The sequence below is a fragment of the Rhineura floridana genome, chromosome 9 (assembly GCF_030035675.1).
Source record: "Rhineura floridana isolate rRhiFlo1 chromosome 9, rRhiFlo1.hap2, whole genome shotgun sequence".
NCBI lineage: Eukaryota > Metazoa > Chordata > Lepidosauria > Squamata > Rhineuridae > Rhineura > Rhineura floridana.
In genome coordinates, this window is record NC_084488.1 from 90,370,916 (window position 1) to 90,431,863 (window position 60,948).

A 60,948-nucleotide genomic window follows, 5' to 3' on the forward strand; every position below is an offset into this window, starting at 1 on the left:
TCAATGCAGACATTTATATCTTCTTTTCAGCTCAAGTGGTTAAGCGCCGGTTGCTTCGCAGTGATGATAAACCAGCGGACTACACGAGGTGGTGCGGGGTGGGTTTTAATTTATATGCAAATCAATGGGTCCGTTTGGAGTGAGGGAAGCTGTCTTCCCCCCCTCCAAGTTTTACATGTTTTTTATGCCACCGTTGGAATCAAGATGAGCAACAGCAACATGGAGACAGGCAAAAAAGGGGGGGATCAAGCAGCCAACAAATCAATTGGGGGGGGCACTGTTGACTATAGGAACTTCCTCACTGACTTACAGGAGTATAAAGACCGTGTGGGAAGAGGTGCGAAATTTGAAACTCTTAGTTCAGGACTGATGGGAAAATCACAGCTTAGCATATCCTCTAAGGGGAATTAATTAGGTGTTCGCCTGTTTTCAGGTTCACCAATAGGGAAGCTGGATTCTGGACACTGGATATTTCTCCTGTATTTTCTCATTATTGTACCCCCCCCCCCTTCACACAACACACGCACAAGTCTCATCTGTAAGACATTTCAGTACCTGTCTTGGTGGAACTTGCCGTTGATATCTAAAATGGAGTAGTTACCAAACAGGAAGATTCCCCTTTAAGAGCCCTAGAATCAGCACTCTCACTAGGCCAGGTGAATGGAAATCATATCACCGTTTCCACCATCAACAACATCATCGTAATCCAGCGAGGCATGCCGAAAACTAAGCTCAGCCTAAAATGGTTATTGTGCAGTCAGTTCTTAAGAATAATGTTTACTCAAAAGTAAGTCCCATTGAGTTCAGTGGTTCTTATTCCTTAGAAAACGTACTTCGGACTGCAAGATGTACAGTGCAGTCCTCAGCATGTTTTCTCAGAAATAACCAAGCTTATCCCCTTGTAAGTATGTTCAGGACTGCATTGCTAGGCGTCCATAGCTTTCGGTGGACTTTAGGCATTCTTATCAGGAATGAGCAACTTTTCTGCCTACAAATTTTCACAGTCCATTGCCAAATTAAAATTGAATTTTTTTCTCTCGTTTATTTGGAAGTAACTGACTTAAAATAGATCTAATTTCCAAAGGTTAGAGGTTTAGGCTGGAATCCTAACACCATTTACCTGGGAAGAAGTCTCACGGAATACAGTAGGACTTACTTCTGAGTAGACATGGTTAGGACTCGCAGTTACAGCGCAATCTTATGCTTGTTTACTCGGAAGTAAGTCCCACTATATTCTGCAGTCTTATATGTACTTCCTTAGGGAAAAGTGTCATTGTATGTAGTCAAACTTACTTCTGAGTAAACGTTCATAAAATTATGGTTAGTTTGCAGTCTCAATCCTCATTGGAAGTCAGTCCGATTGACATGCATGGGAATTACTTTCGAGGAAACATGGTTAGGGTCAGTGTGTTAGACTCTCAGGACAGGGGTGCGTTTTGATCAAGGAAAGTTTTGCCTTGACTCCAACAGAGTGTGATCTATCCGCTGAGAAAATAATGCCCAGAATCAGATCATCAAATCACAAAAAACATCACACTTGTTTATTTCCCAGGCCAAGTGGTGTATTTAGTATTTAGCTGTGTTTTGATTCACAGCTCAAAAACTTCTGGAGAAATGAAGTACTGTTTTCAGAATAAAGATTGGATTAGTCTACTATCTCTCTGAGTTGTAACCAGCTAATTAAAATCTGTAATTGGATATCTTAATACATGTGCTTTTTTTAAATAAAAAACCCTACTTTTTGTTTTGTACTAAACGAGACAGATAAACAATGAGTTGATGGAGAAATCATGGTGAACACATTGCCTTCATCAAGAGGTGTGCCTAAGGTGGTTGCAACAAAGCCTTCAGCTCTGAAGGGAGGGAGGGGAAACCTCCCATTCAGTTGCATAGCTACAATCCTGCCCCTTCTTCTCTCTCGATTCATGGAAGTTGATCACTGGAGGGTCTCATTCACCGACAACGGAGGGCCCATGCTTTACGGAGCTGAAGAAGGCATTTCTCACTTGAATGAATCGGCTGGGCTTTCAGAATTCTGTAAGGGGAGGGGGGGACACAAAATAATATATATATTTTAAAAAGCCTTTGCCGGGGGAGGGTAGTGTCTTGTTATCCGGTAAGATCATTGCTTCAACAGAATTAAAATAAAGATAACCTTCTGGTAACCCAAGTAGTCAAAACTAGTCGAGCTGTTAGCCAAATATTTTGTTTACGTCTGCCCGTCTGTTTAAAGTTGCTAGTGTTGCTGTCTGGGAGGAAAATTGGAATCTAAACAGGCGAGGGCCTTTACCTAGCCCGGGATTCTATTTCATTTATTGAGAGAGGAAGAAAGTGTGCTGGGGTGGGGGCAGCTAGGAGGGAGAGAGAGAGAGATTGAAATACGTGTATTAACGCAGCGCCATCGTTTCCAGACACCCTAGAACCCCTGTTCCGCTGCAGCATGTCTAATGTATTCCCCTGTGGTTCTGGGCATTAATTAGTTGTTTAATAGGAGTATGACTAAAAATGTAAAAGAAGGATTAGGAGCGTGAAACGTATGTCCAGATCCTTCCACACACTCGAGGAGGGAATGAAAATCACTCTGTATCTTATGTTTCTCCACAAGCCATTTGCATTTCCCACCAGCTGCTCACTTCAGCTGCACCAATTTCGAGGAGCCGTGGAAGGTGCCCAGCTCAAGTCGTGATCCGGGCTGAAGCCGCCTCTCTCGCTCTCTCTTTCTCCCCCCCCCCCGCACGGCATGGAAGGGGGGCAAAGGAGGAAGAGCGGGTCGTCATTGTTGGGCGCGGAGTGGGGAGTAGCAGCAGCAACTGCAGGCTGGCTGGTCGGCCGGCCGGCCGCACAGCCCAGACAGAGAGAAAAAGGTTGGGGGGAGGGAGGTCTGTGGCAGATCCTAATTTAAAGTCTCTGGAACTGGCAAGTGGTGGGGAAACCGGCGAGGCTCTTTGCGTGCATGTGTCTCTGGGCGGGGGCGGAGGACCAAGGCTCCCTCGCATTCTTCAGACGGATTCAAAGCAAAAGCAGCCACAACACCGCGGATCTGTTTACCTTTGTTGTTTTACCCCGTACTGTCCATACATTAATTAGGGACACGGAAGCATGAATTTATTTCAAGAGGTGAATGGGTGTCTGGAAGTTGCTGACAGGCAAACAAAAGGATTTGTTCCCTCCTCCATCTCTCTCTGGCCTACAGAGATTTTAGGGTAACCCTGGGGGATTTTTCTTGCGGGGGTGTGGGAGGGTGTCCTGGCAGACTTGCTTTATTGAGATAGGAAAATGTAATCCGACGTAACCTGCTCCTCTTCGCCGAGGACGGAAAGGCCGACTGACCTTGGACCATTTTGCCCTACATCTCTGTGCGAGGTTTTTGCTGCTAAAAAGGTGTGCCTGTAGGCACCGTCCAATCTTAGGCACATTTGATCACGTGCCCAGAGACTTCTCTCCTAAAAGAGTCGCGCGTGGGACCATGATCGCACCTTTCCCAAGTAGACCGCATTCCCTTGAAGTCGTTCCCACTCTAGGAAGTTTTGTGCTGACGTTTTCGCTTCTCGGCGACATGATAAATAAGTAGGGATGGAAGAATTGCTCTTCCCTAAAGTGATTTTAGGCTCGTTACAACCCTATCCTACCCGTGCATACTCTACAAAAAGTACCACTGATTTCAGTGAGTTTTATTCTCATGTAAGTGTACCTAGGATTGTAGCCTTGTTACAGGGATGTGTTCAGTCTCAGCAAAACTATATTATATATTCGAGACCAAACCTTACTACGTGTACTCAAAAGTCAACCACGTGTGCTTGAGGCTGCCGCCTTAAGCCCCAGAAGCGATCGAACTGGCCTCCATTTCTTTGCATCAGCAATGTTGTTATTGTTTGCATCTCCCGAATAATGTGGCAATGTCAATCACACTCCTAAAATAACTTATTTTCTCTCTTTGTATGTGTGTGTGTGTGTACAGTTTGGTTTTATCATGTAAATTTGGAGAGTCTTACTCATTTCTAAAATGCAAGAAAATCGAATTAAGTTGATAATGATGTAAAACAAACTCCTTTTAACAATGAAAACGTGGTATTTTTCTTTGAGCATATTTTATTGTCATTAATAAATACACGTAGGAATTTGAAAAAACCTCCGAACTTTGATGGCACTTCATATACATTCTGAATTTTTAAAAGCTATCCGCCATCGTCTTTGTTTAAAACACAAGCGCACACATTTCTGGCTAATGCTTTTACCTAGTATTTTTGTCTAACACATGAAAAATATTAACTACTGAGCATCGAAATAAATCGTCATGATAAACTTTTAGGGACATGCACGTGCTTATTCTTCGGGGGTGGGGGAAGAAACGTGGAGCCATCCACTTTCACCCGGAGGTAAACCCCACTGAGCTGAAAAAGGCTTACTCCCAAATCAGTGGGCATAGGATTACACGGTCTCAAGAACGCCTTGATGTTGTGTAGGCCACAGATCCGCATCTACAGAAGCGACTCAAAACGTTGTTGAGCCGCACAGCTTTGAAGCAGTGCCTCTTCATCCCTCTTCTTCTCCTCTTCCTCCCCCACAACCGTAACCTCGTCATTTTAAAAAATGAGTGATCAGTGACCCCACGTGAACCCGAAGGGTGCCTATGCAGCGAAGGAAATTCTACACTTAAAGGCGCTCCAGAAGCTTGTCCGTTGCAATCCATTCGTGAAAAAGTGGCCAGAGACTCTTCAACACCCCCCTCCCAACAACTTTCCCAGCTGCAAACTGTAACGTGGATTTTTTCCCCACCTCCGTCTTTTAGCTCGAGTTGACTTTGGACTTTTCGGAGCATTCTCGGTAGAGTGAGCGGACCTCTTTGCATTGGCTCGCAAGCCTCAGCCGGGCGTTTCCTCCCCACTTTTTTTTTCACCTTTCCCTTTAAGGTCTTGATCTTTACCTTCTCTTTGGCCTCTTCTGTTCCTTTCCCTACCAACTTTCGCTCAGGATGTGTCCACCCACTTTCCCTTTCTCCTCTCTATTGCTGTCGTCCTTGGGCTCTTTTTTTTTAGAAAAAAAATCTTTTGTCACTTTAACACACGTGTTTCGGGGGGGGGAGGGATATCAGCATTTGAGAATGTTTAAATCCTCTCCCCCTGAATCACTCCTTTCCTGCAAAGCGCCTCCCCGCACTCCCCCACCCCGGGGTTCCTAATGTAGCTCTCTCCTTTCGGCTGTCCCTTTGTGATTGGCTGTTGTTGCTTTTTTGCACGTCTGTGTTTCTTTGATCTGCAGCTTCTCTCTAGATTGAGCTGTCCAGGCTTCTTTAGTTGCTTAGGCCTTTCGCCCCCTCCTCTCCAGCTCTAAGTGACTCTACCTGGATTTTCACGGAAACCTCCAAGTGAGTAAGCATGTAGGGCTAGGATTGGGCCCTTGCACGGAATTGAGTGAGACTTACTCTCCAGGCACAGGACGGCGGCTTCAGCCTGTTCCCTTTCCCCACACCTCCATCTGGCTACCTCGTTTCTGTCTAGCCTGTCTCAGCCTTTCTCCATCTCTGTCCATCTGACTTCTCCGTGCCTGGGTCAGATCTTCTCGCAGCAGCAGCAGCAGCAGCTCGGCCGCCCCCTGAGCGCTCTCTCTCCTCCCTCCCCCCTCCTTCTCTTCGGCGTGGAGTTTGGTGGAATCTCTGCTGACGTCACGCGGCTCCCCAGCCAGGCAGAGCGAGGCCAGACGAGTGGAGAAAGAGCCGGAGGACAGTCAAAGAAAGGCAGAGACAGTCCGCCCAAGAAGCCCAGCGGTCCCGCAGCGAATCCACTAGGAGCCAGCCTGCCTGCCTGCCTGCCTGCCGTCCGTCCGTCCGTCCGTCCCCAGCACCCCCTCACCCGCCCCTCCCTGCCCCGCCCCCGCGTGTCCCCTGGACGGCAGGGCGCGCGGCAGGCCAGCGTTCCTTCCTCCTTGGGGATCCTTCCGTGCCGTGGCTGCTGCTGCCGCCGCCGCTCCGTCCCGGACTGGCCTTAGCGGGGGTGGTGGTGCTAGCGCTGCGGTTGGTGGAGGAGGAGGTGGCGGTGGCGTCTGTGGGCAGCTCGAGTTCTCCGCCAACTCACACTTCGAGCCCGGGATTTGCTAAAAGCTTTCGGCGAGGAGGAGGAGGAGGAGATCGAGGTGGGCGGAAAAAAGAGCGAGCGAAAGAAAGCGAGGCGCTTCAAGCAGGAGCCGGTAAGCAGACGGAGGGAGGCCCACCCCTGCCTTTGGCCCGGCGGTGTGAGATAATGCGAGTCTGCCAATTGGTTCCACTTCGGGCTCCTCCCGACGGGTGATTTGTGGCGCTCCGGCGTTCGGGCGAGCTGAACGGGGCCGTCCAGGCTGGCTGCAGACCTTGTTTTTTGCAGTAACAAATGGGGGTAGGATGGGGGGGTTACAGGCGCTTCTTCCAGGGCTGGGCGGGGGGGGCCTGTCTGCGGGCTCTCAGAAACCTGTGTGTCCCCACCCCCAGCCCACGCGCGCCCAGTTTAAACCAGTGACTGATGCCTTCCTAAGACTTCTTGGGAGACTGGCCTTCTCCCAGGCTCAGGTTGAAAGCCAAGAAAGACGGGAAGAGGGCTGAGGGAAGGACCTGCGACAGGCCCCTCTGCATTGGCAGAGCCAATTAGCTACCTTTCCCCCTATTAATTTCTAGCCGTCGGGTGTTGTTGTTGTTGTTAGGGCTGGGCTCCTCTTAGACTTGAAAGAGTTAGCTCATGCCGATCGCCAAGGAAATAGAATAAATTATCCTTGTGCTATAATTGGCGTAACAATAGTAAACATAACAGTCATCTCCATCAGTAGGACTTGTTATGAGTGCTACAGCTAGTCAATACGGCTACCAGTTACTTAGCGCACCACCAGTATACTTGCTGCAGGGTGTTGGTATTATAGTATGTTAGAGTTAGTTTTTGTCTCTGATGTACTACAGGCACGCACACACCTTTCTCCAAAGGTCCCTCGCTAGTTTTACTGGGCTCCCCCCAACCCGCTTTAACGTTAAGATTAAATGATTCTCCAAACGCAGCATTAGGAATTATTTCTCTCTCCCCACCCACCAACCCGCTTTTTTTTTCTTTTTAAAAGGGATCAGTAAAAGAAGTTTAATAAATTTACAAAGGGTATTACACTGATTAGAAGAGAGTGGTACTTTGCTAGGAGGTGTGCTTAGCTTTGCAGAAGTTCTTCGCCCTGCGCTCCTGAATAAACTGTACCCCTCTGGACGGAAAGGTCACATATTGCAGTGTTTTTTTCACCTCCGCTATTTTAGGTTTTCTAGTCATTAAAGCAATGAAAACAAATACAGTCCGTGCTTTAGGCTTATGCTAATTTCCCCGCTCCTTTTGGTCCGGGCCTTGCAGATACAAAATAAGGCCCAGTTTTGCATTTAAAATCAATGAGCTTCATCAAGGCTTACTGATGTGTGTAAAAATCGGCGGCGGGGGTCTTCGGTAAACTACCAGTTCAGTTTCCTTTATAGGAAGTCGCTTCCTATAGGGAGAGAAAAGAAGCCCTCCAAAGAAGCTTTCTAAATCTGCCATCAGGTGTATTTTGTTTTTAACTGTTTCCCCAGCATTTGTGTGTCTTGCTTGTAAAAATATTTGAGAGCAGCTTAAAGATACAAATTTGGTATGCTCCTTATGAAACACATACACACAAGTTTTGATTTGTGTGTCTCGCTGCTTGTAAAATAGCTGAGAGAGGCTTTAATGGTGCGAATTTTGTTACACTCCTTTTAAAAAAAAACAATAAAATAAAATGAGGGGCAGGCAGAAGTGGACTGAGAATCGGGTTTGCAAATGAACAGGAATCTAGTTCCAATCCCGATCATCCTACAAACCCTGCCCCCAATGATTTGGTAACAAGTGCCGTTGAGTTAATCAATGGGATTTGTTCCACGTAAATCAGTTTAGCATATTAATATGACGGAAAGCAAATCGAGTAATTTTTGGTGAAAAAAAATTACAGATTTCGTGTAAACGGACTGATCCCTCCTCCTTCAGAGTTTTGTGATGTATATGTGTATAGATATATAGGTGTATAGTGACGGATAAAATTAGAACAGGAATTCTTAACCTGTGGTTAGTGGGCTTCAGAGGATCCCTGATCCGGGAGAGAAAATATCCAAATACAATCAATTAAAATGCATTTATTTACTTATGGGGCCCATCGATTTTGGGTCCATGACCCAAAAAAGGTTAAAAACCACTGAGTTAGAAGCTGAGTCTTGAAGAATCGATGTACCATGGCCATTTCTTTATAGGGCAAAAAGCACCCCACCCCTCCCACAGCACGCTGCAATCCTAAACTTACTTCCTTACACTCAGTGGGGACTCCCCCATAAACATGGTTATAAACTTGTGCCGCAAAAGAGCCCTAGAAATCCTCTCTCTATGTGTGTGTGTGTGTGTGTGTCAGTGGCAGAGGGATTGTTTAAAAAATTGATAATTATAACTTTTGACATCCCAGATGGTCTTAAGTCTGTCTAACAGGATGTAATCTTGTCCGAATTTTGGAAGAGAGAGGGAGCGACGTGAATGGGGGGGGGAATAAGTGGCACGTCTCAGTTTGTTAGATAAATTAGCCATCAAGGCAGGCGTTGAGTCAGGGCGACCAAATTTGTCATGCGAGGCTTGTCTTGACAGAACCGGTTTAAGGACCATCAGAGAGGAATTAGGGGGGTTCTTAATTGCCTTCCCTAACAATTTCGCCACAGCTCATATACTAGGCCTCGTTATTGGAAAGGCCTTTCATACACTCCGTGGGCCTTCCTCTTTCGGCTCTCTGAGGCTTGGAATATAAATTACCTTGTCTTATTAGAATTCTGAGAGTTGTCTCAAGAAATAAACATCCACTGACCTTTTAGATGTCCCGATCCGGTGCATATTTACCGGGAATGATGTCTGATTTATTTCCGTGGGACCCACTTCGGTATGAAGAAGCTTAGGATCGGGCCATTTCTTGGAAAGAAGTCCCATGGCTTCAGAATAAGTCTGTGAGCCTAAATTCAAGTGCAGCCTGATCCTGAGCGCTGAGTCGGAAGTAAGTTCCGGGGAATGCAGTGAGACTTCTCCCTAAAGTAAGAATCCATGGATGCAACCCTTAAATGGAAAATAGGTTGCATTGCACTCCATGGGTTGCATTTGAAAACAAGCGTGCTTATGATCTGGGTGATGTTATTATAATGGAGGGAAAGGATTATTGATCGTACTCGGCATCTTTTTTTTTAAAAAAAAGTATCGAATGGCGGTTTCTTTCCTAAAATCTTAACCAACTTCCCGGTTATATTTATTTATCAGATCCACAATGATTTCTAAAGGAGGATAAGCACTGGCTAATAGTGGAACACACTGAAAGGGGGGAGAGGGGGAAATTTCCCAAACGATGATGACATGCAAATTTTTCGCCCAAATTATCATAAGTAAACACCTGAAGCCTGGACTAATAAAATCCCATCTGTGTTACTTCATATCGAGTTAGTAGAGAGCTCCGATAATGATTTTTGTAATATTTCCCGAACAGACATCTCAATCAGGCACTAATCCTGTGATTTCCCCCCGCCTTTTTTTTGGAAAAAAAAATTCTCAGAATTAGGAAAGCCCGAAGCTTCAAAATGTGGCACTGGAGACCTTGTCCGACGGAGGTCTCCTGCCGCTGGCCTCCCTAGGCCAAAGGGGATATAGGATCCAGGGGACTGGGGTGGGCGACCCTCTTTCTTCTCCATCTCTACCCCCCACCCCAAATACACACAGAGGTCATCAGCAACATGTTAAAAACCGTTTTTTAAAAAAATCCCTTCGATAGAGAAGGTTCTTTATACCTGCCTGGCTGAAGGAGCGAGGGCGCCTCTCTATTCATTCGTTCTTGTCAATTTCACCCGGTCTACAAACAGCCCAAACCATATCATGGCTTGCACCACCTCCGCCGCTGATCAGGGTTGGCTCAGACTGCTCATTTTAAGACAATTCCCTCAAACTTTCCCGGGCATCAGAAGTCCCGCAGAATGAAAGTCCTTAAACTGTCCCATACCTTAATTCACGAGAGTATCTTATTGCTTTGTCATTTTTTTCTTGTGCTCTCTCTCTCTCTCTCTCTCTTTTTTTTTTAAAGCGCGGGTATTCTTTCACCTACGGGTGGAAACAGGCAGGCAGGCACATACACCTCCCCCCCCCACACACACACACACGCCCCAATGTCCCTGAAAATAAAAGAAGCCTGGCCACTTTGCATCCAGGCTGCTCTCTACGAGGCTATCCGTTCTATAGTAAAGGGCGATGGGCCTCCAAATCCCTTCTCCTTTGTGTAAATTATAGCAACTTCGAAAACCAGAAGTCAGATAAAGGAGGGAAGGCTGCGTAGGCTTTTGTTTTCGATTCCGAGAAGGAATTGATTTTCTTCAATGGATTTAGGCACGCCTAGTTCAGCATAGGATCGGGCTGCACGTCGTTAATTCCCTGGCAGCCTGATCCTAACCCTGTGTTTACTGAGAAGTCCCACGGAGTTTAGTAGGACTTGCTCCCAAGTAAGTGTGCAACCTTATGGGCCGATCCTATATATGTTAACCCATCCCTTAAGTGTGTGCGAAGCATTTTCCCACCAATGTGTAGGAAGCGTTTGGATCTGAGGGCCGGAAGTGCACTTGAGTTTCAGGTCTGCTGCTACCTCCAACAATTAAAAGGCTAGGATTCTACATCACCCGCGTTTGAAATTCCCATTGACAACAACGCGTCGCTCCATGTTTGGTTAGGGAATGTTTCACCTCGGTTAGTTAAATTGAAGAGAAAGTGGGGGAGGTAAGTTGCATTCAGAGACATTTTCATGAAACAGACTGAGCAAAGCTATTCCTCTGGCTGTCTTCCCAGCAAGGTAGGGGGCAGGACATGGCTACAGCCCCCCCTTTTAAAACCTAAAGGAAGTCCAATCCCAAAACCCCACCCCACAATAATAATTCGTTCAAGCGCTTGTGAATTAAGACGGTTATGTCAAGTGAGAAATATCCCTAGAGGCGATGGGCATTAGTCAGATTCCAGACGCCAAATGATGCACATGAATTTATATTAGTTTTGCATCGCTGAGGGTAATTAATAATAATAATAATAAACATTATTATTTCTGCATTGTGTATTTACATCATAATTAAGATTCAAGGAAGGGGGAAAGTTGTATGATCAGGTATCATTATTTATTTTCTTGAAAACCAAAAAGCCGGAGCCGCCACCCGTTACGTTGACTTGCTAAGCTGAAGACGATGTAGTTAAATCGACTTAAGACAAGCATACGATTTTCCTGGACTAAGAATCAGGGCTATAAGTGCATGTAGGGATCTTGTCCCCCTCCTGCCTTTAGAGAAAAGGAACGTGCAGCAGGACCCTAACCATATTTTTGCACCGACCTGAGTCCCGCGGATGGTGTTCAGGATTGCAGACACCTTCCTTCAACCAAACACCTGTGCCCCCCCTACATACACACTTCCCCAACACCACCTCCTATCTTCCCCAGCAGGCAAAGACCGTGGATAACTGTTTTGTTCCGTTTTTTAAGAGGCGCTCGGCGTCCTCCGTTGGTCTGGCTGACCTGTCATGTTCGTGCCTTCTTAATGTCAATGTACGTCTCTTCTTAATGTCAATGTACATCTAATGTTTTACAGATAACGGGTTATGGAGTCCAACTGTCGTAAACTTGTGTCGGCTTGCGTTCAGTTAGGTAAGAGAGATATTTCCGATTGATTTACACGTAACCGGAATGATTTGCATCCCTTATGTCGACTTGTGTGCGTTTGTTTTCTTTTGTTTTTTGAAAAGCCCACTAGTGAACACGGAGGGGCGCGCGGGTGTATAAATATCTACCAAAAGATGCCCTGTGCCCACGGAGCCCTACTCCAATTCCTTGCATTCCACAAGGGGACTTGCAGCCCAAATCATAATTAACCGCATTAAAGAAAGCTAGCAGAATCTCAGCCGATTAGCCTGCTAGCCCAGGGCTGGGTATCCTGTGGCCCTCCAGGGTTTGCCGGATCTTAACTCCACTCAGCCAGCACGGCAAACGATCAGGGATGATGGGAGCTGTAGTAAAGCAACTTCTCAAGGGCCAAAGGTTCCTCTCACATACTAGCCCTTTCCTATTATTATTATTATTATTATTATTACTATTATTATTATTATTATTATTATTATTATTATTATTATGTTGAAGATCTTGCAATGCGTGTTGATTCACCTGTGTTAGAGAGCCAGGATTCTAAGGATGGAAGTCCACAAACGTGATCAGGAGTCGACTGAGTTTCAGTCTTGGACCTCCGGCTTATAGCGAATTGTGGCTCCAGCACTTGAGTTTTCTCACATGCTTAGGCTAGATCCGGGGTTTGGTCTCTGCCGCAGAGTTCTGTATAAAGTCCAAGATCACCATTGGGTTTGTTCGGGAAGGCTACTGGAGGGTGGCTGCTCAGGTTCAAGACAGAGACAGAAAGAGGAGGGGGGAGGGGACGGGGGCTGGACGACCCTTCCCCGCAAAGTGTCAAAAGCGCCCTTGCTTTTCCGACGCACTTGCCCTAACGCACTTCCTCTCTTTCTCTGTTTTTCCCCTCGCGACTCTCTGCCTGCCCCGCCTCCTCCCGAACCACGACCCTCCTTCTCTTTCTCTCTCAGGGGTTCAACCTTCTGCTGTTGAATGTCTTTTCTCCAAAGACTCTGATATTAAAAAAGGAGAATTCAATGATTCTCCAGAGAGCAGGAAAGAAGCTTCTAGCAGCAAACTGTTCGGGAGGCAACACCCCAGCGCCAATGGTGAGTCTGCCTACCCCTTTCTGGCCAGCCTTCCACCAGGATCGAGCCCCCTCCCACGCGATATTCCCATAGGTGTCTGCGAAGGAAGACGATAGGTACGATCTCATCTCGGTGAGAGGATCCTCCTGTCCTAATCAAAACAGATCCCAGTGGCAACCTTATGGGGGGGGCGGTATTATGTGTGGGCCAGTAAAGCGGAGAGCGCGGGAGAGGTGGACTTCCATTGCTTCTGCCTTTTCAAGCTTTCTCTAGCAGCTGTTGAAGTCAATGTGACCGCCCTGGTGAGGTTTGTGCGCTCACTCCCCCTTCTCGCCCTCGGCTTCCCTCTTTCTGTTTTTCTCGCCGAGGCTGCGCGTCGACCTCAATGAAGTGCAACAGCGCCCTCTGCTGCACAGATTTGTGGGAACTGAGTACGGGTGAGACGGGTAAGATCGGGACCGAAAGACTGGTTTGCCAACGTTAATTTGGTTCGGGATTTTCTGTGTGAGGGATGAACAATCGTATTGAGCATGTCTCTTTGTCCCAGGGTGTTATTGGTAAGCAGCAACCCTTCCAAAGCAGGTGGCGATTCCCCGCCCCGCCAAACAACAGCAACCAACCACACTCGCATACAAACTCTCGCTGAATTCAAGGCAGGGGCGTCATCGCCCAAGACATAAAGCATTTGCGGAAGAGGAACCTGGTGCATCAGAGATCTAGGCAGGGCTGGGGACCTCAGCAGAGAGGCAGCCACTCACCTTTCGCCCGCTGCCCCCATTCGATAAGCTTTCAAGTGCTCTCTAGTCCCCGATCCAAAACATATCTTGGAAGCTTGTCGCACTGACTTATATATACACGTACCTGGAAATAAATTCCGTGGACAAGGTTGGGGCATAAAAAGTGCACACCATCGTAAGCAGGGGGGGGAGGGGAATGAACGTATATTAAAGTAATAATAAACTGGGACTGCAAGTGCTTCTACAAAGAGAGCGGCGTTGTTGTTTGGGGTGGGGGGTGGGATGTCATCTTGTTACTGTCTCTAACGTCCCAGTCCCAAGGAAGGACCGTGACGTCTTTAAAGCAGTTTTCGGACAGTTTTGAACCGCTGCTTATTAAAAATGCCATGGATTTGTAATTGACACGTCTTCTAATTGGAATCAGGTCAGCGGAGTGTTTTTAAATGCTTACTCGGTTGCAAGCCCCACTCAGTTCAGTGGGGCACACCCCCTCTTAACCAAACACAGAGGTGCACCTCGACGTGTCTTAAAAATATTTATGTATTTATTTTGACGATTTGCCGCGTTTTACACGGAAGTGTGTCAAAGCGACCTACATCATCAAAATAGAAATAACAAGTATTAAAATCCAAATTTAAACACGGCAATAGAATAACACGTAAGGTGCCCATCTATCTATATATATATGACAAATCCTACCCTCCCCACTTAAAAGGATGAGCACAAAAGAGAGTCCACATACCTATCTAGTTACTCTCCCAATTAAGGACTAAAAGTCTGGGTAAATACAAATATTTGTGCCCGGCACTTAAAAACAGGCAGCAGTGGCACCAGGCATGCTTCCCTGGGAAAAGCATCCCATGTGGGGAGCCATCACTAAAAAAGCCCAATAGAAAATACTTACAGGAGTTGGTTACTAGGCCTCATCTTACAACAACCCTCTGACACAAAGTAAGCTGGACTTGGCTTGGAATACTCTAAGGCATTACACATGATCACCCGGGGTCAGAGAACAAAGCCTTTTGGCATGATGGCAAGATTTCTGCCTCATCTAATCCCAACCTAATGTTGTTGGAATAAGATAAATTAATTAAAAGAGACTATATTAAGAACAGCAAGATGAAATGATATAGGATAGTCTTCATTGCTAGTGCTATGCATAGTAGACCAGTTGCTTAGTGGCAAATTCATGAAAGTCATAGCCACCTACTCCCTTTTTTGGTCCTGGGTTGAGAATGAGATATGTGCTAATACCTTTTCCCACAACATCAGACATCTCTGGGAGCCAATCAGCATGAAAGAGGGAAGTGCTGGTTACTGAAAAGAGTCTTCTCAGTGGCAGGTGAAGACAAGGAAGCATGTTAGAAGACTCTTCTCAGTGACTAACACATTCCCTTTTCATGCTGATTGGTTTGTAGGATGCTGGAGACGTTGGGATCCTGCTCCCCAAAAAGGTAGGGGAACTAAGACCCACTGAGACCCTAGAGGACTACACCCTTGGAGTAGACCGACAGAAGTTAGACACACACGCACACACCTGGATTGTTCCATTTTTTTAGCCAATGTCTCCTTATTTCCAGGACTCTGACTGTATAGCAGTTTTTTAATATGGAAAATTGAAAAGCTTAATATGAAAAGCTAAAGAGAGATGAGGGGGGATTAGATTCCAGAATAACTTTAAAAAAAAGTTTTAAATTTCCCTCACAATGACAGGTCGGTGTATGACGCTGGAAACACATTTGCCACAGTTTAAAATAAATCGGGAGGGTTTGCAACGCAGTCCTTTATATGTCTGCTCAGAAGTAAATCCCATTGACTTCATTGGGGCTTATTCTGAGGTAAGTGGTATAGGAATGCCGCATTTAATTAAGCTCTGAGCAATAGACGAAGATCTGCCGAACCTATCTGCTGAAACTGTGACGTAGTACCACACCCCGTTCTCATGCCAACATTACAAAACCGCCGTATTTACTGCAATGGAGCTATTTTGGAGTAAGAATGCAATGCTTTATTTGGAAGCATATCCTATTGAAATCAAGTTTTTGAAATCACGGGTCTTCCTAACTCTTTTTTGCTTGGGAGCAGATCGGCTTTATTTGGAGGTGAAAGGCCCATCAATGAGTGAAAGGCGATTTCGCCAAGTAACAGGCGGTCTTATTATAGCGGCCATATAACACCCATCTGCCGAGGGAAATGATGGTCTTAACGGTGCAAGTCACTTTTCCGCTGCACTTCTATGCACGCTTACCTGAGAGTAAACCCTATTGAGCTCAATGGGGTTTACTTCTGAGTGGACATGCCAAGGATAATCCTGTTAAACGTCATTCATTGTTTATTTGTTCATTAACTTTATATCCCTCCTTTCCTCCCAGAAGGAGCCCAGGGCTGCATTTTGGCTACAGCCCTGTACACGCTTGCTTTTCAGTAAACCCCGTTGAACTCAACGGGACCTTCTTTTGAATCGACATGTGTAGGGGTTGTGTGGTTGCCCACGTGGAAACAAGCTTCCTGGATGGGTCAGGGTCCCACTGTAAAGGAGTAAGAGTTCGGTTCTGTTTAGTGTAGTGAGGATGAGGCTTCCCAGATGTGATCTCAACGTCTGCATTTGTGCCACCTTCAGAACAGAAGCTTTTATAGCTGATTAATTAACATGGAATCCTCTGAGTCTTGTGTTCACATTTAATACCTGGGGCCAGAACCTTCTTGTTTCCCAAAGAATGGAACAAGATCTCCCTGCACGATTCAACCGAAATGAAGGGTGCTGAGGAACATTTCGTCCGTCTTACATGGTTCCAGGATGCTCGTGGGCAGCCGATTGCACGGAAGGATCTGACTTCTAAGCAAGAGCTTGCACTTGGCAGCATTTCCAAACGGTTCTGCGACCTTTTCACTCTCCTTGCTGAGAAACAAGTGGCTATTTTTCTAACTGTTCATTAAGAGCCTGGGGTTTTGTACCTACATATTACACTTTCTGTCCTGCACAATGATCCACAGGTCTCCTTTTCACCCCTTAAAATCAGAAGGGAAATTGCTATGTACACATAGAAAGACCATTGGTTTTTTTAAAACAACAACAGTTAAGTCCAAGTATTGGGCTCTAAGGCCTAATCCGATACACGCTTACTTGGAAGTAAGTCCCTTTGAACTCAGTGGACGTCCGAGTAGACATCCGGAGGATTGCACTGTGCTTTGATTTGCTGCTATAAGAAAGAGTGCCGAGAGACCGCCTCCGGTCCAGGTATTTCGGCTGAACTAAGGCTCTATGTAAGGCCTTAGGAATACATTGGTCTTCATAACGCTGATTAAACGCTGGTCCTTGGTACAGTGGATTCTAAATGGTGACAACCTTCAAAGGAGAGGAACTGGTAGGCGAAGATGACAGACCCAAACAGGGCAATCAGATTCCTTAGGGTAGAGCTAGGCCAAAGGTAGATCGGCACCGACTGGTCGGCTTGTGGGTGATTAGCAGGAGGTCGCCAAGGATTTCTGACTCCCAGTTGTTGAAAGGACGGCAGTAGCTTTTCTGTGTTTTCCTCTTTAGGCTGGTGAAATGCGGGATGTTTGAGGAGAAAATCAGGAATGGATCTTTTGTGTCTGGGGATTCTTAGCTTAATTTTGATGCTGAAAACTAATTCCGGGGCTGAGGTACACGCAGAGGCCGACGGTTTCTTAATCCTCAATGCCCCTATTGTTCTAAGCCACAATTTTACACTTTGCTTCAGCTGCTGGACCTCGGAGTTCTAGGGGGAAACAAAGCAGGTTCCCTCAAACTTGAACTCCGCCCATCCTTGCTTGTGTGTGTGTGTGTGTGTGTGTGTCAGTCAGCCGAACCTAAGCAAGTTGACGTTCTGCTGAGACCAATGGGGAAATGAAAAAGTAAGAGCGCAAAAATCCCTCCCATTCGTAGTGTAGTGGCAAATTCAGAAGTGCAGAGTCCCTTCATGATAGTCAGGGCCACGCCCCCTCTCCTCCCCCTCCATTTTGCTGCTGGGTTGAGAATGAGAGCCTTATTAATGCCTTCGCCCACCACAACAGATGTTCCTAGGAACCAATGAACATAAAAGAGGAGTATGTTACCTACTGAGAAGAGTCTTCTCAGTGGCTGACTCGCCTCCATTCACGCTTATTGGCTCCAATCAGCAGGAAAGGACAAGGAAGCATGTTAGAAGACTCTTCTCAGTGACTAACACTTCCCTTTCATGCTGATTGGCTCACAGGATGCTGGAGACATAGGGACCCTACTCCTAAAAAAGGAAGAGCTCTAAGACTCCTTGAGCCCCTGGACAACGACACCCCTGCTCCCATTTAAACTAAAGGGATTTTAACAGTACTTACTTTTGGGCCTTGTGGCAGCCCAAATCGTGCCTTTATGTTCTGGAAAACAGAAATCTTAGGGAAAGCCTTCCTGGGTCAAGAGGTGTACCCAAATAGTGGGCACGATCCATCACTTCCATATCTCCAGCTGTCTCAGCGGGAAAGACTGAAGCAAACGTTTGGCCTGGATTGCCTTTGAAACAGATGCGATTGGACGTGTTTCGGTTTGGCTGCCGCCACACCGCCCTACTTAACAGCAGTCACCAAGTTCTAGGGGTCGCGACTAGAAACTCTGGACCAGAAGTAAGTCCCACTGAGTGAAATAGCCCTTACTTCCAAGTAAACGTGCGTTAGGTATTCAGAAGAGTAGCCGTGTCAGTCTGTTGCAGCAAACTCAACCCAGCCTCTTGTGTGCGGCGTCTCAAAGGCATTCATCGATTTCTAGATCTAGAAGCCTGGGATCCAACTGGGAATGAGCCCAATCTGCCAGCATGGTCTCCAAGTGCCATTGAAATGAATGGGGGCTCCACCGGAGCTGTGGCCTTATTTTCGTCAGGAGTGGAATGGGACCTGGGTGTGCTTTGTGTTCTTGGGGGTCTCCATTCATTTCATTCGACGTCCTCCCGGTCGCTTGAGCCCATTGACTTTGAAAAGGAGCTCCGCTGGAATGACTGGAGATTGTATGTGTCGGATTTCCAGCAGTTGTATTACTACTTGCAGTCTATCACTAAGGAGAAATTAATTCGTCAATCTCCAGGATGTCTGTTTTCTTGAAACTTTCTCCTCTGAAAAGGTTGGTTTTGTTAAAGCCAACCCAACCTAGGCACTGCAAGTTAAGGTGCTGAAAATGCATGTCTTTCTTCATATTTTCATCCGCAAGCCCTCCATTGTTGATGGAAAGCAACACGTGTGTGCGTGCGTGTTTTCAAAGCAACGAAAATAGCTGCACAAACTTTCCCTGAAAGGTTTATGGCACTTTCCAGGTATCAGAAATTTACCATGCTAAGACCTCCACTGTCCGTAAGGAAGCCACAGTACAGGGTTTTGGTTTTTTCTTGTTTGAAGAAGTTAAACCCTGTACATATCAACTGAGAAGTAAGTTCTCCTGAGTTCAGTGGAACTTACTCTCAGGTGCATAGGAAGGCAGCCTGCATTAGAATTCCTAGTAATTCAAGCAGAACGGCCTGATTTAATTCAATTATTTGTATATTGAAGGGGGCTGTTGAGTTAGATACACATATACAATCCAGTAAAACTGAAATAGATCCTGATTTCATTTGGTTTAACCCCAGCTTCTGGGCTGCGATGCTGCAAGCCGGTTCTTGCATACCAGATCAACATTTCAATGGGCATTCAGACCCAGCTCTGTAAGGCTGCAGTTCGGTGTGGACTGTAGGGGTGAGGGATGGCAAGCCCTGTTGAATGCAGTGGATCTGTCTCCCGAGTCAAGGTTTGCAGAGGATCGGGCTGCCTGTGTAGATTTATGATCCAATCGGAACAGCCCAGTCTGTCTGCAACTCACTACGATACATTTCCTAAACCTACTTCTTAGGAAGTAAACAGCACTGAAGGAGGGGTGGGGTGCAGGACTGTGCTGCGCAGGCAGAAATCTCACCGAATTTATAACATCCAAGAAAACCACTTAAAGGAGGGAAAATATCAGGGCTAATCTCTGAAAGGCGACCTATAAGTATCAGAAGTAAGTAAATACATATTGTTAAAATGTTAAGCCAAGTACTCATGCAACTAAAGTATAATAACGATAACAATAACAATAATAATAACAATAATAATAATGAACTGCGGCACCATTATTTAGGCAAGAATCTGCCAGATGAATTCATGTTTAAACACTGTGATCGACTAAAAAGCTGCCCCCCAATTAATAGGCATCCGATGTTTTTACTTTTACCATTATTTTTAACACAAGTCTTTTTTTTAAACCCTCCGTCTGTGAGAGGCAGCCTGTTCTTGCCACACGGGTCCCTCATCTAAACAAAGCAAACCGAAACCTCGCTTTTTCACATAAAAGCAAAGTTTGCTTTGTCTCATACGCAGAATGAATGGGTGCATTAGTCAATAGTTGGCCAAAACACGCGATTGGTCGACGAAGGTTTCTTTGATAAGTGATGGCTGTTATTTGTTTATTTTGAAAGTCATAAAACTATGGCGCCGAGCACAATTACTGGTACAAGCCCTTTTAAGGCTGCAGTCCGGACCTATGCGCACATACCTAGGAGTAATTTCCATTGCACAAAGTAGGCAGGCATAGGATCACGCTGCGCGTCCCATGGGTTTCAGTAGGAGAAAAGTAGGAAGCTGCCTTACACTGCATCAGACCATTGGTCCATTTAGTCCGGTGTTATCTAAACTGCCTGGCAGCGGAAGTCCAGGCTTTCAGACAGAGGACATTCCTTGCCTTACCTGGAAATGCCGCCAAGAGCACCGGGGATTTCTGCGTGCAAGGCAGATGCTCTGTCCTGAGCTATGGTTCTTCCCTCTTATATTCGTGGCAGCATAGGCTGAAAATGTCTGCCACTGAAATCAGTGGGGTCTTCGACCTGAACATGTCCGTGCCTACTCGGAAGTAAGCTCCACCGAGTTCAGGGGCTTTTGTTGCCAAGTTGGTGTGCTTTGAACTGGGATCGAGCTGCATAGCGCCTAAATATAAAACGAATGGAGACTTATCCTACCTCCTGAAGGCACAGCGGATGATTCCCGATTTTAAACAGCAAATCGCATTTTTGCCTGTATTGCAAGGAGCGGATTTAACCTGTGAAAATGCGTAACAGTGCGACACGTCATTTGGACGACCGAAAAATAATGAACACACATAGCCAGCGTGTCACACATTTTGCAGTCGTCTGGATGAGCCCTTAGAAACGCCACATTCTATTTCGATGGCGCCCACTGTTAAAAGGACTTGAATCCCAAAACACCATCAAATGAAGGTTGCTGTGAGGCTCCAGGAAGGTTTATAATCCAAGGGTCCAGGGACCCTTCTACGGTCTAATGAACAGGAGAGAACACAAGTCACGGCTTAAGCATTAAACCTTCTTACAAAGGAGTAATTTTCATTCAAGTCAGTGGGACTTACTTCTGAAAAAGCATTTTCAACCAAGAAGTTATCCAGATCCTATTCCACAAGCCTTAAATTGAAGCCTCTGAACCTGTTTTCAAGATAAGGTTCTTCCCTGAAACCACGTGAAGTAATCACACAGAAGCAAGTGCTTTTAAACATGTGCAGGGTCCCTTCTCCTCAATACTGACTGGCCACATCCACTGGCACTAGGACTCTCGGCCTTCAGGTTTCCACACAAGTGATGTGCTCCTGTAGTTTTCCTTTAGAAATTTCAAACTCAAGGAAAATTACTTTCCAACAAGCAAATATAGAGCCCGGGCCACATTGTGGAAGGATTTGGATTGAAAGGGTGCGGATCTAGCCAAAGAGTGAAGTCCCGTAGCCCTTTTCATTTTCAAAGTACCAAAGTGGTTCACATGGTAAATCACAAGTGTTGCGGGAAAGCACGTCATTGTGATATTTATATCCTGCTTTCCAGACAAAGTTGGCTTCCAATTAAAATCACAAGATACCATATAAATGTGTGTGTGAGAGAGAGGGGGGGGAGAGGGGGGAGAGAGAGAGAACAATCGTAGGCATGCCTACTAAAAAAAATCTTGAGTACGAGACACTTTGTGTGTGCGCGCGCGCGGCACGCTTGGGAGAGGCCAAAGAAAGATATTTGCTGCTCAGTGTTCTCACTTGCTGTTTTTCAATCGAGATGTTCTGGCTGCAGTTCTTAACCTACTCCCTTGGGAATCCATCCCATTGAACCCAGTGGAGCTCACTTCCAAGAGAAGAGGCAGACGATCAGTCAGTATCTTGTAGGACATCTTCAAAGAATTAGGGAGGCAAAATCAGGCGTAGCATAACTAGTTTACCTCCACGGTTGGAGGCAGCCGGCTTCTGAACACCAGTCACTGGAAAACATAGGAGGGGAGAGTGCTCTGGCGCTCAGGTCCTGCTTGCGGGCCTCCCATAGGTATCTGGTTGGCCACTTGAGAACAGGATGTTGGACTAGGTGGGCCACTGGCCTGATCCAGCAGGCTCTTCTTAGGTTCTTAAGTTAGGATGCTCAAATCTCAGAGCTTCCAGGTTGGTCTGCTTGATACTGAGTAGCTCAGCGGTTCCCCAAGACCAGGAAACAGAAAAATATAAATAATAATTTGAAATACTATTTATTCTGCATTTTAGCCAAGAAGACCTTTTTAATCAACAGAGAGGGAGCCACTCCTTACCATTTCCAGCATTCTCTGCCTGGTTCTGAATGTATCTTTCCATTTATTTATTTATTTATTTATTTATTTATTCATTCATTCTTTCTTTCTTTCTTTCTTTCTTTCTTTCTTTCAGAGATTACTGGACCACCTTTCACCAGAAATAGTCACAGAGTGGTTTACAAAAACAAGATAATATAAAAACATAATACATAATAAACAGAAGTATTAAAATAACTCTCCTAAGTTACATAATTAGCAGTAACAGAAAAATGACAGCCCTTCAGCCTCCAAAAGCCAGACAAAACAGTTTTTACCTGAGGTGTGAAAGAATAAAAAGTTGAGGAAGGGAGACACACTTAGATGGGGAGGTTATTTCACAGATGTGGAGCCACCACCAAAAAGGTTCTTCTGGTGCACACTATGGAGAATGTTGTGTGCACTATGGATTCTATTACTAACTTTAATCTGTCTAGTGGTTGGCAGGAGGGGATACCTGAATGAACATCCTAAGCCAAATGAGTGTAACAAAAGTGGTGGTGGGCCAACATTAACCGAGAAGTTGCTATTCATAAAGTATATACAACGACCAGTCTGGCCCTACCATTAGGCAGAATGAGTCAGCTGCCTTAGGCATCAGATGCTGGGAGAGGGGGCACATAGTATGTCAGTGAGATGTCAGAGAACAGAGTTGCGTGTGCGACACTGCATGCCCTGGAGCCCCTAAACTAGTGTCAGGTGTAGAATTTTATTTTATATTATTTTTGTTTAACAAAATTTGTAAACTGCTTACTAGAAAAAAAGACCTCTAAGTGGTTTATAATAGACCACTTAGAAGAGGATGCTATCCCCTTTATTTTATTTCTTGTTACACCTTTCCTCCAAGGACCTCTCTAGGTGACCTAGATGGCTTTTCCCCTCCCCATTTTATCTTTCAAACAACCCTGTGAGGTAGGCCAGTCTGGTTGGCTTCTCTGCAAGAAACGGGAGGGGCACAATCTGGTCCTTCACCTTAGGCATTAAAATATATTGAGCTGATTCCATAAAAGGGAATAGATTACTTAATATGATTTATAAAATTGGAGCTTTAAGCGTGTTTAGCAGATGAAGCTCTGTGTTTAAACGGGAGACCCAAGTTTAAATTCCTACTCTAAGGTTAGCTCACTAATTGTGGCATGGACAAAAAGTTAACATCTGTCTTGGTAGAATAAACTGCAAAACTGTGACCCTGGTTTCTGGTCTACAACTCCCATCATCCCTGACTATTGACCATCTTGGCTGAGTTTGATGGGAATTGTAATCCAGCAACATCTTGAGGGCCACAGATTCCCTATCCCGGAGTTAGACCAAGTGATGGAATTAGTTCACCACTCTACCTCTCTGTGGCAGTGCCCAATCAGATGCTTCTCAAAAGCACCAGGGTAGGAAGCCAACTCTTGTTGGGTGTTCTCTGGCACCAGACATATCCTACATCTGTTTCCATAACACCTACTTTTTGTGTGTTTTTTAAGTTGCTAGGGCGAAGGCTCAGACTGTCTGACCTTTCAGGGCTGTTGTTGTGGTGGTGCTAAATGTTGGAAGTGGGGCAAGAGCAACTCCTGTTTTGTTCTTTTGTTTAAGCTCCAGAAGGAAGATAGAGCTAGGGTCCTCCAGATGGATAGGCTTGTTTACCTTTGCCTGTGATGCTTTGACTGACTTTCTTCTGTCGCTAGACTGTTATGTCTTTAGGGAAGCTTACCTGCCTCTCCTCCTTCCGCCCTTTCCATTCCTTTGTATCTACTATCTACTATGTATTTCTACAAATAAAGTAGCTTTTCTTATTTTACTAAGTCTCCAGTCTCAGTGATGCTGATGCAGGGTAAAAGCCTGCTTTCTTAGGTAAACCTACACACATGCTGGCACGCATTTCAACATCTGCTGTTATTCTCTGCTTGCTGTTCTGCTGCTTTAAATGAAATTAAGCACACAAACACACACAGCCAACACTAAATTAGTTAAGCAGAGAGTAACAGCGGTCTGAAATGCGGGTGTGCTAGCTTGTGTGTGCATTTACCTAAGAAAGCAGGCTTTTACCTTCTAGAACATAAACAAAAAAAACAGGAGTTGCTCTTGCCCCACTTCCAACAGTTGTGAAAAGTTAAATGAGAGAAGGAAGCACTTTTGCAGACATGAACAGCGCTTTGGATCATACTGATGATTAAATTATGACGATGTGTTGTGCTGTGTGTAATTGTGTTGCTTAAATTCGTTTAAAAGCAGCACCACAGCAGCAGAGTAACAGCAGATGTTGAAATGCGAGTGTGCCAGCGTGTGCGTGTGTTTACCTAAGAAAGCAGGCTTTTACCCTGCATCAGCGTCACTGAGACTTGAGACTTAGTAAAATAAGAAAAGCTACTTTATTTATAGAAATACATAGTAGATAGAAAAGCAAACCGAGTTCTAACTAACTAGCTAAGTTGGAGGCATAACGCCCAGGTGTAGGGGTTAGCCTCATGCTTGGAAAGAGCAGAGACAAAGGGATGTCTCCTCTCTCCCGGAGAGTCGGAGGACAAAGGAATGGAAAGGGTGGAAGGAGGAGGGGCATGTAAGCTTCCCTAAAGACGTCACAGTCTAGCGACAGAAGGAAGTCAGTCAGAGCATCACAGGTAAAGCCTATCCATTTGGAGTATCCTAGCTCTATCTTCCCTCTGGAGCACAAACAAAAGAACAAAACAGGAGTTGCTCTTGCCCCTCTTCCAACACGATGCTGGTGATGAAGAAGAAATTGTTCTTTTGGATTTCATTTTCTTTCTCTGGAATTTATTTAAGGAAGGGTTGCACAGAGACGAAAAGTGATACACCTGACGTTAAGAACAGTGGAGCCTAAGAGATTAGACTTATTTCACTTTATTTTTGGCTTGAAAGGAAGTGCAGAGCTCCTGAAGGATTTGTAGACTAGCTAGGGAGGGGAAGGCAGGAAAAGAATGGGAAACCATTGTAAACCAGTCCTCTGTGCTAAGTAACACGCAGGCTTACTTACATATCCGCCCCCAACCGGGAGAGCCTCATTCCATCTCCCAGGCCAGCGGTTCCCCCATCTAGTCCAACGTCGCCTTCCAATAACACTCCCAATGGAGATAACAAGTTGCCTGTGGTTCCGGGCACACGCAAAATAAATATCATGGTGATGATAACATGGTTTTATTTATTCACTATATTTATAGTTCACCTTACCATAAAAACCAAAGTAGTAGCGGTAGCAACAGGAGTAGTAGTATTTATTCCATTTATTATCATCATTAATAATAGTATTTATTCCATTTACTGTTTATCTGTCATATTGTAGTTGTTGTAGCAGCAGTACCAGTAGTAGTAATAATATGAGTGACCAAGGAAATTAGTAGTGTGAGAGAGAGAGACTGATGAAAAGAAAGGTGCTGGCATGCATTCCTTTCGCTACAGCTTTTTCCAATTTTGATTGCCATTTTCCTCCCATTGTGTCAGACTTTCTGGTAAGTCTTTCTTGGCCTTCCGTTATCCACTTTTGTCCCCTCTGCATCTGTTTTCCCCAAAGCACATACAACTTTAGATTCCTCTTCAAACTGTTGAAAGGATGCCTGCTACTAGTCATGATCAGACATGTAGTCCAGGGTCTTAGACCCCTTTTTTGGGGAGCAGGGTCCCAGCAGGGTCCCTATGTCTCCAGCATCCTACAAACCAATCAGCATCAGGGGTGAAGTCGTCCAGGGTATCAGGGGAGTCTTAGACTCTTTACTTTTTTGAGAGCAGGGTCCAGTGTGGTCCCTATGTCTCCTGCAAGCCAATCAGCATGAAAGAGGAGTGTGTTAGCCACCGAGAAGAGTCTTATAATATGCTTCCTTGTCCTTTCCTGTGAATTGTAGTTAATCAAAGTGAAAAAGGTGTCACCCATTGAGAAGACTCTTCTCAGTAACTAACTCTCTCCCCTTTCCTGCTTATTTGCTCCTAAGGATGTCTGTAGTTGTAGGAGAAGGCATTAACAAGGATCTTATTCTCAACTCAGAAGCAAAAAAGGGGGAGGAGTGGCTGTGACTAACAAGAAGAGACCCTGCACTTCTGAACTTGCCACTACACTACTGATTCAGCATAAAAGGGAAGTGTGTTAGCCACTGAGAACAATGTTCTTTCATGCTGATTGGAGCCAATTAGAGTGGAAGGAGGTGAGTTGGCCACTGAGAAGACTCTTCTCAGTAGCTAACACTCTCCTCTGTAATGCTTATTGGCTCCTAGAGATGTCTGTTGTTTTGAGAGAAGCCATTAGCAAGGATCTCCTTCTCAATCCCACAGCAAAAAAGAGGGGGCATGGCTGTGATTAACATGAAGGGACCCTGGAGTTCTGAATTTGCCACTACACTACTGCTCTATCACCTCCAGGAAAAATTGCTGGGAAGAGCAGTGGGTGAGGCTCACAGCACCTCTCTGGCCATTGTGAGAGATGCAATGCTGGATTAGATAGGCCTTTGTTCTCATCCAGCAGGCCTCTTCTTACATGTTTTTATGCCTTGATTCCATCAATGTGTTCTTAATTGGTTAATTCATGAACAACTGCAGGGATTCCCGATTTCATGAACAACAACTGGGATTCCCGATCCCTCACCCTCGTTACAGATTTCTGGTGAAGTTCCTAATAAAGTAAAGGGATGCCCCACCGGAATTTTTTCAGGTCTGTTTTTGCCCTGTCACAGAATCAGTCCACAAACCAGTTAAGACAAACTATTAGGCTTCAAGCCGAATCAATGGAACTCATCCAGTTTAATTCCTAGCACTTCAGTTTAACTAGGGTGAAGATCAAGCTGTATTATAGCCAAATGGTTGCCTTAGCTGAGCCTAGGTTCTACTTCAAAATGATCGGCTGAATCTCGGGGCCCAAGTCACGCAGATCTGAATTGACACTAGATTTTTAAATTGTCTTCTGCTCCTTTAAAAGATCTGAGACATTGTTTTTGTGCCTGATGAACCACAGTCATTTAAGAATATCTGTCACTGATCATTTGTTATCACTGAACTAAGGTTCTACATGTCCTAGAAAATCTGTCATAGAAATATCACTGAAATAATGAGATTTGTTTCCAAGGATAATGCGGTCCACAAACTGTAGCTGCTCTTGAAAAAGGGGTCCATATAGATCCATTCATAATAAACCAGTGGTGAGGGAATTATGCAGCCACGAGAGTGGCTGCATACTATGTTGGAAGCATGAGGGCAAACACTAAGCCTAGTGTTTGCTTCTCCAACTTAGCTAGTTAGTTAGATATAGGACTCTTTCCTATCAAGTACGTACTTCCAGAATAAAGTAGTTATTTCTTATTTTAAAGCTTAAAGTCTCTGTCTGACTAATTTGCAGGGAAAGTATAATCTTTAGCAAAGATTCAAACACACATATAGGCTCACTCAGAACTCTCTGTTACCAGCATCGCAACTCTCCGACCCAGCGTGGATTTTTCACATTTTGCAATGTTAAATTGAAAATACCCCCCATGCCATTCTGATGCTTCCCATAAGCTCATTTCAAAATAAAACCTTACAAAATTTATAGTACTGAACTCAGAAACGTTTGCTTAACAATTCTGTCAATTTTCATGGTGATATACAAAACAGTCAGAGAAAATAGAGAGTTCAAAGTCTAAAAAGAGAGAGAAAACCCAGAACCCTTTTGGACTTTTTTCTGTCAGAGTTCTCATAATCTGTTGAAATTCATTAAAAATCAGCCATGTTCACAGAGTACCTGTAATCCTATTACTGACTTTGCCCCATACTCTGACCTTCATCTTCTGCAGTTAAAGGTTCAAAAAATGCCTGGCTGATTTTTAATTAATTTAAGAAATTTTGGCTTGAAGCCAATGATAATGCAGGGCATGCTCAGTTAAAACCAACTGTCAGTGTTCTAAAAGCCAGACTCACAGCTGGTGAGCTTGCCTAAGCAGGGGGCCGCACCCACACCAGACTTTGATTTCAGGTGAGACAGCCATGGCTTCCCTCAAAGAATCCTGGGAAGTGTAGTTTGTGAAGGGTGCTGAGAGGAGACTCCTATTCCCCTGAGAGAATGGTTTAACAGTCAGCCACAGTGATTGAAGGTATGTCAGGGAAACAGGGCATCTCCTAGCAACTCTCAGCACCCTTCACTAACTACACTTCCCAGGATACTTTGAGAGAAGCCATGATTGTCCAAAGTGTTATAGAGGCCTGGCATGGATGTGGCCAGGGACAGCTTTGTTTTAAATTTGGGTGGGAGGCTACATGTGCCTTCTGTAGAATAAAAAGGTGAGGGAAATGCTGAAAAGCAATGATACTGTTCACAATGTTTTCCTTTTGGAAAGGAAAGGGGCTTCCCTTCTGCCCAGTGCCCACCCACCCAATCTCTTCCCCTCCCCGCCTCTCCCCCAGGTCAGTGTTGGACTACAACCTGGGAGACCAGGATTTGAATCCCCACACAGCCATGAAGTTCACCGGGTGACCTTGGGCCAGTCACTGCCTCTCAGCCTCAGAGGAAGGCAATGGTAAAACCACCTCTGAATACCATTTACTATGAAAACCCTATTCAAAGGTTCACCATAAGTCCAGTCAACTTGAAGGCAGTCCATTTCCATTTCCAGACATGACTTCAGAGAAATAAATCCCATTGAACTCAAAAAGTATGCAATTGACCAAACCCACCCTCCCTTCTGTTGGAATGTATGAAGTTCAACTCCAACTTGGTGGGTTGAGGCTGCATGGGGTTAATAAGGGTAGCTAGAGAGCTAGACCTCTTGCTGGTTGAGGCTATACCTATCCCTTTGATCCTCTGCTGTCTCTCCCTTTCCTGCTAGGCTGATAAGCAAAGGAATGTTGATCCCAGTTCCTTCCCACCTTTCTCAGTGTTCTCTTTCTCCAGCATAGCCAGTTAGCTAGATATAGAACTCTTTCCTATCAAGCATGTACTTCCCTAATAAAGTAGTTTCTTCTTATTTTTAAAGCTTAAAGTCTCTGTCTGACTAATTTGCAGGGAAGGTAGAATCTTAGCAAAGATTCAAACACACACACACTAAGCTCACTCAATACTCTCCGTTCCACAGCGCTACACAACTCTGCTACGCATCTCAACAGAGAAATTCTGACAGGTTATGGGCCCAGCCATGCAAATGGAGATTTGAGCAATTAAAGGAGCTATTGTGTTTGAATCAAGGAAGCTATTAGAGACCTTCAGAGTTTTAGTCAGTGAAGAGTTGAGGCTTTTTACTTCAGGATGGCTACCGTGACAGAGTGGCTAGGTCTTGAGAAACTCAAGCCCGGAGGTTGGAAGCTCTGGGAATTTTGCATGCAAAAACACCTGAAGCAACAGAAGCTGTTGGAAGTAATTACAGGATCGGAACCAGGAGAAGGTGCTTCTCAGGAGGAACAAAGAATTTGGACTGAGAAGGATGAAATGGTACAAGACCTCATCACTAAATGTGTGAGTAATGCGCAGATTCCTTTGATTATGTATTCTCAAAATGCCAGAGAGATGTGGAAAACTCTTGAATCCCATCATAATCTGAAAAGCCAGGGACATCTGATTGCAATGTTAAGAAGCCTTATTAATTTGCAAATGAGGGATGATTTTTTTGAGGAACATCTTACAAAATTTATGGTGCTAGTCCAAGGGATAGAGGAAGCAGGCACAGTTTTGGAAGGACCAGTTCAAATAGCTTTATTTCTGGACTCACTTCCAAAATATATGGAGACTTTCATAGTTATAATGCAACAACAAAACAAAACTCTAAACGAGATTATTTCTGAAGTTAGAGAGAAGTTCTTTCAGAAGAACAAAGGAAAAGCTGATGCAAGAGAAGATGGAGTCTCCTCTTTCTTAAGTAAACAAACTGGCCAAGCTTCTAGCCGACAGCCAGTCAAATGCAGATTTCAGGAACAAAGGGAATCCAAAGGTGTGAAAGCCAAGCATTGCTATCTATGCAATTCAGAAAAAAACCTTAAAGACCAATGTGACAAGAAAGGGAAGCCTGAAAGAAATAAAGAATTTAAAGGGACAGAAAAGAAAAGTGCAAAGGGCTTTCAAGTAACTCATGTTGAAAAATCTTATGACAATAAATTCTATATTGGTTCAGGAGCAAGTGCTCATCTAATAAATGAAAAAGCTTTGTTTGAAGATTTAACCCCATATGAAGGCACAGTTAAATTGGCTGACTTGAGAGTCCTGCCCATTAAGGCGCGGGGAGATGCTAAGCTGTTTTGCCAGACTCCAAGCTGCACTGAGGAAATTTATCTCAGGAATGTGCTCTGGACCCCAGGAATCTCAAACAATTTAATTTCTCTTAATGAAGCTACAAACAATGGGTGCTCTGTGTTATTTGAACAAGATTCTTGCATGATTTCTAGAGATGGTGAAATTTTATGCACAGCTACCAAAAGAAAAGGGAAGTATGAACTTGATCAAGATCCACAAGCTAATCTTGTGAAAGAATGCTGTAACAAGTCATGTTTACATTTGTGGCATAAAAGATTAGGGCATAGAGATATTGAAAAGATTAAAACCCTTCAAAATAATAATTTAGTAAGAGGCATGAAAATTGAACCCTGTCAAGAAAAGGGGAGATGCACATGCTGTGTTAAAGCAAAAGGGACCCGACCCAGTTTTCCTAAACAGAGTGAATGGAAGACTAAGCGCCCCCTAGAGTTGATTCACAGTGACATCTGCAAAACGCCAATTCATTCACATGGTGGGGACAAATATATTGTTAGTTTTATTGATGATTATTCAAGATTCACTGTAATCTATATGTTGAAGGAGAAGGGGCAAATGCTTCAGAAACTCAAAGAATATGTGGCAATGGTGACCACTAAATTTCAGAGAAAACCACAGATTCTACATTCTGATAATGGAGGGGAGTACATGTCACATGCTACCCAGCAGTTTCTGCTTGAAAATGGGATTGAGCATCAAACCACTGTACCCCACAACCCAGAGCAGAACGGAGTCTTGGAGAGAAAATTCAGAACCCTTATTGAGATGGTGAGATCCATGCTAGAAGATGCCAATCTCCCACAGAAGAATTGGGGAGAGGCAGTGTATACTGCCACCTATCTACAAAATTGTTTGCCAGGAAAGGTGAATGGCAACAAGACTCCGTTCGAATTATGGTATGGGCGCATATAAAGGTGTTTGGATCAAAAGTGTATGGTCACATTCCACACCAGAAGAGAACCAAATTGGACAACACTACAAAGGAAGGAATCTTCATTGGATATTCTTCAAAACAAAAGGGATACAGAATCCTAAATCCCAAAACAGAAAGGATTGAAATCCAAAGAGCTGTCTAATTTGATGAAGGTCAAGGTGCATTCCAACGAGGAGGGGCACCATTCCAAGACCACAACAGTGAAGAAGATGAAGTAGAAATACCATACTGCACTACAGATTACAGCAACATGCCAGCACTGGAGGACAGTGAGGAAAAAGAGCAAGAAGGGGAACCTGCACAGCCAGAAGGGGCAGCAGAGAGTCCTGTACCAAGACGCTCTAACCGCACCAACAGAGGTGTACCTCCACTGAGACTGTCCTACCTGGCGAGAGCTGATAAACTTCCAGAGTCACAGACCTGGAAAGATATTGAAGCCTTACCCAAAGCTGAAGCTGAGAGGTGGAGGTAGGCAGCCAAGGAAGAGCTGGAAGCTCTACACAGGAACAAAACTTGGACACTTACCAAGCTTCCTCAAGGAAGGAAAGCTGTAGGTTGCAAGTGGGTACTCAAGAAAAAACCAAACACTGAAGGGAACATTAGAGATACAAGGCAAGACTAGTGGCCAAAGGATACTCTCAAAAGTATGGACAAGACTACTATGAAACCTTTGCTCCTGTAGTCAAACATACAACAATCAGAACTCTACTAAGTGTTGCTGCTAACAAGAAAATGCAGGTGGAACACATGGACATAAAAACAGCGTTCTTGCATGGGGAAATAGAAGAGGAAATCTACATGCAACAACCACCAGGCTTTTAAATACAAGGAAAGGAAACCCTAGTATGCAAACTGCAAAAGAGCATCTATGGACTGAAACAAGCTGCAAGAGCTTGGAATGACAAACTGAACCAAATGCTCTTGAAACAAGGCTATAACAGAGGCGAAGCTGACCAATGCCTCTATAGCAGATTCAAGAACAACAAATGGACTTATATTTTGATTTATGTAGATGATCTACTATTGGCTTATGAGAATCCACAAGACAAGCAAGAGTTAGTAAATAATCTAAGCAAAGAAGCTGAAGTGAAATGTCTAGGCGACATCAAGTACTACCCTGGAATACAAATTGAAAGGGAGGACGATGGATCTTTTCTTCTAAACCAAAAACAAAAGATTCAAGACCTACTTGAGAGTCTAGGACTAAAGGATGCACATTCAGCACCTACACCAATGGAAGTAGGATACTTCAAACCAGACCAGAACAATCAACCCTGGGAAGACAACGAAAGGTACAGACAAGCTATAGGGAAACTCCTTTACATCAGCACAATAACCAGACCAGATGTGGCAGTAGAAGTGGGATACCTTTGCAGAAAAACCAGCTTGCCAAACAAGAAAGATTGGGAAGCAGTCAAGAGAGCGGCAAGATATCTGAAAGGCACTGCAAACTTAAAACTAAAGCTATCAGCTACTCGAGATCCTAAACTTCTAGGATATGCTGATGCTGACTGGGCTGGAGACACTAAAGATCGCAAGTCAAGCAGTGGAAACTTGTTCTACTATGGACAGTCACTTATCTGCTGGACAAGTCGAAAGCATTAGACTGTAGCACACTCATCTACTGAGGCTGAATATGTATCAGCTGATGAGGCATGCAAGGAAATGCTGTGGCTGCGCAAGCTTCTAGGAGACTTGGGCATATCTGAACCAGACCCTATCAGAATACTTGAGGACAATCAAGCCTGCATAAAACTCGCGGAATCAGAAGGGCAAAGTTCTCGCATGAAGCACATTGATGTGAAGTTCCACTACCTGAAGGACATAAGGGAGAAAGGGCTTCTAGAGATGATCTACTGTCCAACAGAAGAGATGACAGTTGATGCTTTGACCAAACCATTGGGCAAAGTCCGACACCAGAAACTACGAGGCAAGATGCACCTTGTAGAATGAACTAAGTTCATGTTCAGAAGGGGTGTTAGAATGTATGAGGTTCAACTCCAACTTGGTGAGTTGAGGCTTCATGGGGTTAATAAGGGTAGCTAGAGAGCTAGACCTCTTGCTGGTTGAGGCTATACCTATCCCTTTGATCCTCTGCTGCCTCTCCCCTCCCAGCTAGGCTGATAAGCAAAGGAATGTTGATCCCAGTTCCTTCCCACCTTTCTCAGTGTTCTCTTTCTCTCGAGAGGGGAGCACACATCTTCTCTTTGTCTCTCCTCTCAACCAGGATGAGGGCCAGCACTGGGACCAGTGCAGGCTGCTCCAGCATAGCCAGTTAGCTAGATATAGAACTCTTTCCTATCAAGCATGTACTTCCAGAACAAAGTAGTTGTTTCTTATTTTTAAAGCTTAAAGTCTCTGACTAATTTGCAGGGAAGGTAGAATCTTAGCAAAGATTCAAACACACACACACAGCTCGTTCAATACTCTCCGTTCCGCAGTGCTACGCAACTCTGCTACGCATCTCAATAGAGAAATTCCAACACCTTCTCCCTCCTATCCCCTCCCTCTTGCCGCTTCCCTCTCCCTTCCTTTGCCCCTCCCTCCCAATCCCCTCCTTCCCCTTCCCCCACCTCTCCCTCCCCTTCCTCCTCCCCATGGTCAGTTTTACCTATCTTAAGCATGATTGCATGGAATAAATACTATTGAACTCTATAATCATGCAAATGGTCGAACCTGCCCTGCCCTCCCCCGTCCTTTGCCCCCCTCCAATATGCTCCTTCCCCTCCCCCATGGTCACTTTTACCTATCCTAATCATGATTGCATAGGAGTAAATCTAATTGAACTCAATAATCATGCAAATGATCACACCTGTCTTTCCCCTCCTTCCCCTTTCCTTTCCCTTCCTCCTCCCCTCCCCTCTTCCTTCTTCCTCCTCCCCTGCCCATTTCAGCCCTCCTTCCCTAATCCCCCTGGTCAGTTTCACCTATCCTAAGCATGATTGCATGGGAGTAAATCGCACTGAACTCAATAAACATGCAAATGATCAAATTTGTCCTGCCCTCCCCTCCCAGTACTCCCCTCTGCCTTTCCTCCCCTCCCTCCTCATCCTCCTCCCTTCGCCATCCCCTGTGGTCACTTTCACCTATCCTAAGCATGATTGCAGGGGAGTAAATCCCACTGAACTCAATAAGCATGCAAATGATCAATCCATTCTCAGCAAACTTGCACAGAATCCCATTTCTTACCTCCTGGATAAAAAAGCAGGGAAATCCACTGATAGGCAAAAAACCTTGTGGTTTAAGAACATACCTATAGCCAACAGATATTTCTATCAAACTTTAAAAAGCAGGGAGATTGGGCGGCTATAGTGAATGCACCAGGGGAGCAGGAGACCTGAACTCCTCTCTGAGATATTGGACTGCTCTACAAATTTGTCAAAATGCAAACACCATTTGGGTTGGTCTTTCACAGTCCAATCCACTTGCTGTGTAGCTTGGAAGAATTTGGTAACGTGCCTCTGAGCATATGGTGAGTGGTGGCAACACCTGCAACCAGCCCAAATAATAGAAAGAAGACATGTGCTGTGCTGATCTTGTTTTAGCAGAGAGGAAGCAACATTATTAAGATAGTTGATGTAGTTCAGATGGTCACTTTAAATATGTCTGATATACTTTGCAACTTTAGTGAAGTTTCCTACAGGAAATCATTTTCTTTTGATTCTGTTTCTGTGAATATGTGAAGTACAGCAACACTTCGCAAAATTTACACTAAAAAAACTCCAAACATAATTGTGGAATTATTTATTTATTTAGCTATTACATTTGTATACCACCGCATAGCTGAAGCTCTCAGGGCAGTTTACAACAAATAATGGCACTGACCTCCACAGAATAGTCTCCAGTGGACCTCAGGAGTGTCTCAATTTGCACAAGATAAAACAGTGGGAGGTGAAATATATTCTAGCAAAATTCTAGGTGTGCTTTATGTTTTTAATTGAGCTTGCCCACCTTGCCTTAAATAAAGTGGTTTATTTTTTATTTATTTATTTAATTTAATTTATATACCGCCCGAAGCCCGAAGGCTCTCTGGGCAGTGTACATAAAAGGTAAAAGCAAGGACAATATATAAATACAATAAATACCATAACTCAAAAAACTCAAAAAACAAAAACATACAAACATAGCAGGCTGAAAACATGCATCCTCTTTTTTCCAACAGCTAGAGTCATTGCTGAAGTATCAACATATTGTAATCAGTCTGATTTTACATCAAACTGCAGTTTCAGATTCAACCGTTAATGCACCCAAAATAGAAATAGAACATAAACTCCAATTTGAAACACAAAAGGCTGTCTTCACCATCATATGACATTGAGCAATAAAATGGCTTTGAAATTAATAAAAATAAATTTGACACAGATTTCTAGGATGAATAATGAGGGAAATAAAATTTACTAGTTTAGATTCTCTGTAGAAACATTAGTAACACAAGAAAGAAGCAAAGTAAGAAGAACACCAGTAAACATACAAAAATGTAATTCTCCGTCTTTGGAGATGGCAGGTGTTGCCACCACTCACCATAAGTTCAGAGGCACATGTTACCAAATTCTTCCATGCTACACAGGAAGTGGATTGGACTGTGAAAGACCAACCCAAATGGTGTTTGCATATTGACAAATTTGTAGGGCAGTCCAATATCTCAGAGAGGAGTTCAGGTCTCCTGCTCCCCTGGTGCATTCACTATAGCTGCCCAATTTCCCTGCTTTTAAAAGTTTAATAGAAATAGCTGTGGGCTATAGGTACGCTCTTAAACCGCAAGGTTTTTTGCCTATTAGTGAATATTTACTTAATAGGGCAAAGCTTGTCCCCAGATTAAGAACAGAGGTGAACTCCAAACAGGCTTGCGTTTCTAGTGCAATGTTTGGGTGGTCGTTAGGATGGGTGGCTGCGGATCTTCATTAGTCACAAAGCAAGGAATGCGCCCTGGGTTTTCCCAAGTTCTGTAAAAGCTGCCAGTGCTGTCGCCTTGTTTTTTCCCCTTTCAACTAAGGAATATCAAGTCAAAGAGTCAGCCAGTCAGTCAGTCAATCAATCATCAGCATTTCAGAAACAGTGTAAACTAACCAGGATGGCATTAGGGAAGGCTTCTTGAGCAGGGGAAATCGTTTGCACAGTGCAGCGTCCATCTCCTAGCTGAAAAAAGAAACGCCATCATGGTTAGAATGCATGTAAGCCCACAAGATGGTCTTACTTTAAAGAAAGCGATCCTAGCTATGTTTACTCAAAAGTTAGTCCTGCTAAAATGGAAAGCATTCCTAGGATTGGAGGCAAGAGCCCTCGGGAAGTTGCCCTGCACACTCATTGACAGGAGTGGCACTTGTGCAAGATCCGATGGGACTTGCATCAGAGTGTCCTAGCTTGCGCAGCACGCGTTAGAGTGAATGAGGTTTGCGCAAGAAAACTTCCTCTCGATCGTGCCTTGGGCTTCAGTCCTATGCACACTCACCAGGAAATGCATTCTAGTGAGCATAGGATGCACTGCAAATGTCTCTATCCCCACCCCCTCAGGAACTGACCGATAAACAAATCAGAGCGGGTGAGGAATTGTATGGGAGAGGCCTTGGGACGATGGATGAGCATGCCACTGAAGAAATCAGCACAATTCACCATTTATAGTGCAAGAGTGGGCGCCTTTCGAAACTAATGGCTGCCTTTGGTCAATGTGAACTGCAAAACAAAACTCTGCCAACTCACAGGCCTTGATCTAGCTCTGAATAAAAGTAAAGTTGGGCTGTTTTCTAGGGCGGCAAACATCTCTCATGCATAACCCACACTTTTCTGGCCAAGAAGCCTTCCTTAAGGAACGTTCAGAGACAGTCCACCCATGATATCCCCTACAGGAATCTGCTGATCTTGTCCCGAAGGTGGGAATATCTTGTCCTTATCTACAGAATCGCCCCACAATATGTAATAACAACCACCAACTTGGATGGCTTTAAAAGACTATTAGACACCCTCATGGGAGATAAGGCTCTCAGGATTTCCGTGTTGTATAAATTTGTATATTTGTTGAGCAGAGAACAACAGAGGTCTGAAATGCGTATGTATCAGTGTGTGCCTTTACCTAAGTAGCAGGCTTTTACCCTGCACTGAGATCACTGAGACTTAAGATTTAGTAAAATAAGAAAAGCTACTTTATTTATAGAAAGACATAGTAGATAGAAAGACATACCTAGTTCTAACTAACTAAGTTGGAGGTGCAACTCCCAGGCTTGGGAGTTGCCCTCATGGCTAGGAGAGAGAGAGCAGAGACAAAGATGTCTCCTCTCTCCTGGACAGTGAAAGAAGAGAAGAAGGGAAAGGGTAGAAGGAGGAGGTGCAGATAAGCTCCCTAAGACATATCAGTCTGCAATGGGAAGGAAGTCAGTCAGAGCATCACAGGTAAAGGTAATCAAGCCTAGCCATCTGGAGGACCCTAACTCTATCTCTCTTTTGGAACATAAACAAAAGAACAAAACAGGAGTTGCTCTTGCCCCACTTCCAACACTATGTTCTGCTTCAGAGGCAATATGTCTCTGAATACCTATTGTTGTTGTTGTTGTTGTTGTTTATTACGTTTGTATACCGCCCCATAGCCGAAACTCTCTGAGCGGTTTACAATTAAAAACATTAAAAACAAATATACAAATTTAAAAACACATTAAAAAAAACAATTTGCAAGTGGAGAGAGTACTATTGCCCTCATGTCTTGCTTTCAGGCTTCCCCTAAGCATCGGGCTGGTCACTGTGAGAACAGAATGCTGCACTGGATGGGCCATTGGCCTTATCTAGTAGTACTTTTCTTATGTTCCGTTCCAAGATGATGCTTCATTTCCCCATTCAAAGCATTCTGTTGCATGATCTGTGGGCCAAAGGGATGGACCATAGCTCAATGGCAGAGCATCCTTTACATGCAGAAAGTCCCAGGATGAAGGTAGCAGATGTTGTAAAAGACCACCTCCAGAAACCCTGGAAAGTAAACAGTACTTGGTGGGATGGAGCAATGATCTGACTCAGCATAAGACAACTTTGTATGCTCCTGTGACAGGTACATTCCTGGCACAGGTAATCCAACTTGGGAACGAGGTGGGTGGCCTGTGAATAATGCAAATGCTACCACAGTTGTATAACATTATATTTTCTCCATTCTTCATGCTTAATTTAATTGTATTAATTATGAGTTTCTTGTCAATTCATGCCACTTGTTCATCATTGTCTGGGGAGCTTCTGTAGCCCCTAGTCTGGTCTTTGAGTTGAACTGGTATCAAAGGATAGCATGGGGGCATCTACAACATAAAATCCAGAGGAGGTGCATCCCTTACTGTCCCTCCAAGATGAAACCTTTTTAGTTTCCATGTAGGGAAACGCCCAGATAATCACATCGGCCCACAGGCTCCCGCCAATCTGACTGGGGCTTATTCTGTAGTTTCCTTATCAGAACAGTTAAACCAGCTTTGACCCATTTTAAACACATTGCAAGTTCTCATTGATTTCACTTGAAAGTTCTTGGAAGGCAATTCCATCGAAATCAATGGGATTTGCTTCCTAACAACTCTCTTTAGGGGCGGAGGTGGCCTTTCTTTTTTATGAGGCTCATCATTGTCTCCTACTTCACACAAAAATGCACGCGTTTCTCTTTGTTTTAGCTCTCTGAGCACACAAACTCTCCCGTGGCCTCCCCCCTAGTAAAGGTGTTTCGGGTGGTGTCCAAGACGCAACGGATCAAAGGATTCCCTCATCCATTCCCTTCACCCACCCTGATCATCTGAGGGTATCCTAATCAGCCTTCCTGTGGACATTTGTGCTCCATTAGGCAAACGGTTCCCTCGTATTTTTATTTCCTGATGACTTCTGGAGTCGAGGATCAGGGCACATTGTTTGGCTTACTCAAAACGCCGGTGAATGACTCCTTGGCATATTTTAGTGGGGCATATACGCACATAACGTGTGCTCGGGTCAGAAAGCAGTTAGAGACTGCAATCCTGTAGCAACCCTTACTAGGAGTAAGCCCCACTGAACACAGTGGGACTTCCTGCTGAGCAGACATGCAAAGGCAGCAAAGCGGGGTGCTGGAAATCTATCTTTTGAGGCGGAAGGAGGGGTTTTCATCTGCCTTGGTGGAGTAGTATTCCGAACTACTTAACACGGGTTTAAAGAGCGAATCTGGCCTATGCGGGCACAAAGAATTCCAGCCCATCCTCTTTTTCCTTCTTCTTCGCTCTCCCCTCCTTCCCATCTCGGCGGATCCCCTCCAGCTTGCTGGATGAGAAAAGGTCCGCCCTGTATAACCAAGGGGGAATCTTGTGTTCCCATTCTAGTTCACCCGGCCTGGAGTGGTTGATTTCCTCCTGTAACGGCGTCCATTGATGAAGAAGGGCCTTGGGGGATTTATGTGGAGTGTGAACCCCCCCCCCCAGTAGCCTCGCGAGGTTAAGCAGAAACCGGGATATGATTAGTAAACAAATTGTGCAGAAAGGCGCCGGATTCTTATTGACTTACTGATAGGTCATCTGCTGCCGGTGCTGAGGGAGAAACGATTTACTTTACACATATACTTTATGATCTTGGGGGAATTAGAGGAAATTCAATAAGAAAACGGCGAGAATTGTTTTAAAACCCCTATTTAAAAGACTTAAGCAAATTAGAGTCTTATCAGATTAAAATCCACTACAAATGTAAGAATATTGTCTCCATCGAAACGCAGTGGGATCTACGGGGGGGAGAGCGGAAGAGTCTCTGTCAAATCGCAGGAATAAACCACGTCATTTAAACGCTGGATAATGAGCAGGATGCAAATTAATTTGACCTTCTTTACCAACAGACTGCTAAAATATTATGCAGACTAGTTGAGCGATCTCTGGGCGAGATTGGGAGGGAAGGGGCACAGGTGAGGCATCCAGAGGACCATCACCAGTCAAAGGGAGGGCGGTGGCGGCGATCGGACTTTGAAGACACACACACAGCCAGGCTGGATATTTTCTCCATAAATTGCAAGGGAGGCCAGGAGGCTTTTGGACTAATTGCGCCTGCATTGTTTGAGGGCGTTCTGAAGATGAACTAAGGCGGGTTAGTGATGTCTTAAGGAGGGTTCAGCCTCACGGTGGCCCTCAGGAAGAGTAAGCCATGGCAAGGGGTGTCCTCCTACTCGGGAGTAATCGGGGCTGATAACTGCGAATATAGAGTTAACTAATGTGGAAATACAAGGCTACGATATTCTGTATGTATGCAGTGCTTTCGTTGTCTAGATTGAATCTTGAGAGAAAGAGAAATCTGGCACCGTGAATATAACATCGCGGGATCCACTGGATCTGACGCGTTTTCTATCATATTCTAGAAATTTAGGCTTTTACGTCAATTCTCTCTCGGAAGATAGAACAGCCTCCTTCTCCTCTCACGGGAGACTCTAATCCAAACGGACATTCTGGACAGGCAAATAATCCCCCAACACGGTTACAAAAACTCTACAGACGATTCTGTTTTCGTTCCCGTAAAGACCACACTTTAAAAACGAAAACCAGCGAACCCTAACAAATCACGCAGTCAGGCCTCAGTAAGAAGATCAGATCCCAGCATTGTTTGTACTGTACTGCCTTGTATTAACTAATCGAACTCCTCTCTCTAATAGAGACAAATGGATAGATTAGATACGTATTTTCATGTGCATAAGAATATATTTAAGTACTATTTTCGTCATGGCAAAATTGTGACATTATGGAGGTGGGGGGGGGAATACCAGGAGAGGAAAGGAACTGACGTTTTCATTGTTGGGGATGGGATAGTGAAGAACAAATTCGAAAGACATTTATTTGAAAGGGACTCCCATGGATTTATATGACACTTGCATAGAGATAAGTTCCAAAGAAATCTGTCATGAAACTTTTGATGTGGCTGTGTTAGTGCCTGAAATCGGGGTTTAAACGAGTATCACATTTAACAGAGCATATTGATAATCTGGTCAATTTGTATGGATTTTAAAACAGTGGATCACCCTCACTCCAACAAATAGCATATGGGGAATGTTTTGTTGTCATTATAGTGGCATATTAAATTTGGCAGATGAAAAATTAATTGGGGGGTATTTTAACTTGAAAAAATGAAAAATGATTCAATTTAATGTTTTTCAATTTAATCGGAAATAAGAGTTGAGTTCCCGTGGGACTTGCTTCCAATGTCCTGCAGTCCACTTACAAATCAATATGTTTAGGACTGAGCTGCAAAATAGGTAATAGAAGGTTTAAAGGGTTCTTTGGTTTTGGTTTGTTTTGTTTTTTAGAAAAGAAATACTGGATTTTACATGCATGATTATTTTTTTATTCCATTTATATACCGTTCATCTAACTAAGTTCCCTGAATGGTTTTCATTAACAATTCCATGCAAAATACTGACCATCACTCTCGATATTTCTTATTTGGATTAGGAGTAATTCATATTTTCCAAAATGGCAATTTTAAATGGTCCTGTCTCTGTCAGCGAATCAGGCATATTTCTCGAGCACCTTTTCACTGAGATTCATTAAGAGCCGTTTAAACATTTGCTGTCCGAAGCATGATTTCTCCTCTCTTTCAAATGGTGATCTCCTTTTAAGGTTTGCCTTTAGTTTCGGTTTTTTTTAAGGTTGTCTCCTTCAAGTACGATTTCTCTTCTGAGTCACTGAAACGGAGGTGACAAGAAAGATTCTTTTCAAGCACAGCACACCTGTCAATGCAGTAGACAACTGTCCCTATGGGAGAGTGATGTACCAATTTCCTAGTGAATATCACAGGTCTCTGGGGGTCACATGTAGATGCCTCCTGAATAAACATTTTGCAAGTTGCAAACTATGGATCAGAATTAAAAGTGGGGGGAATAATAGCAATAATGATGATGATGGTGCCTCGATCGCGGATTCCAACACCCCCGTCCCTCTTTTCTAATTGTCCCTTTGCTCACTTGCAATGCATGCTTTTAAGACAAGAAGACCTGACTGGCGAAGCGGAGGAGGAGGAAAAAAAGACTTTTAATTTAGCCCTGCCCTAAGTTCCTGATAGGATGGTCTTATTATAGTCTTCGCCGGGGCGTAGCGCCTCCTGATTGGCCACGAGGCGCGTCACTCTTAACCTCCGTAGCGAGTCTAGGACGCGGGGGAGGAAGGAGGGAGGGGAGAGAAGGGGGCCGGGTGATATCATTGCCCCGGGAAGGCCGCCTCTGGGTTTAAGATGTTAGGCAAACAGGGAAGCTGGTGAGCTGCTCGGGTCTAGCAATCTCTCGCCTGGCCCCAGCGGATCTGGGCGAGAGGAAATAGAGAGCGATTGAGAGGGGCTTGTGCTGGGATGCGCCGCCGCTGAACTGTGGCTCATGCTTTTGCTCTCGCTGCTACTGCCGCCGCCGCCGCCGCCTTGGATCTAATACCGTCTACCTGCGCCTGTCACTCTGGCCCAAGCCGCGAGACCTTTGGCAGCCTTGTGATTATTCATGGTCGGCGAGGTTCGCCTTGGGAGTATACCACGGAGAGTCCCTTCGGTCTTCCTTCGGCAGTTCTTCTGCTGCTGCTTTCGCCCGCCCATGCGACGGGAGAGCCCGTCAGGAGACTTTGCGGGGGGAGGAGGGCGGGGGGCAGCAGCTTTGCCTTGAGACTCGGCCGGGACCGGCTGCCATCGCCGAAGTGAAACTGACACGGTGAAATTGACAAGAAGACTTCTCGGGCCGACTCTTCTGCCAAAGACTGCGGCTCCCTCCACACACCACGCACACGCACACGCACAGAGTCCCCAGGCCAGTGTGCAGTCCCCGGCAGATCGGGCCGGCTCCCGTCGCCCGATGAACTGCCTGAAAGAGTCGCTGAGACTGGAGCGACTGGGAGCCGGGAATAAACTGTGCTCCACCTCCCCCTCCTCCTCCGCCTCTTCTTCTTCCTCCTCCTCCTCCTCCTGTCACCACCACCACCACCACCAGCCGGCCCTGGTCATGGCTTCAGCCCTAACCCCCGGGCAGCCGCGGTCGGTCTTGGATTCGGCCAAACACCGGCTGGAGGTGCATACCATTTCCGACACCTCTAGCCCCGAGGCCTCAGGTAAGGGACTCCGCTTCTCTCCCCACCCACCCCAGTCCTCATCTACACCAATATACCCTCCCATTATTCTTCTGAAAACAAAGTCCGGGTGCTCAGCTAGAGTCCCAGTCCTGTGCTGGAGGGGGGAGACCTCGAAAGAGAGGGAAAGAAACGAATACTGCATATGGCACCGCTTCAGTGTTAGGTGCTGGGCGAGATTTGATTTCTCGTTTGATGTCGAGACAGAGGATGAGGGTGGGAGATCGCAGAGTTACCCCCGGGGACAATGCGGGCGTTTCCTATGGAGAGACCGAAGCCTGAGAGCGAAGGCAGCGGGACGCCGGGGTGTAAGTCGAAAGCCGCCACAATTGCGGCAGTTGCCACCGTGATTTAGCCAGATCGTCTTGGTAAAAGAGCAATCTCCGAAATCTATTTAAAAAGCAAAGCAAAGCAAACGGGCTCTCTGTATAACAGAACATACTGCATCTTGGATAACTATATTCGGTGCTCTTATAGGATCCTGGGAGAGAACAGAGCTCAGATAAAGCGAAGTCTGCGAGACTTAAAGGGGCTGAACCCCATTGGTTCCATCAGTCCTATGCATCGTTTTCTTCCAGTGAGTCCCGTTGAAGAGAGAAGGGTTAAATATGCCGAGCACTGTGCTGTCAAACAATCCTTTGCACACTTGCTTGGGAGTAAATTCCACTCAAATCAGTAGAACTTACTTCTGAGTAAACGTGCAAGGGCTGAGGCCATTAAGTGGTCTCTTCGTGGATTCACTTAAACCAGCATGTCCAACTGAATATGTTGGGACTTAACTTCTGAGTGAGCTTGGATGGGACCAGGCTCTTACGTTGCAATCCTGCGTATGTCTACCTAGGACTGTCCCATTGAACTGAATGGAGCTTACATCAAAGTAAACATGCCTAAGAGGATCAGCTACATATCTGCTTCTTCAATCCGAGTCTTTCGGCTTAATTGAGGATGCAATGGCAATTTCTCATTCAACCACAGCCTACCCCTGGTTACTCTGAAGTAAATATCTGTGATCTAAATAAATGATATTTGCATTTATGAAACTATGCTGAGTGGTATCTATATGAGCCGGAGTGCACCCATATCTATTGCAATTAATGTGTGCCATCGCAACACTTTTACATAAACACCTTTATTTCTGAAGGTATCCTCCATTTCTAAAGAAACTTAACTTCAGTGGGATTGCAACAAATGGAAGGTAGACCCAAAATATAGCCGTAGAGTGATTTCTAGAGACTCTACCCGTGAAGTAGGAAAAAGGTGGACATATCTAGACATAGCAGGATGATGTGGCAAAACAACCATTGGGGCTGAAATAGGTATTAATAACAGGTATGTCGGATAAAACTCAAACGCAGAGCCGCGTGTGCTTTACAAGATTTACGTGTGCACTCCTCTGGGTCCACACAGATGCAATGTAGATCACTCCTCTCACAAACTGCAGGTACACAGAATATGCTGCCTTACAGAAGGTCTGCCAGCACAAGAGTTATTAATACCTGTCATGTATAACAAATATCTGTAAGATTAATGTTTAATTGCAATTAAAATATATGCTTTGGGGGCAATCCTGAATCACATTGCACACTTTTCGGGGCGGGGGAGACCTTTCCGCGAAATCAGGGGGACTTCCGCGTGCCTAAGTCAGATTTGTGGAACTCATCGGGTATTGGTAGACGCTGTTCAAAGGAAGCGCTTGGATGGAAGCTGATTTACATTCTCTCAAATCTAACTCCAGCGATTTCAATAGCGCTGCTGGGCTCGGCCCGACTTCTCCTTCCGAAGCACGTTTAACTTGTCGACGGATAGCAATGGGATTTTCTTTTGATGTATATGTGTATGTGTTTCATTCGGATCCTAAGCATATTGATTTCGACTCGAACCCCGTTGATTTCAAAGCTACTTCCCCAGCCCTTGTTTAGGATCACAGCCTTTGGATGAGGCTTGTATACCTCTCGATCTTTATTTTATTTTAAGGAAGTAAATCTCCTGGATTTCGATGTCGCTGCTTCAAAACAAGGCGCTTAGAACCGCCGATTTTCCCCTGGGCCTGCGGCGTACCCCTTCCATCTCATCCGAGTTGTGAACGGCGCCGACTGCGGGCCATTGACTGGCTAAGCGAGGCCGCCAAGCGCCTGGGCCGATTGCCTTCTCCGATGCCTCCCGCCCTCCCTCTTTCGTCTCCCCCTCCCGATCCGCAGCATGCTGTTGATCCAAGACTCCTTTCCTTTGCAGAAAAGGACAAAAGCCAGCCTGGCAAGAACGAGGATGCGGGGCCCGAGGATCCATCCAAGAAGAAGCGGCAGCGGCGGCAACGGACTCACTTCACCAGCCAGCAGCTCCAAGAGCTGGAGGCCACTTTCCAAAGGAACCGCTACCCGGACATGTCAACTCGGGAGGAGATCGCCGTTTGGACCAACCTCACGGAGGCCAGAGTCAGGGTAAGAAAGCCCCGAGACTTGTTTTGGGGTGCGGGGATGTGTTTGTCCCGGGGCGGGACGTCGCAGCGGCGGCGGCGGGAGAAACTGACCCGGGATCCACTTTGGCTGGCGCGGCGGCGGCCCGCTTTCGATTTCTTCCCCTTTTGAGGAGGGCTTTGGCCCCGGCGCCGCGGCTCGGCTTCGCTTCCTCAGGCCCAAACAGGTTGCCATCTCGTCAGAATATGATGGATGGCCCCGGCTGAGCAGCGTGTTCTGAACTTGATGTGTACTTAGGGGAACCTGGGCCAAGAAAGCGGCTCGGGGCAGGCTCCGACGTGTGTGCAGCCCGAGATGTGCAACGCACGAGGCCTCTGACTCCATCTGAGGCACCCAAAATGTGCCCTTCCCTGCATTCTCTCTCTCTCTCTCTCTCTCTCTCTCTCTCTCTCTCTCTCTCTCTCTCTCTCTCGGGTTTCACAACTATGGTGGCTTTCTCCCCACCCCCACGACCCCCTTCTCGCCTCAGATTTATGGCTCGATCAGAGTGCTAAAATGCAGCAGGATCGTGCAATCCCGGCTCGGGGACAGGGGGAAAAAATGGGTGGTGGTGGGAAGGAGAGTGGTCGCAGTCCCAAGCTTTCAGAGGAGGGAAGTCCCCTAAAAATGAACAATCTTTGGTTGTGTTTGGAAAGCACGCTGGAACTCGGTGGAAGTTCAAGGCTTTCCGGTAAACACGTTTTTCGAATCGGGTTACGAAGAGCGAATGCATGGGCTGTTAGACGGCGGTTCGTGGTTCGGTTACTCTAGAGTAGTCCTATTTGCTTCGTTAGGGCTGCTACGAAGTCTGGAGATTTGAGGCTTGAGGAAAGTTCCACTGCAGTCAATGAAAGAGGGAGGGAGAGAGGTGATCAATGTCCTGCTTGCTTCATTTAAAAAAAATAAAATAAAATAAATAGTAAATGAGGCTTTCTTCTCCTTCTCCAACTCCCCAAACAAATGTTGTGTCGGATAAGGACGTTTGAAGTCAGTAAGACTTGCTCCCAAGAAAGTGAATAGGATCATAGCATAATTTAAAAAACCCAGTAACTACCTTGGTGTAGATTCCGCTCATATTACTGTTTCTTACTCTCTAAGGGATGCCGTGTAACCGGTAAAAATATATATTTGTTTAGTAAGAGAGCAAAATAGCTCTTAAAATGTGTTTAAATTGCATTTAAAATGGGCCCTGGATTAAATTAATGCGAAATGCATATGTTGGCTTCATTGGTAGGCATCCGTTTTTGCTACAATGCTCTGGAAATAAACAAAACCCAAAGATTTTAATTAAAAAATATGGGAGTCTGTGGAGTTTGGGCTCAGCTGTTTAGTGGAAATAAACAACGAGTAATTAAAAAAAATCTGAAGGGACACAGAAGAATCTGGTTGTGTTGGCTGTTGGCTCAATTCAGGCCGGATGCCTGTTCCACGACCCATTTAAACTGACACGCCAGGATTTAAGCCGATTGGGGCTACTGTCCTAAACACAGAGCACTTCTCTCGAAAACAAAGGAACCTAATTTAATTGAAATCTGCCTGTCTTACTTCTAAATAAGTAAGCTTACCCAGGACATTGTGACATTTTGGTTGGGTCTAATATATATATATATATATATATATATATATATATATATATATATATATATTACTATACTGTGGCTTTGGGATTTATTTATTTTTCTAATGGATCAATAGGGCTTCCTACATATTTTGTGTGTGTGTGTGTTCTAAGTAACTGAGGGGGGATTCAGTGTGTTTGCAGTTCTCTACAAATGGTGGGTTTACTCAGAAGGAACTCGTACTGAGTTCGTTGTGGCCTCCTCCCCAGTAAATAAGCATAGGATAGCAGCCCTCTCTAAAATCTTGGACATCGTTTCTGAATCAGATTCTCAGTCCCAACTGGAAGCAACGGAACTGGTTCAGGTTAACTGCAAATCTAGTTGCAGATTTGGGTTTGAAAAAAACGCGATTCCGCTTCCACAAGCAGCTAGGGCTTTTGTCTCTGAAAGAGTCAGCCTGCCTTTCTTCAACTCTCTTCTGAAAATGTGTTGGCCTGTAACATTGGAAAGATCTGGCTTTGAAAATGCTGCCGCAGTGCAAACGTGAACAGCCCCTGATTTACAGGTTTCTCTCCCCGCCGCCAGCACCTTTGTTTGAAATCTGGAGCAGCTATGCATGTGTTTGGGGAATGTAGTTATGCTTGGGAAAATTATGAGCGCGAATATTCCCTGGCCTGCTGGGGATTGTTTTTTAAAGGCGTCTGCAGCATGGCGGGCGAATGGTCCGGTTAAAAGAGAGATTTGTAACGTAAAACACGGGCTGTGTAAACATAAAGAGGAGCCCTCCGACGGTTCGAATCCACATAATAACTTTGTAGGCGGCCGGCTGGCAAATCAGGCGGCGGGATGTGGATTGGAGAGGGAGACACACGCCTTCGCCATTGTCTGAGGCTCTCGCCCTTTTAACATGTTGAAAAAAAGGGCAACTTTGCCAAAAGCCCAGGAGGACGTGGTTTGGCTTTACTGATGATTAGCACAGGAGATAAACTGCCCCCTTCCACCAGCTGGTGAGGTAAAGATTTATTACGGGTTCGCTTCCTATTATTATTATTATTATTATTATAAGATAAAATATTACTGGAATTTAATTTCATTCTATTGCACGATTTTTATCGTGCAATGAGTGCAAGGAAATGAGAAAGAGGTCTGAGGCTGTGAAAGTTAGATTCCCTTTGGAGCAAGCGTTTCTCTTGGAAATTGAGGAGGAGGGGAGTGTAGAGAGAAAGGAGGGGGAATCAGTTTGTCCCTTTTGTTCGCCCTCTTCCCTAACAAGAAAATGAAAGGAGTGCGAACAAAATGAAGGGATGGCATGGCACCACAAGAACCAAGCGGCAGATAGATATATAGGACGTTTTCTTGACCGGGTGTCAACGCTTCTTGTGAATTGCATGAGCATAGGACTATAAGAGAAATATATATAGGTGAGGAGATTTTAAAAAGAAAATAAAACAGCTTCAACTAGGGCCCAGTTCAACATTTTTTATCCCTTCAAAATGAATGAGGCTAGCACTTCAAGGAGGAATCTGTTGCTTACCTCCAACGTATGTGGCATCAAATGTGCTTCCCCACCAATACCGCCAATGTAAATCCAAACGTAAACTGGTTTATCGGGCTATAAATGTGTTGATAAAGGCGGGCAGGCAATACTATCTTCCGCTTTGGGGTACCCTAGCCTAAACAGATTTACCTGGGAGTAAGTCCCGCTGACTTTCAGTGAGACCCAAGCAAACATGCGTTCCCGCGGATCCCTCCGTAGTCCTAAGGCCCTGAGAGTTCAACGGCGCTTTAGCCCAAGGATCTGTGCTTTGGGTTCAGGCCGCCAAGCCCGACCTCGAGGCACGTTCACCGGAAAGGCAGTGGCATAGTGGACAATGGTGCTGATCCCAAGTCAAGACGCCTGGGTTGGTAGCCCATAAGGCCAGTTCCTGTGCACGTTTTCTCGGAAGGAATTCCCAATAAATTCCAACTATAATGTGCCTCCCTGTAGGAGTAAAATAGAATCCGTAGGATTCTAAACAAGACTCCAGTGCTGACACCAGGAAGGGAAAGGGGGGGGGACTGGGAGGTGTATTTTGGGGGAGGGTACTACCTTTGTCTATCTTCCAGACATCTATTCTCAGGCCTAAGTCTTAATGGATTTTGATGGAGTTCTTTTCAATTAAGAAGACTTAGGATTCCAGCTTTACTTCAAAATGTCCAGTTTATGATTTATGAGTTTGTATGTAGAAAGTGCTCCAGGGGGTCCAGCAGTGGTGGTCGTCGTAGGAAAAACCCATCTCTCTCTCTCTCTCTCTCTCTCTCTCTCTCTCTCTCTCTCTCTGTGGGTGGGTGGTGTGAGTTGCCAATGACCTGTAGTAACAAATCAGAGACTTTGCCCCCCCCAAAAAAATAATTCTGCGGACACTCGGGCCTTTGGCCTAATCCGGCAGGCGCTTTTTATGTTCTTATGATGCTACGTGCCTTTGGGGTGCTTGCCCCCCGTCCCCTACCGCTGCAGGTTACAAGGGCTGGCGTTGTTCTTCACGCGCCGGAGATGGTTGCGCACTGCGCTTGCTCCCCTTCGCCTTCCTTCCAGTGACCGGCTTTCTCTTTCCTTCTCCTTGTTTTGTTCTCCCCCTTCCCGCCCTTGCCGGTCCCTTCCTGTCCTTCCCCCTTTGAAGGTTTGGTTCAAGAACCGCCGGGCGAAGTGGCGGAAGCGAGAGAGGAACCAGCAGGCGGAACTCTGCAAGAACGGCTTCGGGCCCCAGTTCAACGGGCTGATGCAGCCTTACGACGACATGTACCCGGGCTACTCGTACAACAACTGGGCCGCCAAGGGCCTGACGTCGGCGTCGCTCTCCACCAAGAGTTTCCCCTTCTTCAACTCCATGAACGTAAACCCGCTCTCCTCGCAGAGCATGTTCTCGCCGCCCAACTCCATCTCCTCCATGAGCATGTCTTCCAGTATGGTGCCCTCGGCGGTCGCCGGCGTCCCCGGCTCCGGCCTCAACAGCCTGAACAACTTGAACAACCTGAGCAACCCCTCCCTCAACTCGGCCGTGCCCACGCCCGCCTGCCCTTACGCCCCGCCGACCCCTCCTTACGTTTACCGGGACACGTGTAACTCTAGCCTGGCGAGCCTGAGACTCAAAGCCAAGCAGCACTCCAGCTTCGGCTACGCCAGCGTTCAGAACCCGGCCTCCAACCTGAGCGCTTGCCAGTATGCCGTGGACAGGCCCGTGTGAGGGGAAGGCCTGCCTTTTCCCCTTGTTTTGTTGGTGTTGCATTCAGACATTTTTTTTAAAAAAACCCATAAAAATATAAACAAACACACGCAAAATTCTGAATGGAGGAGGGAGGAGGCCTCGCTTCCGTGATCAAAGGACTTGAACGTTCGAATCCAAAGTAAATGAGCACTATTGAGAACACACACACACACACATATATAAAACAACAACTAATATGGAATTAAGACAAAAGATAAATACGGAAGGGGAGGGTTAGGGAGAGCGAGAAAAGATACCACTGAAATTCACGAGTCCCTTTGTTTTCAAAGGATCTTCTCCTGGCCCTGCTACCTTTCACTAAAGGAAAAAAAAGTATTCCCAACAACTACAAGGACATATATTATAAATATATATAAAATACGGACAAACGTTTGACTGGATATGGTATGACATTTTAATGTTCCTATAAGCTTGTTATTTTTTATGTTTAGCATTGTTAACATTAAAAGAAAAAATGACGGGAAAGGATGTATATATATATCGAAATGTCAAATTAATTTTATAAAAGCAGTTGTTAGTAAATCTCCACAGTGTTTTTAAAAGTTAGGCTTTAAAATAAAGCATGTTACACAAGAGATTAGGGATTTTGTTTCCGCTTGCGAGCAAGGGAATGTATATACTAAATGCGAGACTGTATGTTTCTAACATATTGTTATTATTAATATTATTATTATTAAAAGAAAAAAGTCCCATTGTGTGAATATCGGTTTTAGAATAGTACCTCTGGTGGATGCAATGGTGACTCTGAAACTGCAATGTAAAACATACCCTGTGTATAACATTTCGTATAATATTAGTGTTTTCCTTTTCTGCCAACATTGGAAAAATGTGTTTTCTTTCATGGGAGTAAAATATACAGCATACAGTTTGGTCTGGGGTTTTTTTTTTTGACGAGTTCAAGCGCATAGAGAGATATCCCTACATACTGACTGCTGATCTCCAACCTCCTTTCTTGGAGGGCAGGGGAGGGAGAAATCTTCCTCTTCCCCTCCCTCTTACATAGCAACAACAGTCAACTGTGACTAGAATTCTCATCCTAGGCCCTACATTTCATTCTGGCAGTGCAATCTTATATATATCTATTCGGAAGTAAGTCCCACTGAGTTCAGCGGAGCTTACTCCCAGGAACGTGCATATAGGATTGCAGTGTAAATATGTCAATGGATCAGTAAAAGAAACAAGCAAATAAAAAAACAAACCATGAGCTGTGTATGCATATGCGTTGTCCTACTCAAAGTAGACCCACTGAAATGAATGGACCGGTTAGTCGTGTCTATTAACTTCAGTGGGATTGCTCTGAGCAGGACTAGGATTGAGTACCCCCTGTGCCTGCATAAAGTCCTCAGAGGAGGTGGTGGGAGCTGTTCGCCCCCAGGGGAGTGGGTTCTGCTGTGACTGTCCTATTCAACATCATCAGGAGCACGATCTGGCTTTCTTGAGCGCTGCAGAGTCCTGACAAGAGAAGTTGCCTTATACTGGTGTCAGACCATTGGCCCATCTTGCTCAACATCCCTGCACTGATTGGCAGCGGCTCTCCAATGGTGTCTCCTGCAGAGATTTAAACGATTCTCTTGAGTCGTTGTCCAAGTGAAATCACTGGGAGTTCAGTTTTTGTTTAACTTCGGCTGGGTTGTGTCGAATAATAACTGAATCAATAAAACTGCCAGATAGCTTCTTATCTCGTTATGCCTCTCTCTCTCTCTCTCTCTCTCTCTCTCTCTCTCTCTCTCTCTCTCTCTCTCTCTCTCTCTCTCTCTCTCTCTCTCTCTCTCTCTCTCTCTCATTTCCCTCTCTCTCTCTCTCTCTCTCTCATTTCCCTCTCTCTCTCTCTCTCTCTCATTTCCCTCTCTGGTCGTCGTCTAGATCCCAGCAGAAAGCAAGAAACCAGAGCCTGTCCTTTCACAAAGGGCCTCTACCCCAGCTGAGTGCCGCCAGGGGAACTGGGAAGGGGTCATTATTGGTAACTGAGCGTCTCCTTTCCAGGAGGGCTGTCCTACAAGCTGTAGCAGAGGGGGAAAGGTCGCGCTCTTTGTGTTTGGCGCGCAGAGACGTTGACCCATTCATTCTCAAACTTCTTGTTCGCCAAATGATGCTGGATTATAGTTTGCACGTCTGCGGGAGGACGGAAGCAAATTAAGATGAATTACAGCGCCCGCCCCTTCGGAACAGCAGCTGGCATCGGAGAACTTGGGGAGACGGGGTTAAAAACAGTTGAAGGATGGAAAGAAAGCGGAAAGGGTTAGGTGTGCATCGCAGTAGGTAAGCTGCTGGCGATCTGAAATAGGAAATTCCCCATCACTCTCTTCCTCTCGCCCACCCGTCCCCCAGGTCTGGGCGTGCACCTCTCTCTCTGCTGTAACTTTACCAACAGGCAGAGCACACAACTAAGCCTGCACCGCTTCAAAATATAGATCCCGGAGAATGTGTCTTATTTATGATGCTCCGGTGCTGCACAGTCAATTTTCTTTTCTTCTCCTCTCTCCCTTTTCTATTTCTCTCTTTTTTGCGGGGGTGAAGTGGGGAGGGAGAAAGACTCGATCCCTCTAGCACACAAAAGCTTACCACCAGCACCAGCACCTCGACGGAAGCAGGAGGGAAGAGAGAGATGATGGAGGGGCCTGGGCACCTGAAGTCGCTCCCAGGAGACCGACCCCCAAGCACACACACACCCGTTGAAATCCAGCAGAAGGAAATTATCTCTCATCTTCTACTTGGACTGGAAACCTGTTATAACCTCTCCCCTCCCCTCGGTCTCGAAATGGTAGGAAAGGGATTCAGATCGATCCCCTTGCTTCTTGGGAAGGGGGGATTCAAGAGGGAAACCCAGAGAGTTCCACAAAAGAGGGTACTTCCTAGATGCCCTTCCTCCAACCCGTCCCGAGGCCCTTTGAGGAAAGGAAGTGACTGAGGCTACCTTCTTTGCTGGAGCCATGGGGGGCTTGCGGAGAGGCCACCTCCGTCTCGGCCCCATCGCCAGGTTTTTCAGCCGCTTGTCTCTTCTCATGTCAACACCAGGCCGGGGAGCGAAGAGCCTGGCCGGAATGTTTTCGTGTGTGTGCGCGCGCTTGTGTGCCTTTGAGTTTACATTAATGGTAATTATTAATCCAATTGATCTCAACAACTACCAGCGTGTATTAGACAACACGCGGAGATCTCCCCCTTTCTTAGCCCATTTTATCCCATTCATTCGCGGTGGTTTCATGAGCCTAGAGGAGCTCTCTGTCCCGTCTCCCCCCCCCTCCTGGGCGGGTCGACTGGTGATTAGCAAGGGAAATCTCATCCTCTCTGGAGCTGTAAATTGACTTACTTGGAAGTAAGGTTCATTTAAATCACTCTCTCTCTCTCCCTCTCCCTCTCTCTGTGTGTGGGAAGGACCATACCTCGAACCTCGCTGTCCATGCCTCTGCTTACTTATACTCAGAAGTAAGTCCTACCAAGTTCAGTGGGGCTTACTCCCAGGAAAGGGTACTCAGAACGGCAGCAGCCTAATTTGCCCTGATCTCTCTCCCCCCCTCTCTCTCACACACACCTTCCCTTCTCCCCTCCTTGCTTGGCAGAGAAAATGTCCTCGCCCTTCACAACCACAGCCTATTCCCTCCCCTACAAAACACCCATCGAGCGGCATCGAAGTCTCTGGCGCTCCCCAGCCCCTCCACTCAGCCAAAACTGCGGGGGGGGGGAGAGGGAGAAGGCACCCCCTGCCTATCTCAGACAATCTCTACATTAAATCCCTCCCTGAGAGGGAGTAGAATTTCTTCTCTTCCTCCTGCCCCCGTCCAGTAAGATAAGCCCGAGGGAAGCGGGGAGGGGGCGCATCTTTGCGTGAGAAGAAGGCATAATAATAATGCGATGCGGTTGGGAGTAGGCGGGGAATCACTCGCGGGTCTTCGGCCGCCGCGAATGAGCGGTGCGTGTGTGTGTGGGGGGGGTGTTTTTTCTGTCTCTCCTTTAGAATCGCGGGCGACGTTGGAAGCAGGTAGGGCCGGGAAAGGGGGCAGAGGGATGGAGTGAAGGGGGATGGGGAGAGAGAATGTGTGAGAGAGAGCTGGCTCAGACGAAGAAAATGCCGCTTTTCAAAGCCGCCAGTCTTAAAGCCAAAAGGCCGTCAATTAAGCAGATGGAGCTGCGGCTGCTCTTTCGGGGACTCTGTTCAAAATGCCAGCACGATCCTAAGGGCTGACCCAAAGGCGACGCGAACCACCAGGGCTGTCTGGCCGAGAATCCACATCTCAATCCACAAAAAAAACCCCACGCCTTTCCCAGGAGCAAGAGCCCTGCCCTGCCGGCCTTCTCGCCGTCTCTTCCGTCTCGGCCCTTGTTTTCCCTTGAACGTCTGTCGCGTTTGAAGGGCGGGCTTGGCATGTCCCCCCTCTCCGTGCGTGTCAGGAGAGAAGCCGGCCTGTAAAAAGAGCTGATGTTTTGAAAGTTTTATGAATATAGACTGGCTATTGATTGACTTCAGAAGCTCAGTTCATTGGAGCCCAGCATGTTCAGTCGATTGCCAGGGAAGGAATTAAAAGCTGGAAGAGGAAAGCCCGCCGCCTGGATGGCTTCTGGATATTTCTCTAGCAGGAGGTTCGTTCCTCACCGTCGGGGACATTCTCCTCCCTCCGACAAAAAAGAGTCTTTCGTGCTATTATAACATTAAACCGACATCTGTATTTTTTTAAAGCCAGTATGTCTTTGTGTAAGTATTTGGGAAGTTAGCCTCATTGAACTCAGTGCGGCTTCTTCACGAGTAAACACGCTTAGGATCGGGGCACACTTCCGGCATCAAAAGCACGAGGTGACTTCCAGTACAGTATGTCTTCCACCTCATCCCCACTTACTGCGTTTCTGGACACACAATTTAGAGGGGTTGTTTGCTATTTTGCCCCAGACAAATGGATAACTCCAGTTCTTCAACCATTTAACCTGCTTTACTTAATGAAAGGTGTCATGTTAAAGTGTCCACTCTGTGCGAGCCTTGAAAAAGTTTTTTAAAATGCAAAGAAAGTAAAGAAAAGCAGCAGCAGAAGAAGAAATCAGCGAATGCCGCTGAATGTATTTCGAAGACATACATACAGAGAAGGGATGAGAGCTTTTCATCGGGATTTTTTAACTGATTAAATGAGTAAATGGCTAATTGCACCGTACATTCATACATACATATATACACACACTTGCTGGAAGTTTTACAATGGCAATAATTTCAGCCATATTTCATCAAGCTCTGTCTACAAAACTTCTAAAATTTGGACATGGGAGAGGAAGGACAGAAACCCTGAATGGTTTTCAAATTGTATCATTTTATTTATGGTCGGTGAATATCGCAGAACAAGGTGCATGCATTTTGGTGAGCATTTGATGCCCTTTACACGCCAACCTGAATGGTGCATGCACTGCACAACTGTCTACACACACGTATAAGGGGCATACCTAAGATCCTGCGACATACAGATCTTGCAGAACCACCACCATCCCCAGCCTGAAATATGCGTCCAGAGAAATATGTCTCCAATCTTTAATCCAAGTGTGCAAACTGTCTTTTAAAATGCTCCAACGCAGTCATAGCGAAGTATTTTAAGGACAGGTCATTTACCTTGCTAAATGCCTCGTCTGGTACAGATTATAGTATAATCATTATAGTATAATCATTATACAGAGGTAGCTCTCAATAGTGGCTCACGATAGGCCGGAACAGTAAATAATCCATGAACCAGGAAGGATTTGTGCCTGGACCCCACCACACACACACGGTCCGTTCCTGCCACACCAGTGAATTAAACCGCTTCAATATGATTTATTCACCTTCACAGTTAAAACAAGACGCTGGAGTTTAAACCGATCGGAGGCTCTTTAATGTTAAAAGACACAAACCAACTTAGACTGGGTTTAACTATTTTCAGAAGGGAACCTTCGGTGGCAAGCCGATGTACTGTCCGGTTGAACTCAGCAAGGTTTGTTCCTAAGTAAACATAGCCATGATCGGATTGTCCTGCTCTCTTCTCTACAATGTATTTCACCCACCGGCCACTGTGAGGGAATCCACCACATGGCCCCACTTAAACTGAAGGGCTGACTAGCTCCGAGAGACTTCAAGAGGATGACTTTAATCCATGAGCTATTAATCGGTAACATCAGACCATTGCAAACGCGTCTTTCCCTGCCCCAGTAGCGCCGATTATGAAATCACTGACCAACCCCAAGTCATATTTCCTCTTTCTACAATATTTGCAAACGTCTACCACCCGATTTAATCAAAGCCGCCTGCCCCAGGTAGAAACATACCATACCAAACACATCTACTCTCACTGAAATTTATTCCCAGGTAAAGTCTACGTACTTGGAGGTGAGTCCCATTGACCACACACATCAAAGGGTAGCTAGGACCGGAATGACCGGGATGAATATACTGAGGTTAGCAGCCTTGCAGCCCAGTCCTATGCTTACTGACTTGCATGCACTCATAATTTGGCTTTGTACCAAGTAAGTGAAGACACATTGTCAGCCCTGCAGCTCGCTAATATGCGTGCTTAGCTTACTTGGAAGTGATACTGATTTCTATCAACTTCCTCCCAAGTCTGATGATGTAACCCCTTTTAGGACCCATGGTACTTCCTTTCAAGTAAAAAAAAAATCCCAAAAAGTTTAACAAATGAGGTAAGATCCATGGAATCTCTAGTGTTTTTTTTTATGGTTGTGTTCTGCAACATGTAATAATAACAGGGCATTAGTGGTGGATTTATAATTGACTGTCCACACATCATTCCATTGTTGGAAGTGGGGCAAGAGCAACTCCTGTTTTGTTCTTTTGTTTAAGTTCTAGAAAGGAGATAGAGTTAGGGTCCTCCAGATGGATAGACTTGACTATCTTTACCTCCTCCTTCCGTCCTTTCCCTTCTTCTCTTCTTCGACTGTCCAAGAGAGAGGAGACACCTTTGTCTCTGCTCTCTCTCTCCTGAGCCATGAGGGCAACTCCCAAACCAGGGCATTGCACCTCCAACTTAGTTAGTTAGAACTAGGTATGCCTTTCCTATCTACTATGTCTTTCTATAAATAAAGTAGCTTTTCTTATTTTGCTAAGTCTCAAGTCGCAGTGATCTCAATGCAGGGTAAAAGCCTGCTACACACACACATCTCAGTGTGCTACACACACTGGCACACACACATCTCAGATCATTGATAATATCTGCTAATTTTATACAAATTTACATAACATCCATGTTATTGGCTGTTCTGAGATGCTTTCCCAACATATAATAATAATAATAATAATAATGTTACAGCATTATTGCCCTCTGGATGGGTACTCTTGCCCTATACTGCAACAAAAAGGGGAAGAGTGGAACATCTGTGGTATGAAAAGTTACAAGATTTCAGGAGGAAGCTATAGATATGCTACCACTAGGAATGAAGCAGTATGCCCATCCCAATACTTCTGCAGTATTGAGCTGGCATATAACAACCATGATACCATCATGAACTGACAGGGTTCCTGCACCCTTGATAGTGATGTAGAGAGAGAATTTCAGCTTGCAAGTCCCCTGTTAAAGATGTAGGAGCCTTCTCCTCTTTTCTTTCTGGCCACCCTGTGCAGCACTTTGGACCCATTGACATAAACAAGCTTTAAGTAAATATGTGTGGGCAGAACATGGAATCTACTGGTACATCTCTGGGTGATTTGTAGTAGATCAGCAAGAAATTTGTCTGCCAATTGTTTAACAATAGCAACAACAAAAGGACTTTCCCCTGAGATGAAAAACGTTGGGGATATGGAGAACCAGGAGTCAATATGTGTGTGACCAGACTGGGAGCTCAGTTTTGGAATTGATTCCATTGTTGAGCCATGTACTCAGAGGCAGCCAGTTTCTTAATTCTAAGATCATGTTGTCCCCTCATCCAGGCCACCATTTTGCACCCTCCATCTGGTTGGTGGATCTCTGGCATCTGTTTTTATTTTAGAAAGTAGATCCCACAAGTCTGAAGTCTGACCATTCCTGATCTCCATCAGGATATCTACTGTGAAGACTGAAACACAACAAAAATCGTGATATCTGCTCCTTCCCCCCTCCCCTCATTCTTCTCTGCAATTGTTCTACCTAATTGCTTTGACTTGCTAGGAGGAGACCTTTGCCCTGCATCTCCTAAATGACATTGTCCTGCAACCCCTTGATCGCTTCAGCCCTCCGACGTGGCTTCGACCATGTGCAAACAAGCACATTTTTCTTTCTCAGCTCAATGGTAACAAATGATGAGCATATCACTGAGTAACCAGTAGAGCTTGGCTTGGCTAACCTAAGCGGCTGGGGATAACAATGTGTGTGTAAACAAAGTGGTGATCTTGTTTATTGAAATGGTCATTGTAGCCTAAGAGACTGAGACTTCAGTCATAAGGAAAGTCATAAGTCATAAGGATCAGGCCAAAGGTCCATCTAGTCTAGCATCCTCTTCTCAGAATGGCCAATGCCTATGAGAAATCCTGAAGCAGGACCCTGAGCACAACAGCACTCTACCCCCTTGTGATCCCCAGCTAGTGGTATTCAGAAGCATGCTGCCTCTGACATTGGAGGTAGAACGTTGCATTGTGGCCAGAAGACATAGGTAGCCATATCGTCCATGAACCTGTCTAATCAGTCCTATTTCACTAGAGAAAGTCCCATTTAACTTACTTGTATGGGCATTTCACATTTAAAGCAGTGAAGAAGTATCCCATTCAAATTCCATTTGACGTTTAAGGATGATCTTGAACATTATAAAGGCTATATAAAATGTTCAGTATTGTTCATAGATCAGCCTGATTCTCCCACAGAAGTTGCCCAGCTTCAGTTCTAGAAATTCCATTGTGGATTTGAAAAATCCCGACTTATGGCGACCCTATGAATAGGGTTTTCATGATACGTGGTATTCAGAGGGGGTTTCCCATTGCCTTCCTCTGAGGCTGAGAGGCAGTGACTGGCCCAATGTCACCCAGTGAGCTTCATGGCTGTGTGGGGATTTGAACCCTGGTCTCCCAGGTCATAATCCAACACCCTAACAACTACACCACACTGGCTCACTTGGCCCTAATCTAAAAGTGACTGGCAGCATCAGTTGATGCTAAAGCCACTGGAAGGAAACCTAAAAGCAATTGATCATACTTCCATGGCTGCCTTCTTCAGAGCACTAATACTCCTTCCTAAGCAAACATGTTTATTTGAAAGTATATCCTTTCAGTGTATATTAATTTCAGTGGAAGCTACTTCCAATAGATGGAAACTTAATGCTGGAGGGACTAATTTACTCAAAGAGCATCTAGTAAACATCTATTCAGATGCTAAGTCCCACTGAATTCAATGAGTCTTATTCTCAGATAAGTACGTACAGTATTGCAGCTTTAAACATGCTTAGAGCTATAACTCTGGGGTAGCCAACATGATGCCCCCAAGGCATCCAATTCCCATCAGCTACAACCAGCATGGCCAATGGTCAGGGATGATGGGAGGTGGAGTCCAACAACATCTGGAGGGCACCAGGTTGACTGTCCTGCTATGCTAATGCCAAAATCTCCACCACTCTGTGCCTGATGTCCTCCTGCAACCTTCCTCTCCCCATAAATTGCTCCCAAATCTTCCTCTCTCCCTTCCTTGCCTCCTTTTCTCCCTCAGGTGTCAGCTGTCTTCTGATATGCTCCCCACCCCACATGTCTGGAGTTATTGCAGAGTAGCAAAAAACACCTGAGTGAGCTTTGTGGGTGTCTGAACCCTTGCTAAATAGCACACCTTCCCTGGAATTAGTCACACTGAGACTTTACGTTTCAAAATAAGAGAAAAAAATCCTACTTTATTCTGGAAGTACATCCTTGATAGGAAAGAGTTCTACATCTAGCTAATTAGCTAAGCTGGAGATGCAAGCTTAGTATTTGCCCTGGTGCCATGAGGAGAGAGACAGACAGACAAACAGAAGAGATCCCCTCCCTCTCTAATGAAGAAGAAGGCTGGAAGATGTGATCAGCATCCTAATACCAGTTTACACAGGAAGGAAGAGTTAGATCAAAGGATAGGTACAGCCTAGGAACCAGGAGGTGTCCTCTTTATCTACACTTTTTAACCCCATGCAGACCTAACCCACCAGACTGAACCCACCAGTTCAGGTTGCACCACATATTCCAACAGGAGTAGCCTCTTCTTCTCCAGGCATCAAAGTGGATGAGCTCCTCAAAGTTTGCAGGATCGATTCCAGAAAGAAAGGCTTTCCTGAACTATTTCCATATAAACCTAATGCTGTTAAGATATCACCTCTGTGCAAACTACAAACATATTAGGTTTATGGCACTTTAACTAAGAGTAAAGAATCTTGCGAACTGTGGTCTGGTGAATATTCTGAGAATTCTCTGCTGCCTTAACCCTCTCCC

General features: G+C 45.3%; 1 protein-coding gene and 1 long non-coding RNA gene across 5 annotated transcripts; one reads left to right on the forward strand and one right to left on the reverse strand.

Moving 5' to 3' along the window:
• Positions 1–1,553: 1,553 nt before the first annotated feature.
• LOC133364541 (uncharacterized) lies at positions 1,554–9,965 on the reverse strand. Its single transcript, XR_009757975.1, has 3 exons — positions 9,809–9,965; positions 8,848–9,062; positions 1,554–2,035 (listed from the first exon to the last, which is right to left on the reverse strand). It is a non-coding gene; the product is annotated as an uncharacterized LOC133364541 (long non-coding RNA).
• Positions 5,101–51,979, forward strand: PITX2 (paired like homeodomain 2). Of its 4 annotated transcripts, none has more exons than XM_061585388.1 (5): positions 5,101–6,183; positions 11,636–11,691; positions 12,633–12,770; positions 45,531–45,736; positions 49,971–51,979. In XM_061585388.1, exons 2-5 carry the CDS (start codon positions 11,646–11,648, stop codon positions 50,532–50,534), a joined length of 954 nt encoding a protein of 317 aa, XP_061441372.1. In that variant the 5' UTR covers positions 5,101–6,183; positions 11,636–11,645; the 3' UTR covers positions 50,535–51,979. The 4 variants fall into 4 exon arrangements, with proteins under 4 accessions (XP_061441372.1, XP_061441374.1, XP_061441373.1 ...); XM_061585389.1 differs by lacking the exon at positions 5,101–6,183 and adding an exon at positions 6,214–6,368; XM_061585390.1 differs by lacking the exon at positions 12,633–12,770 and having other exon boundaries at positions 5,106–6,183; positions 49,971–51,978.
• The last annotated feature ends 8,969 nt before the right edge of the window (positions 51,980–60,948 follow it).

What these genes read in the sequence shown, in the direction of transcription:
- PITX2 (XM_061585386.1), top strand. Translation starts at nt 43,028, where the DNA reads ATGAACTGCCTGAAAGAGTCGCTGAGACTGGAGCGACTGGGAGCCGGG. An exon ending in CTCTAGCCCCGAGGCCTCAG is followed by an intron (nt 43,281 to 45,530) that starts GTAAGGGACTCC and finishes TTTCCTTTGCAG; the next exon opens with AAAAGGACAAAAGCCAGCCT. An exon ending in TCACGGAGGCCAGAGTCAGG is followed by an intron (nt 45,737 to 49,970) that starts GTAAGAAAGCCC and finishes CCCCCTTTGAAG; the next exon opens with GTTTGGTTCAAGAACCGCCG.